At 36.0% G+C, this 72,089-nt stretch overlaps 4 protein-coding genes across 14 annotated transcripts in view; all 4 read right to left on the bottom strand.

Annotated features, from left to right (window-relative positions):
• The window catches only part of LOC131165524 (uncharacterized), a 42,604-nt gene extending 17,484 nt beyond the window's left edge, over positions 1-25,120 (bottom strand). Inside the window, exons 1-8 of one of the 4 annotated variants that reach the window (XM_058123420.1) lie at positions 24,855-25,120; positions 24,586-24,750; positions 12,666-12,764; positions 12,450-12,551; positions 12,291-12,359; positions 12,100-12,196; positions 11,916-12,018; positions 10,913-11,123 (exon numbers count right to left, since the gene is read on the bottom strand). In XM_058123420.1, the coding sequence (XP_057979403.1) occupies positions 10,913-11,123; positions 11,916-12,018; positions 12,100-12,196; positions 12,291-12,359; positions 12,450-12,551; positions 12,666-12,764; positions 24,586-24,750; positions 24,855-24,956 (948 nt within the window). In that variant the 5' untranslated portion in view covers positions 24,957-25,120. Of the gene's footprint in view, positions 1-10,912; positions 11,124-11,915; positions 12,019-12,099; positions 12,197-12,290; positions 12,360-12,449; positions 12,552-12,665; positions 12,765-24,585; positions 24,751-24,854 lie in introns of those variants that run through there. The other 3 variants (XM_058123422.1, XM_058123421.1, XM_058123423.1) reach the window with 3 other exon arrangements.
• Positions 25,121-25,978: 858 nt separating this feature from the next.
• On the bottom strand, positions 25,979-33,254 carry LOC131165523 (mini-chromosome maintenance complex-binding protein). 2 transcript variants are annotated; one of them, XM_058123418.1, is made up of 14 exons: positions 32,979-33,254; positions 32,075-32,188; positions 31,880-31,987; positions 31,110-31,241; positions 30,308-30,352; positions 29,561-29,677; positions 29,263-29,421; positions 28,767-28,841; positions 28,277-28,390; positions 27,557-27,759; positions 27,295-27,430; positions 26,875-27,102; positions 26,448-26,515; positions 25,979-26,355 (listed from the first exon to the last, which is right to left on the bottom strand). In XM_058123418.1, exons 1-14 carry the CDS (start codon positions 33,144-33,146, stop codon positions 26,241-26,243), a joined length of 1,782 nt encoding a protein of 593 aa, XP_057979401.1. In that variant the 5' UTR covers positions 33,147-33,254; the 3' UTR covers positions 25,979-26,240. The 2 variants fall into 2 exon arrangements, with proteins under 2 accessions (XP_057979401.1, XP_057979402.1); XM_058123419.1 differs by lacking the exons at positions 29,263-29,421; positions 29,561-29,677 and having other exon boundaries at positions 32,979-33,251.
• Positions 33,255-43,969: 10,715 nt separating this feature from the next.
• LOC131165522 (uncharacterized) lies at positions 43,970-46,807 on the bottom strand. The gene is made up of 3 exons (XM_058123417.1): positions 46,179-46,807; positions 44,638-44,701; positions 43,970-44,298 (listed from the first exon to the last, which is right to left on the bottom strand). The coding sequence occupies exons 1-3, from the start codon at positions 46,524-46,526 to the stop codon at positions 44,123-44,125; spliced, it is 588 nt and encodes a 195-aa protein (XP_057979400.1). The 5' UTR covers positions 46,527-46,807; the 3' UTR covers positions 43,970-44,122.
• An 851-nt stretch (positions 46,808-47,658) lies between these two features.
• On the bottom strand, positions 47,659-58,727 carry LOC131165520 (potassium transporter 2). 7 transcript variants are annotated; one of them, XM_058123416.1, is made up of 11 exons: positions 57,870-58,727; positions 57,361-57,748; positions 55,955-56,051; positions 55,600-55,831; positions 55,270-55,515; positions 55,136-55,189; positions 52,927-53,187; positions 52,197-52,249; positions 51,953-52,070; positions 49,427-49,681; positions 47,659-49,091 (listed from the first exon to the last, which is right to left on the bottom strand). In XM_058123416.1, the coding sequence occupies exons 3-11, from the start codon at positions 55,991-55,993 to the stop codon at positions 47,974-47,976; spliced, it is 2,376 nt and encodes a 791-aa protein (XP_057979399.1). In that variant the 5' UTR covers positions 55,994-56,051; positions 57,361-57,748; positions 57,870-58,727; the 3' UTR covers positions 47,659-47,973. The 7 variants fall into 7 exon arrangements, with proteins under 7 accessions (XP_057979399.1, XP_057979396.1, XP_057979395.1 ...); XM_058123413.1 differs by lacking the exons at positions 57,361-57,748; positions 57,870-58,727 and adding exons at positions 56,181-56,215; positions 56,502-57,332; XM_058123412.1 differs by lacking the exons at positions 57,361-57,748; positions 57,870-58,727 and adding exons at positions 56,148-56,215; positions 56,502-57,312.
• Positions 58,728-72,089: the final 13,362 nt, after the last annotated feature.

The following is a 72,089-nucleotide window of genomic DNA, read 5'->3' as shown; positions in this document are numbered from 1 at the left end:
GTACCTCTTCTTTTTGACAAGTCAGTGGTTGGTTGTCGTTGGATTTACACTGTGAAAGTCAATCCTGATGGTTCCGTGGCTCCTCTAAATGCCCATCTTGTTGCTGAGGGATACACTCAAGTGTATAGTCTAGATTCTTCTAATACTTTTTCTCTAGTTGCCAAACCTACATCATTATGTCTATTCATCTCCTTTTCCAAACCTACATCATTATGTTTGTTCATCTCCTTGGGTACTACTTGCCACTGGCCTCTACATCTGTCAGATGTGAAGAATGTCTTCTTGCATGGTGGCCTTGAGAAGGACGTTTATATGGAGCAACCACTTGGGTTTGTAGCTCAGAAGAAGTCAAGCTTAGTGTGTTGGCTCAAGAAGGCTTTATAAGGTTTAAAATAGTCTCCCAGAGCATGTCTTGGTCGTTTCAATGTTGTAGTACTCGAGTTTGGTTTTTGACGGTGTGCTATAGATCATTCTGTGTTTTATCGTCATACTTCATCGGGTAGGATCCTTCTTGTTGTTTATGTGGATGATATTGTTATTGTAGGTGATGATGACAAAAGGTATTTAGAGTCTCAAACTTTTTCTACAAACTAAGTTTCATACCAAATATTTGGGACCATTGAAATACTTCTTGGGTATAGAAGTATCTAGATCTCATATAGGAACTTTTTTTTCATAGAGGAAGTATGTTCTTGATCTGTTGAATGAAATTGGATCGTTGGGATCTAAACCGGTTGATACACCCATGGCGAAGATGCCTCACTCCTTCACTAGGCGGAGATGCCTTTACAATCCCTCAAGTGAAATACCCCTTTCGCTTGACACGATTCACTCCCAAACCATCAATGTACAATGTGGAATCAAGATAAATTGGTGTACAATGAATGCTCCTAAATTAAGCTGATAAGTACAGTGAAAAATGGCACACTAAGACACTCCCAAATGAATAAGAATGAAGCTCAAAGGAGTAAATAAAGGTTATCTAAGATTTAGAAAGCAAGAGAGAAAATGAGCACTTGAATGATGAACTAAAAATGCCAAGCTTGAAAACGATTTTCACTAAAGATCAAATGCTTAGCAACCTTGCTAAATGATACCAATAATAATACCAATTTTTAGAACAAGTTTAGAAGCCTTGTATTTATAGGCAAAATTGAGTCCTAGCTTTTTTATGGCTGTTGGACGAGTTTAACAATTTAATATTTTGAAAAACTAGCCGTTATAGCCATTGGATTAATAATTCCCGCAGGTATAGTCGACCGACCTCGAGTTCGGTCGTCCGAACTGCCTAGAGTAGGACCAGTGCACGACCAATAGCAACTCAGTCAACTGAGTCCCCTGCTTCAGGCGGCTGAATTGCCTGGAGCAGCAAAACCCTTAGTTTTTCATTCCAAAATTGATTTTAACACTTTGAAATAATTTTTGCACTTTTATAAAATGATATTTCATGAAATTTAGAGTGCCTAGAGTCCAACTAAGGTCACCTATGAGCTTCATCACATTATCAAGGATAGTGTACTCACATAGGTCCTATTTGCAATATACATTAAAAAAAATTCTCTGAGTCTTCAAGCTTGGTCTTTATAAGCTCCATGATCATAGCCAAATAAAATCATCTTGTACGCTTCATGGCTTCCAATTTGCATCCGTTATTGTGCTAAAAACCTTAATTCCTGTGAACACACTTAATAGCACAATTAGATATCTTAGTTTGTCATTATCAAAATGGGATGAAACCTTGATAGGCCAACAAGTGTTGGATATAGGTGATTTTCTACCTAATCATTGACAATACCGAAGACTTGTTGGAAAGTTGAAATATCTCACAGTCATTCAATCGGATATATCTTTTTCAAAAATTATTGTGCGACCATTTCTAGATTCTCCGAGGACAAGTCATTGGGACACAGTAATTCACATCTTGAGATATCTCAAAGGTGCACCAAGGAAGGTTTTTATATCATGATCAAGGTCACACTTATATCCATGGATATACAAATGCAGATTGGGTTGGGTGGCCATCCAACCAGAGATCCACAACTAGAAACTGTATCTTGGTTGGTGGTAATTTGGTTTGCTAAAAAAGTAAGAAACAAACTGTGGTGGCCAGGTCAAGTGCTGAATCAAAATATAGAGCTATGGTTCACACTATTTGTGAACTTGTCTAGTTGAAAAACATGTTGGAAGAATTGGGTATTTCTCATTCTCAACATATGAAATTGATGTGTGACAATGAAGTTGCTTTTCATATTGCCTCCAACCCAGCCTTTCATGAGCGAATGAAGCACATTGAAGCTGATTGCCACTTTGTTCAAAAGAAACTTGTGTAGAAACTCATTACGACTGCTTATGTGAAGTCGAATATGCAGCTTCTGATTTGTTTACCGAAGCGTTGGGGGGTGCTTGTGTCAAATTTATTTGTAACAAGCTAGGAGCATATGACATTTATGCTCCAGCTTGAGGGGGAGTGTTAGAGTTTATTTATGTCTTTTAGTATTATTATTATTAAGTGTGTTAGTATGCTAATTACTGAGAGTTAGTAAGGATATTATTGTCATTAGAATGTATTTAATTTGTATTATAAATAGAGGGAGAGAGCTATCTTCAAGTTAGGTCATTCATTTTAATCAAATCTTAACAATGGCCATTAGAATGTATTTGATTTTTATTATAAATAGAGGGAGAGACCTATCTTCGAGTTAGGTCATTCATTTAATAAAATAACTCAACATGGTATCAGAATGTGATCCAACATAAACCCTATCACACTCAGCCATCGCCAAAAACACCCTCCCGTCGCTGCCCTTCTCTAAACCACAATAACCATTCATTATTTCACCCCCAAAAAAAAAAAAAAAAAATCATGTAGCCAAAAATAGAAACCTTTGAAACATAACCCTACAAAATCCCATAGCCAAACCCCACCCCCCCCCCCCCCCCCACGCACCGCCATGCACCGGCCGATGGTTGGCAGTTCTGACCCCACACGCCAGCACATGAGAGTGATTCCATCCACCTTTTTTTCTGGTTATTTCCTCCAGCATATTCTGATTCCTTCCCTAGGCCATATTATCAAGTTGTTGGGCATGTTTTTTGCTTAAAGATCCAACCCTTTTTGACAATACACCCATTGTAATCCGTTAGTTGTTGTTCAGTGTTTGTAAAGGCTTTTTGTAAGTTTCTTGGAGCAGTGGCAGTGTTCATAAGTTGATTTGTGAGGTTGTGGCTATGTAATATCAGTTTGTAGGTGGTTCACCTTGTCTGTGGTTGTTTCAGTGCTTCACCTCGTTTGTGGTTGTCCTAAGTAGTTTTGATTGTTCTTCTTGTTTGACAGTGGTGTGGCTGCTAGTTTGTAAGTATTGGGATGGAGTCTATGAATCCCAAAAATAAGTTTCTTTTATCGCTGCGGCATATAATAACTGAAAAGTTGGATGGAAAGAATTATGTTCAATGGTCTAAGGTTGTTCGAATTTATTGAGGAATAGGAAAATCTGACCACTTACTCCAATCTAATCCTTCTTATGAGAAGAGAAAAGAATTGTGAATTCAAGAAGATGCCTTGATTGTTTCTCTCTTGTGGAATTCAATGGTGCCCCAAATTTCACAGATGTGCATGTGTCTAGATACATGCAAGGAGAATTGAGATTATGCCCAAACTTCTGCACTCTAGTAACATTACACGTATGTAGGATTTATCCTAGAAGTACTTTTAGTTACAATAAGTAGATAGGAGCATTACAAATTATTTTAAAGATGAAACGTATTCATGAGGAGCTTAACATCATGCAACCTATAACCGCCAATATTCGTGAGATGCAGAAGCAGAGGGAGCGTGATAGTTCTTTGGGTTCTAGTGGGCTTGAAACCTGTGTTTGAAGCAGTCAGATCCCAAATACTTAGTAGTGCAGAGTTGCCATCATTTGTCGATGTTTATTCTCGTGTCCTTCGTGCTTCCTTTAGCACACATTCTCCTATTCTTGCATCAAGCTCTAAGAGGACATCTTTTGCCACACATAATGATTCTATTCCTCTACCAAACAACCACAGAAGTTATCGATGTGATTCAAGCAGTCGTGGTGGTAGAGATGGACAAGGTAAAGGCACTGCTTGCAAGTGCGCTCATTGTGGACAAGGTAATCATACTATTGAGCAGTATTGGGATCTTCACGATAGACCTTTGCGTGTCGTTAATGCAGCCACCATTGACTCTAGACCTTTTGGGGCAGCCAATGCAATCACCACCAACTCTACACCTCTAGGGCTAGGGAGGGCAATATACTGTATCTATGTCAGAGCAAGAGAATTCCAACTTCTAGTAGTGTTAAGTGTCACAACAAGCCTCTCTTTCCATTGCATCTCTTACCCAAATAGGTAATCCCACAGCATGCCTATCATCTAGTACTTCTCATCCTAATCCTTGGGTTATAGACTCTGCAGCCATTGATCATATCACAAGTATACCTCATTTCTTCTCTACTCTTTAGTATCCTAAAAATTTACCTTGTGTTACTCTTGTTGATGGATCCACCACTAAGGGAATTGGGACTGTAAATCCCACTTCTTATACTCTTTCTTCGATTTTGTATATTCCCAAGTTTTTTTCCTTCAATCTTATGTACATTTGCAAGATTACCAAATCTATGAATTGTTCAGTAACATTCTTCCCTGATTTTGTGGTTATTCAGGATTTGAAGACGAGGAAGATGATTGTTGGAGGGTGTGAAGTCGATGGGTTTTATCATTTTGAGTCCCTATCTCCTTCTACCGCCCACACTACTACTACCACACCTCTCCAAATTCATTGTCGCCTTGGTAATCCTTCATTGGAAAAGTTGAAACGTCTAGTTCCCTATTTGAGTTCTATGTCTAGTCTTGATTGTCAGCCTTGTCAAAGGGGAAAGCATCATTGTGTCCCTTTTGCTTCCCGAGTCAATAAATGAGCTTCAAGCCCTTTCATGTTAGTCCATTTTGATGTTTGGAGTCCTAGTAGAGTTGTGTCCAAGTTGGGTTTTCAATACTTTGTAACCTTTATGGATAATTATTCAAGGATTACTTGGCTATATTTAACAAAAGATCGTTCTAAGTTATTTTAGATATTTTGCACAGTTTGTTCTAAAATAAAGACTCAATTTGGTTTTCCACTTTGAATACTTCGAAGTGGTAATGCTAAAGAATATTTTAGTACTCAATTCACTACTCATATGACTCGATTTGATCTTGTTCATCAATCATCCTGTGCCCACACTACTTAACAAAATAGAATCGCAAAGAGGAAAAATAGACATATCCTTGAAATTACTCGCACCTTACATTATCAAATGCATATACCTAGAGTGTTTTGGGGTGATGTACTTACTGCTTGCTATTTTATATGTCATCCTCTGTTCTTAGAGGTAAAATTACCTATTCCATTCTCTTTTTTAATTCACCTTTATTCTCTCTACCTCCTCATATATTTGGGGGTGTGTCCTTTTAGTTGGATCCTCATGCTATAAAATGTGTCTTTCTAGGCTACTCATATACTCAAAAGGGATATCCTTGTTATAGTCCTACGCTGCATTGCTTCTTTGTTTCTGCAAATGTTACCTTCGTAGTCTACACCTTACTAAACTCAGTCCCTCAGTGCTTCTAATCTCAATGAGTTTTTGCCTTTGCCTAATCTTTCAGATTTTAGTTTGTTAACCTTACCCAATCAACCACATGTGTCTCCATGTAGTTTAGATCCTTTTGATCATCTCGATCATCCTAATTTGCTAGTGTATTCACTATGGTGGCTCCAAGGAAGAGAATCCCCTCTAGCTTCTACTACCGTGCCTTTGGTTTCCTCGTCTAATGATCATATTTCCCACAATGTCTCATTGTTGTCCGAAAAGGTAAACACACATCTACACAACATCCCATTTCTAATTATGTTTTCTATCACTTCTTATCACCCCGCCCGATTATTGTTTTGTTACTACTCTATCATCTGCTGCCTTCCCAAATCTGTTTCGAAAGCCTTAGCCCACTCTAGGTGGAGGTATGCTATGGTTGAACAGATGAATGCTTTACAAGACAATGATACTTAGGACTTGGTATCTCTTCCTCCTAATAAGTCAGTGGTTGGTTGTTGCTGGGTATATACCATGAAAGTCAACTTTAATGGTTCTGTGATTTGTTTGAAGGCACATCACGTTGCTAAAGGATATACTGAAGTGTATGTTTTGGATTCTTCCAAAACTTTCACTCTGGTTGCCAAACTTACATCTGCACATCTGTTCATCTCCTTGGCTACAACTTGTCACTGGCCTCTCCATCAGTTAGAAGTGAAGAATGTCTTCTTGCATGGTGATCTTGAAGAGGAGGTCTATAAGGAGCAAGTAAAACCACTTGAGTTTGTTGCTCACGGGTGTCAAACTTAGTGTGTCGGTTCCAGAAGGCACTATATGGTTTAAAACAGTTTCCTAGAACATGGTTTAGCAAATTTAATAATGTAGTACTTGAGTTTGGCATTCAAAGGTGTACAGTGGATCACTCTGTGCTTTATCGTCATACTTATTAGGTAGGATCCTTCTTATTGTGTATGTGGTAGGGGTGTACTCAGTTTTTTTCAATTTGGTTATTGCCAAAACCGACAACCGAACCAAATCCCTCGATTATTAAAACTACTAAACCGAAATCAAATCGTAAACCATCGATTTATAAGAAAACCAAATAGTCGGTTTTTCCAGTTCGGCCCGGTTATTTTCGGTGTTTAGAAAACTTTGAACCATTAAACAATTAAATAAAAAATCCCTCAAAGCCTAAGACTTTGGGCTAGGCTGCAACCACAGCCCATCTTATAATTTTAAATGTGCTTCTAATTGGACCAAGGCATTGAATACAAAGCCCTGCACACGAGATGCAATTAAGAGGAGGATACAACTTGAATATATGAGGGGGGAAATCTGTTCCCTTCCCATTTCCAACCGATGTGGGATTGGGAAAATAGAATTATGGGCGGCACACTTTAACGTAGTAATTCGCATCTTGAGATAGCTCAAAGGTGCACCTAGGAGAGGTCTTTTATATCAAGATTTGGATCACACACTTATGTAAGGATATACAAATGTAGATTGGGCTGAGTAGCCTTCAAACCGCAAATCCACAACAGGGTACTGTATCTTGGTCGGTGGTAATTTGGTTTCTTGGAAGAGTAAGAAACAAACTATGGTGACTAGGTCAAGTGCTAAATCAGAGTATAATATTGTGGCTCATGCTACTTGTGAACTTGTTTGGTTGAAAAACATGTTGGAAGAATTGGGCTTTCCACATTCTCAATATATGGAGTTGATGTGTGATAATCAAGTTGCTCTTCATATTGCCTCCAACCCAGTCTTCCATGAGCGAACAAAACACACTAAAGTTGATTGCCATTTTTTTTTCCAAGAAACTTGTGCAGAAGTTCATTAGTACCACGTATGTGAAGTCCAATATGCATCTTGCTGATTTGTTAACCAAAGCTTTGGGAGGTGTTCATGTTAAATTTATTAGTAACAAGCTATGAGCATATGATATCTATGCTCCATCTTGAGGGGGAGTATTAATGGTTATTTTACTCTTTTAGTATAATTATTAAGTGTGTTAATATTTCAATTAGTGAGAGTTAGTAAGGGTATTACGGCCATTAGAATGTGTTTGATTTATATCATAAATAGAGGGAGAGATGTAGTAACCCGACCCCGAAAAAGGAAAAAAAAAAAAAGAAAAAAAAAAGATATTTTGGAGAAGATATTTTGAAAAGAGATATTTTTAGATATTTATATATAAATATCTTAGAGGAGATATTTATTTAGATTACTTAAGGGCTAAGTAAGGATTTATTCTATAAATTCTCTTATCCTCTCTCATTCTCTCATTCTCTCTCTCTCTCTCTCTCTCTCTCTCTCTCTCTCTCTCTCTCTCTCATTTTCTCTCTCTCAAGGATTTATTCTATAAATTCTCTTATCCTCTCTCATTCTCTCATTCTCTCTCTCTCTCTCTCTCTAAGATCCTTCGCCGTTCATCATCCAATTCCAAAAACGGAGGGTACTTCGTGGATCAGAAGAGGAAACTCTACACTTTTAGTGAATCGGATCGTCGTTTCGGAGAGTTTCGGGTTTTCCCAAGAATCGAGGTAGGAATTTGATCCTAATTTTGATTGGATATTTGGATAGCAGTAGAAAACATAGTAAGGTTATGTTCTGTGGTTTTAGGTTTTCGGGATCTCGAGTTGTCATTTTGGACCGTTTTCGTAGGAAGCTTCATTTCGAATATAAGGTAAGTGGAATTTGATTACAACAGCATTTTTGGAAATTAAACCGCTAAAAAGCTAGTTTATGTTATTATCTATGATTTAACTCTTATTTGTGAAATTCTACCGAGTAGAAATGCCGGTTTGACGATTTTATGGTTTTTGGTAAAAACAAGGATTTCGACGTATGATCTCCAAATTTTACAAACATCTTTATTTGTGTTTATACTATAGTAGGAGAGACTCGATTCCTTTATTTATTTAGTTAAACTATGTATATTGAATTTCTATCATTTAGCGGGTTTTTGTATTAAACTTGTGTGATATATGTTGAAATGGAAATGAATGTATTTTCTATACTACTGATATAGAATATGGGAATGAAATTCCAATTTGTTATACTGACAATGTGATAAACAGAGGCTGGTGATACACCGAGCCGCATCAGTAAACAAAGAGGGGTAAACTGAGTGGAAAGACGCCGGTTTGAACCCGCTGGAATTATTTCTATACTATTGATATAGATTATGGGAGATAAAATCATATTTGTATAAATTGAATTTATGATACACGGAACCACAGCTTGAGAGTCCCGAGAAGGTTGAAAAATACTTTCTTTGCAAGGTGAAATGAAACCACTGTTATATGATACGGCACGATATCGTAGCTAGATGTACACGTGCAACCACACGTACTAAACGATATGGGTACCAAGATGGTCGGCTAGCAGGGTGAAACCATTGGCTGATATTGGGCCAATGGAGGCATTCGGATCGTATGTAGGTACTCGACAGTGCCTGCACGAACAGGGCATTGGACAAGTATCAGTGCACAACCCGAGCCACAGGGTAAAACTAGTTATAGGGATATTTTGCTGTTGGTCATCTGATAAATCATTAAATAGTCGAAAGACAGATGTGGGAATTTTGTAATATGAATAATGATATGCCTGATGCATTACTGTATTGAAAATATTTGATTTATATTCCAGATGTTGAATGAAAATATGCATGTATGCAGTCACACACTGTTGTAACTCCTTCTTCCTTACTGAGAGGTGTCTCACCCTATCTTACAACCTTTGTTTTCAGGTCCGTCCGTGCGTCGGTCCTAGTAGATAAAGGGACTGGGGAGATTATTTTGGTTAGCTTACGTAAGCATCTAAATTTTATACTAAACTTGATGAAAGTCCTTTTTGGAGGGTTGTAATATGACGATTACTCTAAGTCCGAATGTATGTAAATTATGGATGTATTAGTGAACTCTGGTATAAGGCTAGTAGTAATCCCAATGGATGTTTATGTTTTTCCGCGACATTTACATCATGATTATGTATTATTTACACCCGTATGTCCCTGTTTAGGGCGGGTTGTTTCCATATCTTGAACAGGTATAGGTATTTGATGTATGTGAGTGACACCTGAGTCCATGTAAAGGGCCGGGTCGTTACAAGAGACCTATCTTCAAGTTAGGTCATTCATTTAATCAAAAACTCAACACCAATAATCACTTAAGCACAAATTCAACGTACTTTTGGGATGAATGTTGGATGAAAATAACATGAATGTATAGTATGTCATTGGGTTTTATGCTCTTTCTTCGTTCTAATAGAAAAAGAAGATATATTATTAAATAGAACATGAATGTATGTAGACCTGGCAAAGCAGACCGAGTCGGATAATCTATGACAGATTATGAGAATATTACAATCCATATCCGACTTATTTAAGTAGTGAATTTATGGCGGTTCATATCGGATAATCCGTGGCAGATGGCGGATAATCCGTCATTCTCATTCCTAATATAATTTTTTTTACCATCCAATAAACAATTTATTTTATAACATGATAACTAAGTTGTTTTTAAAATTATAATTTGGTAATATATTAACATTTAATAATTAATCACAAAATTATCAATTTTTTTTTATTTTTTAGAGCATAAATTTAGAGACTTTTATTTTGATCACAAAAAAATTGAGCATTTGGGCTTGAGTTTGAATGTGGGCATAGGGTAAGCCTAGAGACGCATATAGGTAGTGAAAAGTTAAGAGTGTGGGACTAACCTTGACCAATAGAGCTTATGTTAATTGATTTGATGCCTAATAAGCATATGAGCATATCAGATTATCAATGAATTTAAACATTAGTTGTTAGCTAGATAAGCGGATATCCATCGGATAAAATCCTAAATCCGCCAACCGACTCATTTAGAGACAGATAAAAAAAGTTCAAACCATATTCGACTCATTTAATGTGCGGATCAATTATGAGTCAATTTAAGCGGGTCGAATTTGGTTTGAATTAACGGATTTTTATCCATTTTGCCAGGTCTAAAAGTATGGTACAGAATAGGGCTATATATTGGTTTGGGCTGATAAATTTCATGCTTGGTCGAATGATAATTAATTTTATGCATGTAATATTTTGGGTCGGTGATCCCCTATATTGGGTGTAAACTACTTTAGGTTTGATCCTGTATACACCTATATACCTTTATTCATAATTTTGTTGTTTTTTCATATTTTATTCTGAATCTTTAAATGCACCATTCTAATGGATAACCTGACTAATCCATCCAGATCCCATTCTATAACTTTCTCCCCATGTATATTACAAACTATGCTCAAAACATATTTTTTGGGAAAAAGGCTAGTCTTACCTGAAAATAGAAAAATGAAGAGACGATTGCACCCAACCAGAGGAATAAAGACACATATAGCAAATAAGTTGAGGACAATATAAGTTGCAATCCATCCAACAAGGCCCAAAGCTGAGGCTTGGCTGCAGAAGTAGATAACTTAGGAGTAGATCCTCTAAGTACAGGAGAAGATTGCTCATCAGCATCATTCTGTTGGTCAGGATCAGCTTTCCTAATAGTAAAAGCAAGCAAGTCAAGAAATGGAAGGTTCAACCATTCAGATCTTTGTGTTGCTTTCTAATAGGTAATGAAACACGTGTACACTTAAAGAAGCCTTTTTAAAGAAATATGCACACTGGAAAAAACAGCCCAACTTAAGGCACATGCCTGCAGTCATATGTTCAAACAAAAATAAAAACAAATATAATCTGTGAAGAATAATTTATTGATATAACATTGAAATTAGCTATTTTAAAGGATTTTTTAGAATTTCTGCAACTCTTAAAAATATCTTTTTGATAGAACTTTTCACAAGATTTTTTTGGTAGAACTCTTAAAAAGGATAACCTCCCTAGTTTTCAAAGTTTCTGCTACACTAGAGATGCTATTGATAACTTGGTCTTAGCCCTAGATTCCAGTCATAATTCTAAAAGTTTCTTAAATGTTTGACATAGCAACAAAATATATGTTATCCAATTATCTCAACTATTTGGTGCCCACTCAATGAATCCTTTAAAAATCACTTACATATAACCAATAAATATATTCATAAAATAGGTCATTATAATAAAAATAAAGTACAGAGTTAAAAAATTTCTAGATTTGGTTGAATTATCATCAGATATAAAAAACGAAAACAAAGCAACTATGACAGTGGTGAGGCCAATAATAGACCATAATCTTAAATTTTTTATCTCATCAATATTTTAAAAAATATTTATCTGAAGAACAAATTCCCAGTCCTTTCAGGAATCTCTGCACGGAAAATAAATAAATCAAGGAAATATTCAAAAGTTCAACAGACCTGATGAGAGACAGCTCTTCAGAGAGATGATTTTTATCTTGGTTGATCCCTTTCGAAGACTGTGCAGCAAGTTCCATCAAGAGAGCAGCAAATAGAAGTAAAACTGTAAAAAATCCCCATCCATAGTTGTAAAAAATCAAGGAATCAATTATGCAAATTCAACTTCCAGACCAAAGTTACATACATGGTCCTAACCAAGCCATTCCTGAGGCAAACAAAGAGCCAAAAAGCTGGCCAAGTGTAGCACCAGCTCCAATGAAACCAAATAATCTTGAACCTGACTGAATGCAAAACAAAGTTAAATGCACACAAATACAGAAAAAAGAGCTTCATGCGCACTCTAATTATTCTACTCCGTGTGGAAAAAAAACACACCTCGCTGTCCATCACATCAATTACTCTAGCCCAAGTTGAAGAAATAGTTATAAGGTTAAGCAGAGCAACCTTCAAGAAAACAGAAATCTTGAACAGTTATCAATGGTCAACATAACAAAACTAACCACAAACAACAATAAGTAAAAGATGAAGCCATACCCAGAGGAACAAACCAATTCTCACAGAGACATAAAACCATCCATGGTTACTCCAACCCCCAGAACGTGCAGCACTGGCTTGATCGACCTCAAGGTTCAGATCCTTTTCAGAAGCAGAAAAAGGCAAAGTGGGTATACTTCAGTGGAAGAAAAACATATGTCCACAAAAATGAAGGGGGGAAAGATACATTGCTCAAAACACATGATTTACATTAACCTTTGGTTTGGATGGTGAATATCCAGCTGAGGAAGAATGCCATAAAATATAAAATACAACCAGAGAGACACTAAAAAACCTGTGCATCAAAACCAAAGCCTGGAATTTCAAGAAGCACTTATTACAGAATGATATGTCAAAAAAAATGTATACCATAAATCTACAATGGCTACAAGCCCACAGTTCAACCAGAATTCTTTATTTTAAAAAAAAAAAATCATGTTTAATTCAAATATGCAAGAAAAAGAGTTCCAATAAAACGTTTGCAGTATGACCTGCTAAGTATAGAAGCAGAGGGTAAGGCACCTCATAAGCAATATCAAGGAGAGTAAATCATGCAAGAAAAAGAGTTCCAATAAAACGTTTGCAGTATGACCTGCTAAGTATAGAAGCAGAGGGTAAGGCACCACATAAGCAATATCAAGGAGAGTAAATCATGCTATAAAAGCACCACCTATAATAATATACATTCATCAAAAAGAAATCTACATCACATTACAGGACTCTATCCATAAATATATTTCACAAGCTTACTGCCATAGATACTAAGTAATGCAATCTGGCAGCTTCCAATTGGCTGTTCCTATGACAGTAAAATTAACCACCAAAGCCATTCCTTTTTTTGTAGGAATAAGAAAAAAGAATTTTATGAACACCAGAACCCGAGGGAACAAAGAGAGGACCCCCATATAGAGAGTAAATAGAGCCAAAAACTAACAAGGTAATTACAAAAGCGGTGTCCACCAATCCCTAGCAAAATGGGGCAGTGGCAAACGCCTTAAAAACCCAAAAGAGTGGACCCACGTAGAGACTACAGAGACAACTCTAACCCACAACAAGACCAGGTAAGCTATACAATAATTGAATACTCTCACATTACTTTTGAACCAAAAAATGTCAACAGAATAGCAAATACAGCACTATGCGCAAGCACTCCCCCTTGCTCTAACCAAAACCCCAATGACTCACAAGCAAAAATTCACTTGCAGCCCAAGGAAGCAACCAAGCTTCACCAAAGCAAGATAAAGAACACTCCAGAGATGGCTAGCAACGCCACATTTGAGGAAAAGGTGAGCATTCATTTCATTGGACTCACAGCACGTCACACACAAGTGAGGCATGAGAGTCATGTAAGGCCTTCTGATCTGAAGTAAATCCTTGGAGCCACAACGTTTGGAAGGCTAGAGTCTCATTCAAGATTCAAACCTTTATCTATACCCTGACTTTGAATAGGATTAACATGCACAGTTGGCTTCATGTAAGGCCTTGCGTGAAGGGGTTGGAGACCTGTTGTAAATGAGAATGATAAAATGTCCACCTGAACTGAGGCCCATAGAAATAATAAGGTAAATGTAGTGATTCGAAAAATAAACAAATAAATAATAAAATAAAATTTTAATTTTAATTTTAATTTAATTATTTAATTATTATTAATTAAATAATATAATATAATATAATATAACAATATTAATATAATATATTATATTATAATATAAGTAAACTATCCTGAAGAATCAGATCCTTCAGGAAGAGAAAAAAATTTTCAATCCTCTCAGGCTCTCAGACGTCTCTCTCTCTCCACTCTCTCATCGTCTCTCTCAACTCTCTCTCTCCTTGATATCCTCAGCCAAACGTACGCCAATCAAAGAACGGAAAATACCCTTGGATTCAAAATTCGACCACCAACATTTTAACCGAAGTGGATTTGTCATAGGAGCGTCGCAGGCACTACTCCTGGGGTGAGGTAAGGAAAATAGATTATGTCAGGAATTTTTATTAATTAACCGATTAAACTGTAATATGAGATTACAGGAATTATATACATGTTAATCTGAATATTCTAGCATATGAAAATTGAATTTTGGATTATTATTATTATTATTATGAGTTGATTAAAATGGCGTTTGTGAGCCCAGGAATTTTATAATAATTGTATTTCAAAGTTTAACCGATTGAATTAAAGTATTTGATTTTTGAATTATTGTAGTTGATTTTCTGAATGATTTGACTAGTTAAAATTATTGGTTTGGTTTATTATGCATATTTTGTAAAGAATTAAAGTGGGTAGGATTGGTTATCTCTGTTTTTTTTTTCCTTTAAATACATATTTTTGAGTTAGATAAATTGTGGAGATGATTTAACCTATGTTTTCGATAAAACAGATATTGAGCATAGAACGACCGGTTTTCCAATAGTTTATATAATTATGAGTAACACTCAAATCGTGTGGCATGAGGAAGAGTATTATTGTTTAATTATAATTATGAACTTATAGTTTGATATAACAGTATACTGGCATTGTGTTGGTGTTATATTATTTTCTGAAATGGTTGAAAAGAATGCATGTATAGTAATTGTTTATAGTGGCGCATAAACCACGGGTAGTTTTATTAAATTGCAAAGCATGGTTTAAGAACTCCGATGGACCATAGAACGCTCGGTACCACAGCTACAGTAATGAAGAGCTTATTGCAACCACATGTCTCGGAAAGCGTGTTGGTATTGAATAGTCGAATGGGCCAATGAAGTGTAGAATTCCCACCTGGAGTCTAGACCAGCTATGGGATGGTCATTTGTACTAGCAGACATACAGTATAGTTGACTTAGTCTGGTGGTAGGCTGACCAGGGCTAAGTCCAGCCTACAAGCCACACAACCCGTCATGGGGGAAAGCATGTCCTTTATCCATTCGGGGTGAGTTCTTATATTCATATTTTGTAGATTTAACCAAAGTATATGAAAACAGAGCATATGAAAATAGAGTATAGTTGCAAAATATTTACAGTATACAACTTATGGTTGCAAAAGTATTAATAGCTTACAATTTATAGTATTTATATAGGTGTGAGTTATAGTTTGTATGTGAAAGTTATTAATAGTAAAGTATTAAATGTATTTTATACTGTGGTATTACATGTGATTGAGGCGAGGTAAACTCTTCGCCCGAGGGCTTACTGAGTAAGGCAAGTGCCCTAATAGGTATCAGTTGTAGTCACGCCCAAGTTAAATGGGCAAGGTTATATAAGGTATTAGAGCAAAGGGGCGCTACATGTTATGGGCTTGTAATCTCCCCAATCCTCGGGAACTCTCACTTATAAATAATAATGTATGTGTGAGTATAGTCAATAAATGTATTAACAGTTGTTGTTAATTAACAAATGGTTATATTTTGTATACACTAAACTCATTGGCCACACACTAATGATAATTTATTCCATCCTTACTAAGAAGTGTCTCACCCCAATATACAACTCATCTTTTTCAGGACCTTCTGGTGGTCAATCTTAGAAAGCTCCAGAGTAGGATTGATAGTATAACATAGCGTGAGTGGTCGTAGAAACTCAAATGTATTTTTGGTTATGTTTTATAGTTCTAGTTATGTAATATGGTGGGATGGATATACCCTTTTTGGTTGCATAGTATAGTACTCTGGTATTTTAATTGAGGATGTATTATTAATTTCGTTGTGTGCATAATGATTGTGGTATTGGAGATAGGTGGAAAGAACATAACACCCTGGGCCCCACTTGTGGGTTCGAGGTGTCACAGAGTGGTATCAGAGCATTAGGTTGTTAGGTTTTGTAGACTTCAGGGCAGATTCATACCAAAGTATAGGTTCGAATTAGGATGAGGATACGAATGGGTAGTTAAGATAGTGTCAGGAATTTCAAGTTTTGTTTTGTAACTTGGAAGCAGAAATCCCTTGACGGACTTCTGTGATTTTCTGAATCAGTCGACGGTTTTAGAAAACCACGATAAATCCATCGACAGTGATGTTTCTAAGCAGCGAGACTGGTTCTCGATGTATATTGGTTTTTAGTTTAATGTTTGCACCGATTAAGTTATGATATTGAAATTCTACATCCATTTCTATCCTATCTTCAGGATTGATCCCAGAGAGAAGAATGTCGATGCTGGAGGGAGCAATAACTTGGAAGCTTCCAACGAGGATGATCTTGATACCTCTGCAGTGTTGCGAGGTATAGCCCGTCAGGTTAGGAGAGAGATGAGACAGGACCCCGGAGAGCAGAACTACCCACATGTAGACTAGGGTTGTTCGATCAAGGAGTTTACTAGCCTGAACCCTCCTACTTTTGCGAGAGAACCTAACCCAATAGCTGCTGAGAACTAGGTTCAAAAAATCGAGGAGATAATGGCGGTCCTTCGCTACACCAACGAGCAGAAGGTCCTTTACACCATGTTTAAAATGACTGGAGAGGCGAAACGTTGGTGGCTTTCTATGAAGCTGCTCGAGGGGCAGAGGTTAAAACCAGTGCCACTAACATGGGACCAATTCAAGGAGCTATTCTTTGACCAGTACTTCCCCTCGTCCACCAGAGAAGATAAGGCTGAGGAGTTTACCAGTCTGACTCACAGGAGCTTGACCGTTAGAGAATACGCGGCCAAGTTTGTCGAACTGTCACGCTTTGCCCCGTACATGATTCCAGATGAGGCGAGGAAGGCAAGAAGGTTTGAAAAAGGCCTGCGGCGGAGGATCTATAAGCAGGTGGTGGGGTTCCAAGTCCGGAACTTCTCAGACTTGGTGGATAAGGCCACAGTACTGGAGAAGAGCTTGCAGGGCAATACAGAGCTGTCAGAGCAGAAGAAGAGGCACATGCCTTCAGATTTCCCCGCCGAAGCCAGTCAGGGTTCATGGAGGAGAGATAGGGACAACCTGGGCAAGAGGTAGGAGATAAGGGACTGAGGCTATCAAGATAATTTGTCGCACCCTCTATGCCATAGATGTAACAGAAGGCATCGGGGTGACTGCCGGATTGGGGGTGCTAACTGTTATATCGGTGCGGTAGGCTAGGTCACATTGCACAAAACTATCATACACTGCGAATTAACGCACCTGCTCTGATCAGTACCGGGGGAACAATCAGGCACCCCGAGGCGGTCAAGCGCATGTGTATACACTGATCCCGACTGACGCAGATATTGCTCGTGGCACAGGAGCAGGTAATATATTTATGTTTTGAGGCAAGCAATAGCTAAATGTGATTCTAGAGTAGTGTATTTAGTTATGTATCTGTGGAGTATACTGAAATGTGTGGTATAGGGTTGGTTAGTTGATTTCAGAGATCATGTAAAAGTATCTGTTAGCAAATTTCGAGGACAAAATTTTTATAAGGAGGGGAGAATGTAGTGATCCAAAAAAATAAATAAATAAATAACATAATATAATATATTAATATAATATATTATATTATAATATAAGTAAACTATCTTTTGATCCTTTAGGAAAGAGAAAAAAATTTTCAATCCTCTCATACTCTCAGATGTCTCTCTCTCTCCACTCTCTCACCATTTCTCTCAACTCTCTCTCTCTCCTCGATTTGCTCGGCCAAACGTGCGTCAATCGAAAAACGGAAAATACTCTTGGGTTCCATATTCGACCACCAACATTTTAACCGGAGTGGATTTGTCGTAGGAGCATTATAGGCACCACTCCTAGGGTAAGGTAAAGGAAATAAATTATATCAGGAATTTTTATTAATTAACCGATTAAATTATAATATGAGTTTACAGGAATTATATACATGTTTTTTCTGAATATTCTGGCATATGAAAATTGAATTTTGAATTATTATTATTATTATTATGAGCTGATTAAACTGGCGTTTGTGAGCCTAGGAATTTTATAATAATTGTATTTCAAAGTTTAACCAATTGAATTAAAGTATTTGATTTTTGAATTATTTTAGTTGATTTTCTGAATGATTTGACTATTTAAAATTATTGGTTTGACTTTCTGAATGATTTTGTAAAGTGGGTAGGATTGGTTATCTCCGTTTTTTTTTTCCTTTAAATACATATTTTGAGTTAGATAAATTGTGGAGATGATTTAACTTATGTTTTTGGTAAAACATATATCGAGTATAGAACGACCAGTTTTCCAGTAGTTTATATAATTATGAGAAACACTCAAATCGTGTGGCATGAGGAAGAGTATTATTGTTTAATTAAAATTATGAGCTTATAGTTTGATATAACGGCATACTAGAATTGTGTTGGTGTTATATTATTTTCTAGAGTGGTTGAAAAGAATGCATGTGTAGTAATTGTTTATAGTGGCGCATAGACAACGGGTAGTTTTATTAAATTGCAAAGTCTGGTTTAAGAACTCCAATGGACCATAGAATGCTCAGTACAGCAGCTACAGTAATGAAGAGCTTAGTACAACCACACGTCTCGAGAAGAGTGTTGGTATTAAATAGTCAAATGGGCCAGTGAAGTGTAGAGCTCCCACCTAGAGTCTAGACCAACTATGAGATGGTCATTCGTACTAGCAGACATACAGTATAGTTGACTTAGTCTAGTGGCAGGCTGGCCAGGGCTAAATCCAGCCTACGGGCCGCACAACCTATCATCGAGGGAAGCATGTCCTTTATCCATTCGGGGTGAGTTCTTATATTCATATTTTGTAGATTTAACCAGAGTATAATAGAATAGAGCATATGAAAACAAAGTATAGTTGCAAAATATTTACAGTACACACTTATGGTTGCAAAAGTATTAACAGCTTACAGTTTATAGTATTTATATAGGTGAGTTATAAATGTATTTTATACTGTGGTATTACATGTGATTAGGGCGAGGTAAACTCTTCGCCCAAGGGCTTGCTGAGTAAGGCGAGTGCCCTGATAGGTATCAGTTGTAGTCACGCCCAAGTTAAATGGACAAGGTTATATAAGGTATTAGAGCAAAAGGGCGCTACATGTTATGGGCTTGTAATCTCCCCAATCCTCGAGAACTCGCGCTTTTTAATAATAATGTATGTGTGAGTATAGTCTATAAATGTATTAACAGTTGTTGTTGTTGATTAACAAATGGTTATATTTTGTATACACTAAACTCATTAGTCACACACTGATGATAATTTATTCCATCCTTACTAAGAAGTGTCTCACCCCAATATACAACTCATCTTTTTCAGGACCTTTTGGTGGTCAATCTTAGAAAGCTCCAGAGCAGGATTGATAGTATAACATAGAATGAGTGGCTGTAGAAACTCAAATGTATTTTTGGTTATGTTTTATAGTTCTAGTTATGTAATATGGTGGGATGGATATACCCTTTTTGGTTGTATAGTATAGTACTCTGGTATTTTAATTGAGGATGTATTATTAATTCCGCTGAGTGCATGATGATTGTGGTATCAGAGATAGGTGGAAAGAACATAACACCCCGGGCCCCACTTGTGGGTTCAGGGCGTCATAGTAAAACTTTCTGACGATTTTTTACTTTTTTCCCCTATTTCCACTTCATATTCTTTGACTGATATTTTATTCTATTTTTTTGCTCTATCATCAAGAGATGTATAACGTCTGAAAGAATTTTGGAGTTAGAAAAATCTTCTAATGTATTATCACAAAAAAGGATGTTCTCAACTTAAGATAGATGGTGGTCGGATGCGCTATCACAGCACATTTTTTTCCTTTGTAAATGGACATGTTGCCACTGCATCTTCTTTTTATTTTTGTGTAAAGATGAAAGTTGGACACACTATCACAACCCTCTTTTTCTTTTCATACCCTAAGATGGTATCTAGACATGTTGCCACAACATCTTTTTGTTTCTATGCATAGATGGTTGTTGGACATACTATCACATCTCCTTTTTCTTTTCATATAGTGAGACAGTAATTACACAAATTGTCACTGCATCTTCTTCTTATTTTGTGCAAGGATGGCAGGCAATTAGATCTAGCCAGCGCACAGTTTCCTTTCCTATCATATCATCATGTTTGAGTTGATTCATGTAGAACCACTCGGTCCCTTGAATTCTTACATGGTCATAAGTCGAGTTAACCTGCATCATTAAACAAATTCACTTTCATCGCACTTCACATCTTCATCAACTTCTGCGCTTGTCTCACTTTTATTCGAGTTTGGCCTCAGACCAAATCTAGTGCCTCTAACTTTGTTGCGTCCTTTTAATCAAAGTGATGAACAAAGGTGGGCTGCTGTCAGCACCTAATTTTGTTCGGACCAACTTTGTGGCCTTGAATACTCTTCCTAGGGTCTCTTTTAGTCTTTCGAAAGAACTTTTGGGCCTTTTCCACCCTTGTTTTTCCATTTATTTTATTTATTCAAAAATTTAAAAAAATTGTGAAACCAAAAATAAAACCAAAGATAGGAATCGAACCCATTTCCACCCAAGCAGGAGAATTAAGGCCTGATCAAACTATCAATTTTGTAATTGAGATCTAATTAAATTTTGATTGGAAAAATCCAAGCCAAATCCAATTTCCTTAGCCCATTTAATGTGCAATTTTAGCCCAACTCATCCCTAGCCTAGTCGAAGCCAATTCTCCCAATGCCCAAGCTAGCCTCCCATGTGCATGCTACATTTTCCCAAAAGAAAAAGCATGATTGTCTTTTCCATAGTTAGCTTTGCCCCCTATCTTTGCCATGTGTCACAGTCCCCAAATTTCAACTCAATTAAAGGGCCGTGCAGCACTCGTTGAGGCTCTCCCTCGATAGAGTCACAACCAACAACAAACGTTCAATCCAGCTATCATGAACACTTGAGAGGTTTTCGAAAGTCATCATAGGCATGAAATATCAGTTCCAACAATAATGAATTCATGAAGACAAGCGACCTTCATACTCAATGACATGTGGAACTAGTTGTTATATTCAATCAACAAGACAACCACACAAGTCATCTCCAAATAATTCAACATCCAATATAAAAATCCCTAGCGAGGGCAAGTGAAGACATCTCTCCTCCCTATTTAACCGAGGTCACACTATCAACCCCTAACATTCTCCCCCACTCACTCTATCGACGACCTCGTCGATGTATTTGTAAGAAGACTTCAACCGCTTGTTGTTGGTGACCTTCGTCATTGACTACATGTCTACCAAGTTATACTCCACATACTTAGTATCTACTCTATATGACTCATCCACGGTATGAGAGAAATACAACCACTGACTTGTAAAGAACTAAAAAGGAATACAACTCAACCCACTGTGCAAAGTAAACTACTACAATTGACTGGAAAAGAACTGAAAAAGGTATCCAACTCATCCACTGTGCGAGGTAACTACGACAACTGGCTGGTAAAGGACTAAAAAGGATACAACTCCTTGATTGTGTGAGATAACTATTACAACTGGCAAATATGGATCTAAAAAAGGATACAACTCATCGACCATGTGAGGTAACTATGACAACTAACAGGTAAAGAACCGAAAAGGTATACAACTCATCCACTCCAGTTGGTTGTCTTTAGGGTATTGAAATCTACCGAATCTCACATCATACCATTGTTCAAGTCATCAGAGGCTTGCAATTATCTATCTTAACTTGGTCAGAGCGTGCAACGTTCACCCTGCCTACCCCTTTTTGCGCGTTAGGCGTGTCACCCTGCCTACTTTCCTAGGTACTTGGCGGGAACCATTATACTATCATTGCCATACCAACCGAAGCATGCATCATTTACCTTGCCAACCCTTTAGCACTTGGTGTGACACCCTACCTGCTTTCCTGGGCGCTTGGTGTGAACCATTACCCTTTCTCTACCATGTTGACTCACAAAGCGTGCAGCATTCACATTGCCTTCCCTTTTGCACTTTTGTGTGGCACCCTACCTACTTTCCTAGGTGCTTGGTGTGAACCATTACCTTCTCTCTATGTCACTGGAAGTCCTTTGCTCACTTACCCCTCAAATTGTCATGGATTCTTTTCCCATCCTCTGCACACGCAATATAAGCAACGATCTCAATTAACTTCCGTAGGGTGGCCTCAAGCTCTATTGGCACAACCCGTGGGATTCTAGATTGCATCCAACATCAATGTCATTCAGCCTATTCAAGGCTTCTGACAACTCAATATTCTCTAACAGACCTCAAGCTCTATTGGTCTATTTCCCACAGGGAGGCCTCAAGCTCTATTGGCACTACCCTTTGGGACAATAAATGGTATCACGCCCTCGATATGTTTCAAGCTATTCAAGGCTTCCAATAACTAAATATTCTCTGGCAGACCTCAAGCTCTATTGGTTTGCTTCCCATAGGGAGACCTCAAGCTCTATAGAGACTACCCTTTGGGATTATGTATGGAATCACGACCTCGATGAGTTTCCAACTGCTCAATCCTCCTTTTGAATACTGCAAACTCTGTTTGTCTTTCTCCTTCATGAGCTGGGAGATGGCATCGTGCCCTCAATGTATTTCAACATATCTCTAGGCTTTTAACTACTCCACACTAGGGATTTTCATACATGGAGTGACTTACTCAAGTTCCATAATTCAATTTTCAAAATCAATTTTCTCTTTGGCGGCCTCAACTTAATTGGCACGCCTTTCTCTTGAGTTGTCCCTTGCCTTACATGCTTCCATATTGTTCTGTTTTTACAAAAAAAAAAAAAAAATTTAAATTCTCATTTTGCAACTCATAGTGCTCACGCCCACTAGGCTCACGCAAACCATGCTCTAATACCAACTGTCATAGACCCCCAATTTCAACTCAATTAACGGGCCACGCAGCACCCGTCGAGGCTCTCTCTCGACAAAGCTAGCCAACAACAAACGTTCAATCCGGCTGGTATGAACACACGAGAGGTTTTCGAAAGCCATCATAGGCATGAAATATCAGTTCCAACAATAATGAATTCATGAAGACAAGTGACCTTCATACTCAATGACATGTGGAACTAGTTTTTATATTCAATCAACAAGATAACCACACGAGCCATCTCCAAATAATTCAACATCTAGTATAAAAATCCCTGGCGAGGGCAAGTGAAGACATCTCTCCTTCCCATTTAACCGAGGTCACACTGTCAACCCCTAACACCATGCATTAAGTCATAGCAGTCAAAAGTACTACTGAGGCGCGTGGCGCAGAGGGGCGATGAGTCTAGCACCTCACCAAGGTTTGAGGCGAGGTGACCTTCAAGAGACGCAGCAAAGCGCAATAGCACAATGAGGCTCCAGGTGCAGTGATTAGCGCCTTGAGATATGACCACTTTAACTTCATTTTTTATAAAAACTTTTTAAATAAGAAAATGCAAGGCTTTGATAGACGAACTTCGCAAGAGCCCTTCGTCTTCAAGGTTCAAGCCTTCAAACAAGCACGAAACACCTTCTTCTTCCAATCTTCGAGCTTTCACCAGCAAGAGAGCTTTCGCAAAAGCCCTTCATCTTCGAGGTTCAAGCCTTCGAACCACACGACCTTTGCTTTGTCTTCAAGTCTTCAAGCCTTCCGCCAGTAAGGAAGCGTTTCGCCAACAAGGGAGCCTTCGCCAAAGCCTTCGAACAAGCGAGAAGCATTGAACCAGTGAGTCATCATTGCCAGAATTCGTGAATCATCAGGCTGCATCAAGCAAGTAAGTCGTCTTCTTCTTCTTCTTCAGTATTTTGCTGCTGCTGCTTAGCAAGAGAGATTGGATTATGAAGAATTTGTGGGAATCGGTGTCTCTCAATCAAATGACATTATTGCCCCCAAATCATCCTAGTCACCTACCACAATTTCTTCTCATTTCTTCACATGAAACTACATTTATCGTCTCCCACAAACTTTTTCTCCCACAATAAGACCCTCTCACTATATTAAACTCATCTTCATGGTGAGAAGTAGATGCTGAAATGAGGAATGAGGAAGGAAACTTGAGTAGGTTCATTCTTTTCATCAGCCACCCCAGGTGAAAAAATTCAATAGAATTCATTTGTATTGTAATTCTGTTCATCTCAAGCCGCATTATTGAATTTAGAAATTAATTCACATTCTGTTTAGTATAAACCCATGCAAAGTCTGAACTCTAAGCTCCCAAATCCCACTGAATTCAACTAAGCTGAAAACTTTCCGGCACACAGAATATTCTGATGGCCAGTTTCTAATCACTATTGCCACAAAAAAAAAAATGAAGCTACAGTTCCTGCAGATAGAATGTAGAAAGCACGCACCTTTCCTTTGGAGAGAGAGGGCAATGAGAAAATGAATGTGGAAACAGGAGCAGCAAGCAATGTGAGTGCTAAGGACCCCACAAAAAGTCCTGGAAGATTTCCTAAACCTAAAGAGATGGCCCCTTCGTCGCGTAAGGGAAGAATCACAAAGTATGCACTTAATATCTGACAGATCAAAATAGGAATTGTGGGTCAGAGAATTGCATGGGATTCAATTCAGGGTTCAGCGAATTAGGTAATGAAAATCAGATGAAGATGAGAAAACTTACGAAGAAGAAACATGAAAAGGAGTGGAGGAGTGCGGAAGTCTCATGAGGATGCACCGTCACGCACGAGGATACGATCGCCTCCACGCAAGACCTTATTACCATCTCTCTCTCTCTTCTAATGGAGAAACAGATGAATCTCTGGGAAAGAGAAGCCGATCCCAGGACGTAGATATTGAGCGAAGGCTTGAAGCCGCTATAGAACCTATTTCGTCATTCTTCAAATTGTAAAATTTTAAACGAATGAGCAGGCAGCACAGGTCAATCTTCTACTACTAAATTTACCTCCTGCCCTTCCATTACAGTGTCTAAATGACTTTTTTCTCTCTTTTGGACAACAAATACCCCTCTTTTCAATAACACAGTTCCTTAACTCCATTCTCATCCGTCAACATTACAACCTCACTAGTCTCCCTTCTAAAACTTTCTATATCAACACCATTTAATTTTCTTACTAATGCAGAACTCCATAGAATGATAAATTATAGAAATGCACATGAAGAATTATACCAAAAAAATATATAAAGTTATAAAGACATCCCGTTCCGTTTTTACATTCCACACAAATTATGAAGAGTTAAAAAACCATTTTATGAAGTCATCTTCATCTTCTCTTTTTTGATCCATTTCTCTTTATCAACACCTTTCCTGTCCTCATGTAATTTTTCAATGAAGTTGTGATTTTGATGTATAAGCTGGAATGGAAGATTACTCTGGATAGCCTTCTTGAAAAATAAAAATTTAGGAGTAGGTAACAATTTTTTTTAAATGAAGTCTGAAGAATTAAAGTAATGAGTTATGCTTGAGAGCCACAAATGGATGGCCCACAAAGGTGGGCATTCCAAAGGTTGCTTCAAAAAAGAGATGGCTCCCTAAGAAAAATTCTTCTGGTACATAGAAATACAGATATGAGATGAATTTATTATATTCCTACATGTGCATAGAATAATTTTACAATTTATTCCACTTTCAATCAATTCCATTTCATGATGACAACAAATATCATGCAAGTTGCTGTAATAACTTGAAGAATTCATCTCCAGCCATGCAATTAACTTGATTTAAGGCACATAAACAGATAGATCCAACATGAGTAACGATCATCAACCATGCTTTAGACCAGGCGCTTGATCAGAAATGAAGGATATTTCAAGGTTTTCAAAAATTGTGCCCAATATATATACAAAATACATTACTGGAACAAACCAGATTCTTAGGGCAAAAGACAAAAGCATAAATAAACACATGGCGGACTGCCACAACCAAACCAGTTGTTTACAAGGATAGAAGACCAAGACATTTCTGTATGGATCATTCCGGAAGTGTGATCAGTCCCATCTTGCAATTCAAGCATTCCAATTTCAGTGAAACTGAGTTCCATATACATGTTCACTTGAGCCTCTCCCTTCTCAACCTCTCAAGTTCCTTCACCATTTGCCAGTGGTCCCGTGTGAGACATGTTTCCCCAAAACTTAATGACATTAGACGACCCATTGTCAGCCATCTGTAACCATAAACAAAAGCAAGTAATCAGGAGACTAAGAATGAAACAAAAAAGAGAATTTTGGCATAAAACAAAAAAATGCAGTCACTAACCTGCTAAAATCTTGGCTGCCCAGGTTCCGATCCGCTTGCCTGGCTGCCACCATGTCATCTTCTACCACCTGTAATGCAGCCCAGAAAGAATAAAACTGCCAGGTCCCATCATCTAGGCACACTCCTCTCTTGGTGGGTGGGGTGGGGTGGGTATGGGTGAGAACATTTTCAGAACCATTGCTGCACCATATTACAGCACAGTAATAGTACCTAGATTCTAGGGTACTCCCTTAGCACTGTTTTTTTTCCCGGGGGTTTGAGTGGGGGAGATACGGATATTATAAAATGTGAACTATAAAAACAAGTTATGAGGGCTTGGTAACAAGTTTTCTAAGGGTTAATATTGCCACAATTGCCTGAATGCATGGCACAGTGTCAGGCAAGCTGTTCCAAGTTTCAAACATGTCAAAATACAGTAACAGAGTACCTTCTGCATTTCAGACTCGATAGTATGTGAAAGTGATTTCAGTGTAGCCAAATACCATCTCCAAGCTTCAAATGTTTCAGTCACAATAACTTCGCAGGAACCCACTGATGAAGGCTGGAATGGTAGAACTACATCAGCTGGCAGTATGTTTGATTTCCCATCCGAAAGAATTAGTAATTGAACATCAGCTGCCATATCCATTTTGTAGTATGTGAAGTCATATTCCACCTGGAACAGGCATTTTATTAGTAATAAAAATTTTCTGCTTAAAATAAATGACTGATAAAGACAACCGAATGAGCCATCTGCAACATAAATTGTACTTGTACATTAAGCATCCACTCCTTTCATGCTAGATGCAAAATACTGACATATGCAAACAGAGGTACAAGATTCGAATAAGCTTGCAGCAGAGAATACCTTTTGTAACTCTGTAAGGTTCTTTAGCAACCTTGCATTTTCAACCCCAATGGAGTTGAGAGTTCCAGCTTCCAGTTGGGTTTCATCAATGGTTAGGTGTGAGCCATCAGCTAGCTGCAGAACTCCAGTTACCAATCTGGAGCATTAACCATGTAAAGTTATTAAATACCAACTAAGGAAATAATGAACTTGAATTTTAAGCTACCAAGTAAAAGAACAATTGTATCCTACTCATATTTTAGAAAATAATGAATCCCATTACCTATTTGTCTGATAATCCTTTCTTGGGCCAAGAGAAGCAGAATTAAGATACTCCACTGTAAGAGGAATAGAATGTGTGAAAGGAATAAGATTCTCAAGAGCAAGACTAATCCGATTACGGAATACAGAAGCACTTTCTTTGTTAAGACAGGAAAGATTTAGTGAAAGCTTCCCCACAGCAACAGTATCAACTCTAGCATGCACCTGCTCATGAAAAACTTGTTATTTGATGTTCTCCATGGTTGCAATAACTTTGTCATACAAACCTATACTAGCTCATACCCCCTATTAAGAACCTTGATTCAACATTTACACAGAAACCTCGAGATTACCGAGTTCTAGTTGTGTTAAAAACTCACTTCCATCATGAGAAAGCTTTCCTTCAATCATTATAAACCTCAAAATAATTTTAAGGGCCTAAAAGATTATTATCTTGAATTAAAAGAGATGGAGTTGTAATGCAATTTTGCTACTTCTTGGGCACCATATTGAGAAATTAGGATCTTTTCTGTAATGCTGTTAGTTGGTGTTAGAGCTGCACATTTATTTACTAGGCTTATACATCCGATGCATAAGGAAAAATAATAAAGAACCTAAACAAGAACTTTGATGCCATACTTTCTGGCAAAAGAAAAAAGGAGCACTAACATGCAAAGAAAAATAGGACAAGCTAGAATCACATATATAAAACTGAATGAAGATCGAGAAAGAGATGGTTTACCCTGGACAAAAGATGCAACAACATGAAATGAGCTGCTAAACCATCATTGCCGAGGACAGCCGTGAGATGCACTAACAGAGCCTCCCTCAACTCTTTAACCAAGTGGGGCTTTGGCTGTAGGATTAAAAAATATACGAATTTACATAAACAAAATGACAGGGAATAAAGTGCAGCAAGTAAGAATTAGGGATTAGTGGTCACCTCATCTACCCATTTAAAATATTATAAAAAATAAAATAAAAAGTCTCTCATGTTGGACCTTTATTCGTTAAGGAGTTTCACACACAGGGAGATCATCATGAATTGGTTAAATTAATAAAATCAGTTACCACTCAAAAGCTTAGGTCATCCAGATTGGTAGTAAATTCCAAGACATGTAAAAGACAGGACATATCGCCTCTTACTGAGAATGCAAATAATCAAAGGAACATGGATAATCAACCATTTAAAAGGCCAAAATAGAAATTCACAGGGGTCATATTTTAATCACCTCCATTTTGTGGGAACCACACAGAAAGTCAGTAGGAGCCAGCTTTCGATGTACAAAACAATGGAGACGTGGAACCTGCACAAGGGACACAAAAAAATAAATAAATAAATAAACCGAAACATAGAAAAAATTACATGCCAATTATCCAGATAAAATTGACTTGAAGCAGAAACAGAAAAATCTATTAAAGCAGTCTCAGGCAACCAAACAATTATTGTTAGTCCTAATACTAAATACAGCCAATCACAGAGGGAGGTGAGCTGTATGTCAATGGTTGAATAAAATAGTCCAAAAATTATTTCATTTAGAGCACTCGTCGATGGGAACAGTAATCACCGTAGTTCTAGAGTTAGCAATGGTTGAAAATTTAGGGTTGCGGAAAACAAACAATAAAAAAAAATATATATATATATATATATATATAACGTAAAACAGAAGTCAATTTATCATGCTCATGATAAATGAACAGTCTCTAGCCGAAAGATGGAATCAAGACCTTGCTAGGTGGAAGTTGATTAGACACATCTTCACAAAGGCCATTCGAAAACTCATCAGAATCATCCTTGTCTGTCATTATCTCTGGATCAAAAGTGTAGACACCAACAAACTCAAAAGCATCATTTAGCTTCAAGTCAGACTCTGGAGAATCATATACCTACATAATCAAAAAGATTATAAGAACATTCTAGGCTTGGAAGGATAGGGGCAAAAAGATTGAGATTGGTTGAGAATATAGCAACAAGACATAAATTTCAATTGCATCTTAGAACAAGAAAAAGCAATGCCAGATTTACCTTAACTAGACAACAAAGAGCATTGTCAAATAGGGGCATTGGACTCATAGAAGAACAGCTGCCTTGAGTTACAGACTCCTGCATCCCACAAGACCGGGAAGAAAACTCGTCTTCTCTCTATTGAAGGGAAATATTTAAGACAATTGTCAGTGACCCAAATTCACTAGTCCAAGCCAGAACTAAAAATGGACTCTTCTATGATGAGGGGCATGGCAATGAAACCCAATAAGATTTTTATGCATCTGCAGATTCTATGCTGGTGGATAACCCCCCAATATCATTTCTACCCTTTAAAATCTGGGTCCTGATTCTTTTTTTCTTAAATAGTTTTCAGTTAACAGTTTTTTAGGGAAACATATCGCAATTGCCAAATTTATCTCCATTTGAGGTTGTGAAAAGCAATTTAAAGCTCAGGCTCAACACTACTGAACAATCTATAAGGTTTTGATGACAAAGATGAAGATGGAATAGAGTAGCCCTAATTGCCCTCAAAATCTGATCCAGGCATGGCACTGTTTCTTATCAGTTTACAAAAAATAGTACACTTTCTTTTAAACCTTATAACCTAAAAAAATTCATTTCTCATTGAAAGAAAAAATTGGAATTTAGAAATCAAGGCAGGTAAAACCAGATAACAAGGCATAACCAATGTTGCAATCAAATGATTGAACATTAAACTTAAGCAACCAGTTAATCATATCATAAAGACAATCCAAACCAAGCAAAAATGAATAATATTCCACTAACCATCTTTTTGCTACTTGGAGAAATGTGAAAATTGTGACCTGGGACCTGCCATTGAAAATAGTTTGTGAGGTAGTTGAAAACACAACCCAACGCCCATTGCACATAGTAAGCTACCGTGTCAAATAAATAATTAACTAATCACTTAAACAATTAAACAAAAAAAGGCACTTCAATTCCTATATAAGACTCCAAAAGATATTGTCACTTATTATGAACAATAAGTCCAATGATTTGTTTTGATGAACTAGCAGTGGAAAGGAACTCAGAAACAACCTAGAAATCTTGCAACTGCAGAAGAAAACCATAAAAATTGTGGACCTGGTTTTCCATCAAAGGGCATGAACAATTCATGTAAATGTGGTTTTCATTATCAGCTGCATCCTAAGTTACACAGATGGAATGATGCCGTTATATATAACCAAATAATGATTAGAAGTAAAGCTTAACACTTAGAAATGAAATTAGCTGAACATGTTTTGGCAGTTTCCTAATGATGCAGTCGCTTGGTGTAAAGCATTCAATTTTTGCCACAGCAGTTTCAAGAAAAAATTCTAAATTTAGCATCCCTTCCTCCAGTGGCTCAAACAACACGAAACAATCCAGACAACTTTCAATCAGTTATAACCACTCTTAAATCTTTGCAGTCTTAAAAATTTTCTGCACAGTTCAATGGATATGAAACTTTCATCGAGGCAGTATTACAACTTACACCTGCCAACCCAGACGGCTATAATCTTTATCCTTATGTAATTCACAAAAGGAAGGGCAAGTAAGAGAAACGAAGAGAAGAAATAGAAATTACAAGCAAATCCATGTGACTGGTAGCTGCCTCATCCTCTCTCTGGCGTTTTTCTCTGTGTTGAGAAGTCCAATTTCTATATTGATTCATCACCGCCTCAGAATTAGATTCAGTCCATTCATTCTGCCCTGGAATCTAGAGAGGGAGAGAAATCAAATTGGGAATGTTACTCATGCAGGTGCACCATCAACAGTTACAACAAAATTTTAAAATTATAGGTTCCAGACAACGCAATATTAACATGATGGAAACAGTCCAGCAACAAAGCAATATAAAATGACTTCAGAATTAGGTTCAGTCCATTCATTCTGCCCAGGAATCTAGATACAGAGAGAGAGAAGGAGGGAGAGAGAGAAAGAAGGAAAGAGAGCAAACTGTGAGTGTTGCTCATGCAGGTGCTCCATCAACAGTTACAACGAAACTTTAAGATTTAAGGTTCCAGGCAAAGCAATATTAACATGATGTACATGGTCCAGCAACACAACAAATTTTGGGATTCTTCCCTCAGTTCTAATGTATCTTTCTTCATGCTGCTAATTGGAGCATGGATTTTATAGCTCAAATTTGGATTTGTGTGGATTTGGATGAAACTAAATAGAATTTGTTATTGCATTTTGTCCAAACTACAAAAACCCTAATACAAGGTCCAAACTCCAAGCTCCACAACATAGGATCAGCATTTTTTTGGAAACTATGATGATGGTACTCAAATTTGAACATGAAAACCAACTAGAAATTATTATGCTAACTAGGGATCAGAACATGGAACTCACTGGAACACAGTATAGCATTCGACGTTCCCACACTTGCGTATCAGATGATGAACCAAGAGGAAATTGAGAAACATCCATGAACTTGTTGGTTCTCCACGTGGAGCCATTCTTCAACAGATACAAACAAAACATACTTTTAGTGTCTAGAGCTTTCGAATGAGAGGGTCCGGACAGGGGGTACTAGACAGAAAATACCTTATAAGCACCAACATAAAATTCATTGCCCAACATGTCTTGAATCATCCCCCGGAAGCGAACCAGGGTGTTGGGCTTAATCCATCGAATACTTGCAGGACTAAGAATTGGTACCTGGAGCACCAAAGCATCAGATAGGAAATTCAGTACTAACAAACAAATTAGAACATTCCAAAGGCAGTCATACTATTCACTAAAGATTTTAGAAGATAAATTAAATTAGAAATTCATTTTTCGTGGTATTTTCTTTCTACCTCAAGTATGATGAAGAAATAAAACACATTCAAATAGGATTAAACGTTAGAAAACTAAAGGTTGATGGCGTGCAAAATAAAATTTTCTTCATTGATTTGCTATATATTTTGCTATCTATTTCATTTTACGTTACTCCTAAACAAGGAAAAACGGATCCCACGCATTTCCCTTTCCTATCCTTCATATTTTCCAAGTTTCAAAGGGAGGCTAAGTAAGAAACATAGCTGCGACTATGTAACCAGGGCGATGAACGACAGGGAGGTTAGTATCTTACACGTTTTTCAACTAACGATTAAACAAAACAATTAAAATGCAAGTGGTGGCATTGAGCAACAATTGTTTGTGTTTTAGACAGCTTGAAAACAAGAAGCATACTGAGTTTCCGTCAAAAATAAAAGTCGGTGAATATCAGGAATTCAACTCAATAAACTAGTCTCAATCTGTTGAGTTTAAGCAACCAAACTCAAAATAAGAGCAGGAATAGAAATGAAGATCCACATAAACAGGGAATCAAGAGAATCCAATTTCTTTAACAATCGATATAATACATCAAAATAAGCGATCTTGAAAACCCTAGATAACTGTTCGAGGCCAATTGAAGAAGCGAAAACAAACAAAACAACCTCAAAATACAGAAGAGGGAGGGGACCTGAGAAAGAGCGCCGTCCTCGAAGAGAAAGCGACGGAAGAGATCGACGGCGCCCCAATCTTTGCCGCCGAGTGTGGCGGGATCTGTGCCTGAGGCCACCGCCTTCTCGAATGTCAATCGTACGGCTCCGAGAGGGTTCGCCAAGCAGTCGAACGGTAACCCTACCATTCTCTCTCGCGCTCTCTCACTCTCTCTCTCTCTCTCTCTCTCTGAAGTTGAGAATCAGCAAACGCTCAGCACCTTTCCCGCACTAGGCTGCTAAGTAGGTGCATTTTCCCGCCAAATCTCAGGCAACTGTTTTCCCGCCATTTTGGCGATCAGCCTACCAGAACGGGCTACCGGTCCTTTGTTTTCGATTTTTTTTTTTTTTTTTTTTGAACAATTAATTTTAATGAATACATAAACAAAAAATAAGAACGGAAAAGAAAATTAAAATTTTATCTTATTTTTATAAACATGAATTTTGAATTTAAACAAGACATATAATAAAATTATATTAAATTCATACAAATATAAATTTAAGACTTGAAATTCATTCTTTTAACATTACCTTAAAAGCAAACTAAAGTCATTTTAAAATTGTGTGTGATACAGCTTAGGACAATGCCAACACCCCATCCTTGATGGCAAAAAAAAAAAATAGTTCTATCTATTTCTATATTATAGTCTTGGGAACTTTAATCTAAAATCAATACAAATAATACAACTAAACCTTCAATATTTTGTTTGCCATTTTTTTATAAGTGAAATGAAAAATACAATATCGCTATAAAATTTTCATCACAGTGTTGAAATGATATCATTTTTTTATTAGCTCAATTTGTCACCATTTTCAAAAAACGTTTCCTATCTTTTCTGTTAGATTATTACTTTACCTAAAAACTTAAATTATTAGGTTGTGAGCCAACAATGTACATCAAGTTTTAACACTCTCCTACACGCGCAGCCAGACAGCACATGCAGAGACAAACAAATGATATATAATATCACTAAATAAAAGCTGACGAAAGAGTAAAACCCAATATCTCTTAGTAATCAGAATTCTAATACCACATTAAATTATCACTTTACCTAAAAGCTTAAACTATTAAAGTACGAATCAAAGATGTATATCAAGTTTTAACATTCTTTAAATTAGAAAACTTTACAATTAAATCCTAATAAATATGGATGTTTCTCTTTTTAAGCGACTTGTTAGTTTATTTTTATTATTAGTCATACACTTTGAAATTGACCTAAAACTATTTGATAACTATATTTCTCATTACAAAGTGTTTCCTTATCTTATTTCTCCGTATTGTTGAAGGATCGGGCCAAAGTGAAGTACTGTTTCATAAAACCTATAAGTGATTCTTTTTTTAGATTAACCTTATTTCTTGGCATGATTTAGGAAATTTGGCTCAAGAAAATTCAAAATATATTTTTGGCCAGACAAGGTGTCTTTGATGCTATGCATTTTTCTTCAAAGGATCAAAGTCAATACAATCATAGTCTATACTAATTTATCAGACTCACTCAGCAAGAATATTTTTCTCGAAACAAGGGACAAACTTAGGTTATGCCATGTGGGGGGGCAAGTGCCTTGACTCAAATTTAGGAAAACAATACATGATATATTAAATTATAAAATGTTTTAAGTACGACTATGCACGTAAAAGAAGGCTACCAATGTTCCAGGCGGACTCAGCTCTCAGTCAGAGCTAGAGAGAGAACCTCTCAATCCCTCTCTAGGAGGGACACTCCGCTATGGATCGAGCTTGTTGATTTCTTGAGTGGATTTTCGTTTTGATTTTGGAGTTTGATTTGGTGATGTTAAGATGCAATTTCCGATCTTGAGTGAACGTCAATTTGCCCTAAATTTCATTAGCAACCATGGAGGTAATCGTGGATTTTGGGGCAGGAAGAGTACGAAGTAGAATTTTGCGGAGGTTGCGAGAATCTCTATGAATGCAAATCGGTTTTCAAGGCTACAAGAATCAGAGAATGAAGGTGAAGATGGTCTGGATTTTATTGTGAATCAATGGGGAAATCGTTGTGTCTGGGCCAAGAGGAGTCTGCCTCAGATTCGTGAGAAGGTTAAGAGGCTTAAAGAACTGGCCAAGAACAAATTGCTACGAGAACAGAATGCTACCCCTGACGGTGCAAATGAAAAATCTGCTATTTCTGGGTGGCAGCTGCATTTTACCTCTACTTCCAGTAGCAGATCTGCAGAAGGTGAGGATGATGGTGGTTCGTCTACTGAAGAATCTGATTGTGACGAAGAAGAAAACCCAGAAAACTCAAAGCTGAGTGATTCTTTCTTTGATGAAGATGATGAATGATCCTAAAAAAAAAAATATTTAAATTAAATTATTAAATTAAAAAAATTAAAATTAATTTTTTTAAAAAATAATAATTAATTAATTAATTAATATTATTATAAATATATTATCAATTATAATATATATATATATATATATATATCAATCCTTCATAAAAAAATATTTATTTTTTCTTCTTCATCTTTCTCGGTTTGTGCAGAGGTCTCAACATCTCCCTCGTCTCTTCTCTCCCACTCTCCTCTATCACGTTTCCATTATTCAGTTGATCAAAAATTCAAAAATATCGTTAGACTCTGCTCGTCCCCACCGACATTTCTATTAGAGTGGATCTGTCGTAGGAATGGCGTAAGCATATCTCCTGGAATAAAGTCAAATGTCAAACTTACTTCAATTTCTCTTAAACTATAAGCTCCATTAACGAACGGATATTGTTAGGAGACTCGTGGGGAGATTCTCTGCAATCTAGCTGGAGCGAGTTTTCGAATTTGAGTTCTAGAGTACCAATCCTAAATCGGGGGTAAGTTTGATAATTTAGGTTTTTATTAAGTTATTTAGAGGATTCAAAACGTAGAAGAATTTAAGAGAAAGTTACTCTAAGGATTGTGATGAATAATATGGTGAAATTTGAATTTCAAGGCTTAGGGATTTTTGAACGCTTGGGGCATAGGCTGGGGTATTAGCGGACTTTTTTATGAATTAGGTAAGGGGATTAAATTAAGTCATGAATTTTATTTAATTTGAACCGATTAAATTAATATATTTATTTATTTATTTATTTATTCATTTAGAAATTTAAATGTTATTTTGAAAACCAATCGTTCGAAATGGGTTTTACAAACGTAGGATATATGGTATGATATTTTTGAATAAAATAAACGGTGAAAAGCTTGTTTATTTATATGTATATGTTAAAATATGGAAAATTGTGTGGCAGATGATTTAATTTGTATGGATTATTGTATATCTGGATTTGAGATTTTGAAATACTGGAATTGTTGTGAAAAATACTGGAAATGCTTGTGAAAATACTAGAATTGTTTATGAAATGCAAGGGTTTGAACTAACGGCCAGTAGCCGGGTATTGTTTGATTGGCCAAGGACTAGGATTATTATTTGACGGCCAAGGGTCGAGTTTTAATTTATGGTTATATACCAGATTGTATTTTTGGTCGAGGGCTGGGTTTTTGGAATAACAAAAAATATATGTGAAATGACGTTTTAAATGTTATTTTCTATTATCTAAATTGCATGATATGCTTTAGGAACCTTGGGGACCAGTGTAGTGTGAGCACGGTACCATTGCTAGAGATTTGTTATGTGGTCGCGTGCGCCCACACCTATGCTGAGAGGTGTAGGGTGGCCTTGTCCGATTTGCCTACGTGAGGTGAATGCACCCCCCCTGGGTGAGGGCAATCGGACCAATAGTTGGAGCTGCGTGTACCCGCGTAGTATGTTAACGGAGAGTATAGATGACTACTGTTTGGGTAGATCCCCCGCGACATTAGTCCAGCCTTCGGGCCGCACAACCTGTACCATGGGGAAGTAAATGGCATGTTTGTTACAGGGAGTATCTTATATGCATATCTATTAATTTATGTGAATACGGTTAATTAATAAGATAATTTCGAGGGCTTACTGAGAAAGGTGAGTGTCCTGGTAGTAGTAATGGTACTAAAGCAGAGGAAAGTTACCTGTATGAGCGGGTAATATTCCCTATCCTCGACTAATTGTGTGTGTGAGTGTAAAATAAGAATATTTTCATAAATGTGTTACCTGCTTAGTGAACTGGTTATTTTCTATATACTAAATGCATGTTAGCCACACACTGACATTAATTTAGTATTTCCCTTACTGAACTATGCCTCACCCATACTTTACAAACTGTCTTTTCAAGAAACCCTAGAGATCGGGTCTAGCGGGCTAGAGGAGTCAGGTTAGAGGTGTAAATTTATGTAGGTAGTGTGTGGATAGAGATTTTATTTTTGTTTAGTTTTATGGGATGTAATTATGTGAAAATGGATATATTTGTGTATAAAGATAGTTAGAACTCTGGTAATGTAATTTGAGAATTTTATATTTTATTTTCGTTGCATATGTATGTTTTATATTTGATGAATAAGGTATCAAGTACACTAACGTCACTAAAGTAGCACTTCGGGTCCACGTGGCGGGTCGGGGTCGTTACAATGAATGTCCAATGTTGAAATCGTTGGGTACAAAAGATATGACTGCGGTGGAGGATGATTCCAACAATGATGAGTTTGCTAGATTAGTGGTTAACAGTGCACCAATTGTTGTTACCTATGTTGATGATGAAGCTTGCATGCAAGGTGCTCGACCATATGTCTCAACGGACATTCATGGGAAAGGTAGGCAACCATGGGCAGTAAAGGATTTTGGGCGTTACTCTCAAGGTGATGTACTACAAAGGACTGCAAAGGAAGATGATAACAATACCTGCACTCATGGTGTTCGACATAATCTCGCAAAGGAGCAAAAGAAATTCTCTATGAAAGGGGACAAGAAGGCTCCATGGGTTGATTTATTTGCTAAGAACAAGCACCTTGTGGAGCTATCCCTAGTTTTGTTTCAGATGGTTCAAGAGCTCGATTTGAAGTTAAAGATTTAGCACACGCTGCTAAATAATGGAAGAACTGCTTGGTTGGTCGCTTCATGGGTAAGTTTCAAGGTAAAGCAGCCCTTGATTTTATTGTTGGAAAATGGAAGGTTAAGGTTAAAATCTTTCACCATGAGAGTGGTTGGATTGTTTTCAAACAGGGAAAGGAGGAGGAATTGATCCATGTGCTACAAGGTGGCAGGCCCTTATCGTGCATGTGGACGGCTTCTTATGCTCAAAAGGTTTTTGAATTTTTTCCAATTTGAGAAAGAGAGTTTTAGTATTTGTCCAATTTGGATTAAGCTTAAAGATCTGCCCCTTGAATTTTGGTCTCCATATGCTTTGGGAAAGATTTGTTCTGAGTTGGAAAGGCCCGTGTGCGTCGATAAACTCACCACTAATATGGAGAGGTTATTTTATGCTAGAGTCTTGGATGAGATTGATGTTACCAAAGAGATTAAAGGATCCGTCAAGATCATGCTTCCTAATGAACAGGTAATTCCTTAAAAGGTTATTTATGAGCAAATGCCTAGTTTTCGAAAATTTTGTTCGAGTATGAGCCATGTTGAAGAGAATTGTACTGTTAATGAACAAGTTCAGAGCAAGAAGAATGAAGAACAAGAAGGTGTCATTCCTATTGACTTTCCTTCCTACAATACCAATACAATATAGGGTAAAGAATTACATGGGCAAGGAGATCTAATTGTGGTAGAGAGAGCTGTTCAGAATAATATGAATGTTGCATAGGGAGCAAAGCTTGGTGAATCTGAAGGCACTAAGGTAGCTAAGGTTCAAAGCATTCAGCTAGGTAATGTTGTAGTCAACATGAGTCCTCCTCTCGTTGCTACAAAAACTCCTACAATGGATGGTGGTACTGATAATGGATTTGCTGGTCCAGTGGATAAAGGAAAGTGTAATAACCCAAAAAATGACTATATAAGATTAGTGGAGTGATTCCAAAAAATAATTAATTAATTAGTTAATTAAATTTAAAAAAAAAATTAAAATTTATTTTTATTTTTATTAATAAAATATATTATTATTAATATTAATTTATTATTATTATTATTATTATTATTATATAAATGTTAACTTCCTGAAGGATAAATCCTTCAGGAAGACTTATCTTCCCATCCCCCTTTCTTTTCTATTCTTCTTCTGTGCAGGTCTCCTGCGCAGTCTCTCTCTCTCCTCTCGTTCTCTCTCCCTCTCTCCTCAATTCCGTGACAGATTCTCGCCCGATTGGAAATTGAAAGATATCACTGGACTCCATTCTCCACCACCATCATTTCTACCAGAGCGGATTGGTGGTAGGAGCGGCGTAAGCATATCTCTTAGGGTAAGTTAATTTCTCTTTTTTCTTCAATTTCTTGTAAATTATAAGCTTAATTAACGAATGGACACCACCGCGAGAATCTAGGGGTAATTTTCTACAAGTCTAGCGGAACAAATTTCTCGTAGAGTCGTCGTGGGTATAACCCCAAATTTGGGATAAGGGGGTTATTAAGGGGCTAATTTTTAATTAATTGGTGTTGATTTGGAAATGCTAGTATATTGAGCATCTGATGTTAAAGTAGGATTTTCGGAATTTAGGGGCGGGGTGAGCATCACGGGTGTAATTTCGGGCCCCTTAGAATAATAGTATTCTAATAATAAAGAGGGAGGAAAATGGAAACAGGAACGGAAAGAGGCAGTAGACTTCGTCGACGAGAAAATACCGAGAGAAGAATTTGGGCTACTCTGAATTTCGTCGACGAAGAGTAAGGTTCGTTAACAAATTTCCTTAAGGACTCGTCGACGAGATGACGTGGCTTGTCGACGAATCTTGCAGTATAAATAGCCCTAAACTGATTTTAATCACAGAAATTCGCCGTAAACTCTCTCTCTCTCTCTCTCTCTCTCTACCCCTTCGGCTCCTTCCTCTTTTTCCTTCGATTTTGGCCCCGTCAGTCGCCGGATCGACGATTTGAAGCCACCACGACACTCCTGAAGGAGTTATCTGCAAGTCTACTGGAGCGGATTGTTAGTGAAATGAAATTGGAATTCGTCCCAAATTCAGGGTAAGAACTTTTAATCAATTTTTGGCCTTCTGACAGTTATAGGAAATGATGTAGGTAAAGAAATACTGATATTTTGTTCTGACAAATATTGTTTTCAGGGTTTTGTATAGGAAGCCCTGCGAGTGTTAGGCCAGTATACCATAGGGGCTTTCCAGTAGTCAGGTAAGGGAAATATGCTATGCTAGATAGTTTTAAAATGATTTTTAGCATGAAATGTATATTTTTACTAGTTTATTATTCACAGCAGGACATTATACAGTTTATTAAATTATGAATATTATGTATTAAAGTATTGTGTGGCTTAAGAATATGAAAATAGTACAAAAGTATGTTTTACAGTTTTCAGTACTATGATTATACGAATTTCAGTACCATGATTATATAGTTTTCAGTATTATGATTATACAGTTCTCAGTACCATGACGTACAAATTACAGTTTAGTTCAGAGATACAGATGATACAATTACAGTTCATTACAATTTATTTCATTGTCATGGTTAATACAGCTATTTCAGAATCATGGTAAATCAGATAGTTGTATATATAGATATATTATATAGTATCAGACCCTGTTAAAACATACAATTACAGAGCACAGTACCGTAGCTACAAATATTTCAGTTATGAGTGCAACCACCTATTTAGATAATACGTGGTAGTAGGTCGATCGTATAGTGCCCTAGATGTGTAGAGGCTCCCCATCAGATATGGGTTGAGAAGCGCAGATCAGACCGAGGGAGTATAGTGGTTTACCCTGGTCAGTCAGCCAGGGTAGATCCCGCCTATGGGCCGCACAATCTTGTCATGAGAGGTTAAATTATGACACACAATTATCCACAGGGAAGTTTTTAATAATTATTATGTATATACAGATTTCCAAAGACAGAGAATATACTTATGTATATTAGAAGTATTATAAATAGTAACCTAAAATACTGATATGTTAAGCAACATGGGAATGGTGGTGGTTTCTATTACTTGTACTGTATTTATAGATCCAGTTATACATGATTTTATAGAAACAAATTTTCATAGTATTGTAACTCATTTGCCACACACTAGTAATAACATATTTCGTCTTACTAAGCGTTGTCTCACCCTAATTACTTTAACATTTTTCAGGTGATCCAGGTAGACAAGCAAATCAGGCTCGCAGATAGAGGGGCCTCGGTTTTGCCCTAATATTAGAGTGAGTATTTTTGGGAGTACTATTGTATAGCCCTAACCAGTCATGGGTATTTTGGAGAACATTCATATATGTATGTATTGGGAAACATTTTAGCACTCTGGTATTATATATATATATTTACATATGGTTATGTTCATGTGATTTCTGCTTCTTGTTGCTTAGGTTGATGTTTGGGTTCAATCCAGTATGGTACCAGAGCATGTTAAATATCATAGTATAAAAAAAAAAAAAAAAAAACCTCATTTAAATAGCAGGTTGTTGCAGTTTAAATGTTAATTTGGGATTTATGGAGCCTAGGGAAGGTTAAATGGATATTATTTTGGGGAAATGAGTTAATTAATCAGGGAAAAATATAAATTGCAGGATTTGAATTTCGAACGCCAAAAGCGTTGGATTTGGGTCCTAACGAGACTCTCAATAAACCAGGTAAGGGGAATAAATTATAGCAGCATTTTTAGAATTACTGTTTAAATTAATATGTGAAAATGAGCATATGGTATTTTGCTTGAAAGTTATAAAATTATATAAATTGTGTGGCATTTGAGTAATATTAAATTGTGATGTTTTGGAGTGTGAAATTAATATATTATGAATATTAGATGAAAACTGTGTGACACATGACATGTGTTGAAAAATGTGAAATATAACGATGAGTATTTTATGAGAAAATATTCAAATGAGAATGATTGATGCGATTAGTGGAAAATAATAAATTGTGGTATTTATATGTGAGTAGAATTTATTTGCACGAAAAATGAGATTTTACAAATTACTAATATGAGTATTTTGGGAAATATGGAAATACGTGAAATATGATATGTGCTATTATAAGACGATGAAATGTGCACAGAAAATGATGAGAACATTTATATTGAAATGAATTGAGATATACTGATATGTGATTAATGATATATATTGATATGGAAATACTGAAATATGGAAATGGGAAATATGAATACTGTAATATGGAATTGAAATATAATTGATGAAATACCAATACCGTATAATGATTACGAGTATGTGGTAGTAAACCCTGATGGATGGTTATGATATTGAGCACGGTACCGTTGTTAGTGGTGTAGTGCAACCACACATACTCTTGGAGTGTGTGGCGTGACAGTCGACAGAGTCATTTTGTAGTGTTGTTGGGCCCCTTGAGTCCGGATCAGGGCTATAGGTCGTCCAGTCGTACTAGAGACACAATATGATATTTTGATATAATCGGGTCAGCCAACTGCGGTTAGATCTAGCCTTCGGGCCGCACAACCTTGACCATAGGGGGAAGCATGACGTGGAAAGAAAAATCCTCAGGGTGGCCATGAGTTACAGACATGATGTTGGTATTTGATACGAAGGATACTAATGAGCCAGATAGTGAAATGGAAATGGAAAGTGAAAGAATGATAAAATGGGCTAAAATGAGAAATGAAAGAAATAATGGAAAATGAGAAATAGAGAATGGTAAAATTGAGAAATGATTCTGTGTGAGTTAATAATATAAATAATTGAGGCGAAGTGAAACTCTCCGCCTGAGGGTTCACTGAGTAAGGTGAGTGCTCTGATAAGTATCAGATGTGGTCATCATTGGCTGCATAACGTGTTAGAGCAGAGGGAAGCTACCTATATGGGCGGGTAATCTTCCCTATTCTCAGGAACTTTGCAGGTAAATATGTGTTGGAAGTGAATAAACTTGAGAAATGGTTTTAAAGCTTATAAAAGCTTGTGTTATATATCTATACGATTATGAGAGTGTGTATATCAGCGTATTTTCTCAAATGAAATGATGATTTGAAAAGTAAAGTGTATTATAACTGAATTCTTATGGTCACACACCATTAATAATTTATTCATTCTTATTGAGATGTGTTTCACCCAAATTATCTAAATTTTTTAGGAAACAGAGATAGGCTAGGTGATAGAGCTCCGTTATCATATGAAACTGGGACCCTGACATACAGGGTGAGTTTCTGGATTAGGGGAGGTGTAATTCTCCTAGAGTTGAGTTGTTTTTAAGTTTGTTATGGTAATCTATATAGATGTATGTTGATACTATGGGTATTGTATTATGACTGATATGTATATACTGTCTTCCGCTGTTAGGTTATATAATGAAATAACTTTTAACCCGGTACCCAATGCTGGTCAGGTCATATGAATGTGGTTGACGTGGCCGATTTATGGATGCTATTGTTGACGAGTGAATATTTATTTATTATTGATTTAAAAAAATTTGTACGAAAATCGGGGCGTCACAGAAAGGCTGCTCATGTTTGCACTAGGAGTAGTCAAATCGATTTTGGGAAGAAGGTGTAGGGGCAGATTACACTAGCCTTGACTACACCTACGATGAGTAAGAAAAGGAAGAAGAGCATTCGGCCTCCTTGAGGTTTATCTGTTCTTTTCCCATTTTGTTCTGAATTTGTATCGAGTTGTTCGCTGTGTATGCCGAGTCTTGAATGTATCTTTTTGGATTGACCTCTGTGCCATAGGAAATGCCCAGGCTTTTGTGTAACTTTTGTGTTACTTTGATTAGGAGCTCAGGTCTCCTTTATTCTCGATGCAGGTGGCCTTTTGGCTGGCCTTTTGATTGTATTGCTTAGTAATTGTGTTGGAGACTTGTTCCCCCTACCCCCTCTCGGTGTATGTCCGAAGTTTTCTATAGATATTCCATTTGATCAATATAATTTATCATTTACATATCAAAAAAAGTATGAGTATGCATGCCCCCACTAAAACTATAAAATAACTAGATATTATACCAAAAACATTCATCCAAAGTGAAAATTATTTGTGGGAAATGCTATTGGACTCTAAAAAATACCATCAACCCTTTATTTTTACAATGAACATAAATTTGTAATAATACTGTTAAATCTATATGATCAAAGGCAATTTTTAATTTCATCCACAATGGACATATGTTTTATATAAAATAAAAGTCTTATTTTTCTTGATCTCATCGGGAGAAGAGTCTAGTGAAGAAGTTCCCAGCTGAATTGGATTTCTGATCTAGACATGCTACATGAACGTATCTCCCAAGCTTGTCCACCTGCCTTGCTTCACCCCTCGTGTCTTTCTTGCAGATTTTGCATGTTTTGTCAACCCAACCTTCTTCTACGTACTCCCCATCCACTGCATGTTTGGTTGCCAAGAAAATAAAATACAATGAATATAAGAAAATTTTCATTATAAGTTTTCTATTATGTTTGGTTTGTAGAATGGAATAGAATAAAGATTTAGATGCAAAGTATGAAAAAATAAATCAGTAATAAATTTAATTTCACTCCATTCACCTTTATTAGGCATTAAACATGCTGTTAAAATTTATTAACTAGTTTTAAAGCAATTTATTTTATATATACATACACACACATACATATGTACATAATATATGTATGTATATAGGTATGAATTTAGAAAAAAAAAAGTTAGTGTAATTTAAGGAATTAAAGAATAAAGAAATGTATTCACCATCAACATAGGATTTAAAGAAGTCCTTATACGTCCCTCCAATTTTCCTCCGAAGAGCTGCATACTGCATGAAATTTGAAATTAATAAATAGCATATTTGACAAGGGAGTGCAAGGTCAGCCAATAAATAAATACAAAAAAATTAAATATCATTGATATTATTTGATAAAAAATCAAGTACCTTTTAAAAAATGATATAGATTTAGATTTAGATGGGTAAAATGGTGAATTGGTTGTAAACGGACTCGTTATGTTAATTCTCATCAAAAGTGTAAATGTAGGAATGGTAGGAATTGTAAAAATCGTAGAAGGGGAGGGAAAAAAGAAAAGTGGAAAAACTTAGATTAAAAGAGGTAAAGAAAGATAGAGAACGAAGAGATTAAATAAGGAAAAAAGTGAGAGAAAAAGAGATAAATAAATAAGAGTGATAAAAGGTACCGAAACTTGTTTAACGTTGGACTATTGTATATTATTTGTTGAATTGAGTTAGAGACCCTTACAATAACCATTACACATATTTATGTCCTTCTTAGATCAAACTTACATTAATTTTAAAATTGTAAGCACAAATTTAATATAATAAATTCTAATAACGTATGACGTTTATAAAACATTTAAAATCTAATCATAAATTGAGACTATTTCATAAAAGTAAAGGTCTAATTTATTATAGTTAACGTGTTTGTTTAATGCTTATCCATCTTGTCGCTTGGTATTAAGTGAACTTCGTTTAATGACATGGGCGATCATTGTCGTTGGATGACTGTGTGGGCTATATTGTTTGAGTGACTATTTATTGTTAATTTGGGTGACAAGTAATTCCAGTCTTTTAGGCGATTTATATCCCCCTTACAATAGTTGACTGACATCTTATAAATGATTCTCTATTGAATCACTTTGGTAGAGCAACACAATCACATGCATGAAGTTTAGAGTTGAAGCTTTAAAATTGAATTTGTATAAATTTGTCAACATGAAATATAAAGTTATGTTTGAAACTTAAATTCAAAGCTCCACACAGGGCGACTGCCCCCATTAAGCTCCTCACATATATATTTTTTTTGTCTCTGATAATGTTGTCTTTATGGATTTTTCCCATGTTTCTTGCACTAAACAAGTTACTTTACAAGTATTATGATAAAAAAAATTACATCGGTTAATTATTTAAAAAAAAAATTTTCAACATTGAAAAGGTAATTTGAGTATCAAAAATTGATTGTTGCCATTTTATCTATTCGGCATCACGGAGGAAAAAAAGTCAAAGCGCAAAATTTACCTAAGAGAAGCATTGTGCATATTAAAACAGAAAAGTAAATGACTTCATGGAAAATCTTTAAATCCTCAATTAAACCAAGAAAATGAGAAAGAAAATAAAATAATATGGAAGACATAATATATAATCATTAAAGAATTTTTTTATGCATAAACTTTGGTCCTTTTAATTGTATTTTCCAGATTCACCACTGCCTCTACATACTCTAGCTAGTGATAGATAATTAACGGAGTGTTGAAATTGATTAATTAATAAAAAAGGTAGGTACCTGCTGCCTGTTCATCTGGCTACCAGACCTGGTGGCTTGCCTAGCTTCATCCAGGAGGACGGCATCCTCCGCGGACCTAACCTGGGAGAAATCCAGAGCATCCATCACACTCCCAACCAGAGACTGCTTCTTTCCTTCCTTACTATCGTTATTATTCTCTCCTTCCTCCATCTCTTTCCCAGCTGATTTAGCTGAAACCGCCACCACCGCCCCTCTCATAAATTTACTACCGGAGCTCCTCTGTTTGGGGAGGTTCTGCAGGGCTGCCCCTACCCCTAAACTTGGAGGGATACCCTGATGGGAATGGGAGGGTAGTGATAAGCTAGGGAGAACCCTCATCCCTCCCATCTTTCAGTTTTAATTTTTCGAGCGCAGATGGTGCCTTACCACTGCAGCGGCAGTATGCTTCACCACATCAATACGACCTATGCTGTGGCATATATGTGGGGTTAGTGTGCCTCTTCCCAATTGAACCGATGGGTTCCTGCCACGTGTCAGGTCAAGCAACATGGCAATATATATTATTAATATATAGCGTGGCTGTTACTCCTCAGTAGTCCTACGGGAGAAGCTGGTGGCTGATGGGAGACGACGTGGCCCTTTGCCCGACTCTCTATACTAGTGAATTTTGAGATTGGAGATGGAGATTAGAGGGCCACTTGATTAGCATAGGCCTTTTGAGTTCAGAGACATGAGAATAAATATCCTGCTTTGTGGTCCTTGAATATTAAAATTTAATGGCTGCAGGGGCACCACCATGCATGGTTCATTTTTTTTTTTTTTTAAATAATAATAATGCTCCTTTTTGTTTTTGTTTCAGGGTTCAGGACCCTTTCTCAGCTCTTCCTTAGATTTAAAGTTTAAACTGTAAACCATTAGCACGAATGTTCTTAGGAGAAATATCAGTTATTATTATTATTATTATTATTTGAAACCCAGTCCGTCTCAAAATTTTCCATGCAACCCAAGTTACCCAACAAATTCATACCCTTGCCAATCCACTTGCAGAAAACAAGAAGATAAACCAAACCCGTGTGCCCTTGGTAGGAGACATCTCAACTACTAACTTTTGTTCAGTAAAGCTAATCCCAGCACTACACAATATAAAAAGTCAAGAGACCCATCAAATTTACACTTTAAAATCATATTTGGATTTGAAAGAAAATGATTTTTTCCCTATGTAGAAAAAAGGTAATTGCATTTCAGGAGGCAGAGATAATAATTGCATTTTAGGAAATTGACTGAAAGCCAAAATGGCCCCTGTGCCATCATTTTTCACCAAAGAAAAAAACATTTAATTTGGAGCAAATCATCATCAGGAATGAGTCATAGGTCTGGCGGACCAGATGGTGTAGGTGGGATTTAGATGGCTTTAAAAGAAGCTATGCATTAGTTACTAGGTCCAAATTATCATCAACTTCAAGTGCAAATGGGTTCGGCCTACTAAGCGCGTCACAGAAAATTGAAAATTTTTCAGACATTACACAGAAAAAGGAGATTTTTTTACATGTAGCTGATGCTGAAAATGCATTTGACCATTAGCCTGAAAAATTCAGGCACATTACACACAGAAGAAAGATTTTACATGCTACTGATACTTTTAAGTGCATATGACTATTAATCTTTATGCATATGATGGAAATGCATCCTTTCCGAGGAAAAGCCATTTTTCCCCTTATATAGCACAAACCTGGTCCTCAGCAAATGTGCACAGTTCGTTCCTTGCTCAGTTCTCTTCCCTTACAAGTTCCCTCTCAAATAACTCGAGCCAGACAAAACTAGTATTGTGCACAGCTCACACAACATAAACCATGCCAACCTCAAGGAGGGATACTGGTGGCACCTTAAGAGCCACATCTGGTCCCCGGCAATTCCTCCTCAGGAAATTGTACCCAAAATTGATTGCCAACCTCTTCAAGACAGATGATCCCTGTTTTGCTCGAACATGGGAGTGCCCAAGTATGAATGCAGTCCCAGCCTGTTGAGCTGCACACAGTTCTTCCAGCTCTTCTCGCAATTGCATTTCCATTTCAGATCGGGTGCTCATTTCAAAGTCATCCTCAACAGCAAATCTTACCCTTCTTTCAACACCGCCAACAGGATCCATCTCTATAACATCCGTCACGCTTTCAGCTGTCAAAAACCCTACGGATACACTAGCAGGCTGCAAACTCTCCTCATAAGCTGGAGTGCCAGAGAATGCCACCATACCAATCACTGTCAATCTACATTCACTCGATGATGATTCACCGGATCGGGACCCATCATCATCAAAACATGAAGCAGTTCCCTTTGTGCGAGACCAATCATACCGGATAAAGTCAGCCAGTCTATCAACAAGTTCTGATTCGAACGAGTCAATGTCCTGGTGGACATCACGGTACCCATAACGGACAATACACCTGTAGGATCGATGAGCTGCAGGGCCCACACGGCCCACAAGATAGCGCTCAGCCGGTGGCACATGAGGGACGGGTACAGATTTCACACACACAAACACAAGGACACGGTGGAAGGCCGGAAGATTGGTAACGAAGCGGGAGAAGTTTGCGGGAATACCAGAGATGAGATCAGAGAACACTATTCCAATTCCAGGGACACGAGCAATTCCCAAGCTTGGACCCAAAGCTAAAAGCCATTCCAATGAGACCTTGTTGTGGAGGTCAAACTCATACTTCTTATTAGTGGCATAGTGCCAAACAAACATGACTGTCATAAGGATGAGGGCTAGAAGGATGGGAAGCCAAGCCCCCTCGCGAAACTTGGTAAGGGAAGCAGAAAAATAGAGTAGTTCAATGGAGCCAAAGAAAAGTAGGAAGATAAGAGCAACAATGGGGGGTTTGTGCCAACACAGGACTATGACCAAGGCAGTAAGCGATGTTGTTACTATCATTACTGCCATCACTGCCAACCCTGTCACAGACAACAATAAGATCATAGCAAATAAGTTCCTTAAACAAAATTGTATCTTTCTTTTAATCCAAACTCCATTCAAACTTGTGTATCAGTTTTGTGTTTGCTAAGCAAATGCAAGTTGAATGGTGCTCTTTACAGAAGGTTAATGCATTTACTTTAAAATTTTGACAGCCGAGGAAAAGAAGTTAGCCATGTGCTAACTGCACCCTCAGAAGAAATAAAGGTTCATAGATCCTTTTTAGTTTAGTAGAAATCTAGAAGTTGAATCAATAACTTGAAAGGTGATTTAGAAATTAATAATCCCAGTAAGAATATATGAAGGGATAATTTACCTGATGCATTCCCAATGTGTTTTGTGTCCCTAAACCCAATGGTCACAGCCATGCAAAGGATCATGAGCATCCAGTTGATCTCCGGGATGTAGATCTGTCCATGTATCTTGTCAGAGGTATGAACAACCTTGACTCTTGGGAAGCAGCCAAGTGATTGGCTCTGGTTGATGATAGAGAATGTTCCACTGATGATCGCTTGGCTTCCCACAACAGAAGCAAGGATTGCTATTATAATGACTGGCCACCTAACACTTACTGTAAACGAAAAATTTAAGCCATCATCATTTTTTTTCCCAGAATCAGAAGATAACATGAGAGATGATTGAGTTAATAAAGTTACAGCAACTCATTCCTTGCAATACCCCTGGACATAACCAGGGCAAAATGGTAACACATGATTAAAGTAATTCAATGGCAACCCAAGGCCAAAACATTAACCAGATTTAACCAAGATAGTTAGCACGTTGTTTTCAAATTCTAAATCAGCATAAGCTCAATAAACATCAACTTAGAGCTTGCATTCGATGATTGTTTTACTAATGCCTTTCTCAATATATTTTTATCTTGTTAAAACTTGATATACATTGTTGGCCCACAACCTAATAACTTAAGCTTTTAGGTTACCAGGAGGTTCTGGGTTCTAGTCTTATTGCCCGCGTTTAAGCTGATGTATGGAGGAAGGTTTCGGTGGAGGTAGGTATACCTTTCCTTAGGCAATAAAGCTGGAAAGAAAGAGTCCAAATGTAGTTTAATAGGGCTTCTCGATACTCTCAATTGGGAACATTGATGGGTTTGCTTCCTTATTTAGCAGTTTGGAGGTTGTGGAGAAAGAGATGTGTGGTTAGAATGGAGGGGAAATTGGAGAGTAGTACAGATGTGTGGCTGTCAATTAAGTATTGGGTGAGAGTTTTGAGTAAGAGCATGACAGAAATGACTCAGTTAAAGGATGCTGATGTTCGGATATTGCAGAATTTGGAAGTGCAAATTGTGAATAAAAGGAATAAAACTATGCAAGGTGTGAGATGGCTAAAACCAAGGCAAGGAAGGTTAAAACTAAATTTGGATGGGAACAACTTAGGGAACTCAAGGCCGGCGGGTGGTGGTGGCATCCTTAGATACTGCACAAGTTCTTTTATCTTTGGTTTTTCAAAATATTTTAGTTCTTGTTCAAATAATGAAGTTGAATTGAGAGCAATGATGGAAGGAATAAAGATTTGCAAACATTTGGGTCATACTAGTATTGATATTGAATGTGATTCGAATATTATAGTAAATTGGATAAGATCCAGTAAGTGCTCCTTGTGGTATTTGTGGGATTTTTGGGAGCAGCTTATTGGTTTATTGGAGGGAGTAGACTTTTCTATAAATTATTTGTATAGAGAAGGGAATAAAGTGGCAGATACTTTGACTTGACAAGGTGCTATGGGGAGGAATAGTTTGTTTACAAATAATAGTCAACTTCCTAGAGTTATCAATGGTTTGTATAAACTGGATAAGATGGGTACGGCTTATATGAGGTATGTTTAGTTGGTTTCCTTTTGACATTGGTATAAATTTGTTTTTTTTCTTTTGTTTGGGTTGATGCGTGGGGTATTTTATTAGTTAATAGGTTCTTGTTTAGATTTGTTTGGATTTGTAGTTCTGTTTTTGGTTCGATGTTGGTGTTGTTTTTGGGAGACCTTTAATTTTTCCTATATGTAATCTCTCAATGCTTGTCTTGTAACCACGGTATTTCTCCGCCAAAAATGAGGGTATATCAATAAATAAATGGAGGTGCCGCCCTCCTTTAAAAAAAAAAAAAGTTTAAAATAATTAATATATTCTCTATCACGGGTGTTATTTATAATGTGTTTATCTTTCCATGTGTTGTTGGGTTGCACATGCAGGATTGTGTTGAAGCTTGACATACATTACTGGCCCACAACCTAATAGCTTAAGCCTTTAGGTAAAGTAGTAATCTAACAAATCCAGTGGCAGGTTAGCAGATTTTATAATGTCTTTATTGATATAAACTAGTTTAACTTCATTTTTTGAAGAAAAAGAAAGATACAGTGATGAGGGGAATGCAGAATGATTGCTGCAATGTTTCACTGCTCTTGCTAAAAGCTCAGCATCTGAACAAAAATATTAATCCATGATACCTTTCATGCTGTTTTTGATGATGTGATAAATGTTATTCAACCAAGGAGGGCCAAATAAATTAAATGATTAGGTAGATATTTGGGATCCTATTTATTCTGTTGCAGCTTAGCAACCAATTCTGCGTCCCTAGCTCACTTTCCAACTAATGAAGCTTGATTTCAGATCTAAAAATTAAACTAATCAAAGTTTGGGGAGTATGGGGTTTTAGAACCAGTAGGTCAAAATATAACATTATATTAAGGGCTTCAATTTAAATTCTGAATACTCTAAAAAGCAAAACTAATTAGCTAAATTTCTTCAAGCCTATCTCTCTCTTTCTCTCTCACACACACACACACGACAACATTATGGTCTCTAGAACGTATATACTATGAACATACACACCTGGAACTGAGACATAAAAGCTGATTTCATAAATGGTGTTGTGATGTTTTGACAAGTAAGCTGCTTGACCCATATATGCCAATATAAGGGCTGGATACACCAGAGACGTGAATGCAATCTGCAGCAGGACATAAGTGAGAACACTTTCTTTATGGGGATATGTAGGACATTTTATGCAGTAGACAAGACATTGCTAGCACACAAACGTTTAAAAGGTAAAGTCAAAAGTTCTGGTTAGACATACCTGAATTGCAGTGTATGAGAAGTGTCCAAGATCAGCAAACATTGCCTCTGAGCCTGAAGAAAAATGGCTCCGAAGCTCAGAGTATATAAAAACAAGAGAACTTTCAAACGATAAGTTCATTTGACATTTGTTTCATCTAAAGTCCACATTGGATGATTATGACATGTTAGGCCTATTCTTTATCCAAAGATGATAAATTTGGTAACCAGATGGACACCATACTAAATGGGACCAAGAGCATAAAGTTCCAACCATCAGTTTCATGTTAATTCACGTGATACCACGTATACTTTAGTCCTAAATTACTGGAAGCATTTGATTTTCCTGGAACAGACCATTCAACCTTAGCCAAAACTTGTAATTTTTTTTATTAAATTCTTGAAACTAACGAGTTATTAAGCAGCATCCTTCCATAGATATTACCTGCTTTATGTTCCATAAAATTTTCAAAACAAACACAAACAACCAGGCCGAACATAAACAATGCCTGAAAGTTGTTTACATATTACCTTACAAAATGACAATCATGACTTTTACATCATGCTGACCTTCACGGACTATTGCATATAAGAAGTACAAAATAATAGCAACATATCATTTCTGATTCTGGAGCCCTCTTGTCAAAATACTTGCATCTATGTTCAATGCCAGTATTGCTTATACAGTCACAAAATACCACTCAGTGCACAGGAATAATAACTTGTCATATCTATGTATTTCTTTATTTTACCTGTTATGCACAATAAAATTCCACCCAGAGACATCCACCCAGCTTTCCTTGTCTTCCTTAAGAATTTGTACATGTAGTAAGGGGAAAGGGCTTCGTACACGTGTGGATTCCAGCGGACTATATTGTATAAGCCAAGGGCACTAATGCATAGCAGCCAAGTCAACACAATCGGCGCAAAAATGAATCCAACCCGATGTGTGCCATAATGTTGCAAGGCAAACAGACACAATATTATAAAGCAAGCGATGGGAACCACGGCATCTGAAAATTAGGAAACAACTTATGATTAGCCAAAAAAGGGGGATTGCAGAATTAAATTCATGTAAAGTATATAGGAAATTTACACTTACTTCCCCCAACCTTTAGAAAATTAATAGGACCTACCCTAACATTATTGATACATCAAATAACTCTCTGAAGATTCTTTTTCTGTCAAATACAAGCCCCAGCACCAACAAATGTCCCCCCCCCCCCTCCCAAAAAAAAAAGGGGAAGAAGAAGAAGAAGAGAAAAGAAAGAAACTTCAAGCATATTGATAAAAAAGTGAAGATATCATCAAATATTAAATTCAGAAGGACTTTAGTTTTTACTCAACTTTTCAACTAATAAATATTGCCATAATAAAGGTAACTACTTGACAATTAGGAAATGAGGCTCATTACCGTCATTTTATTTGACAAGTTAAGCTGGGACAATATCATCCTTCTAAATTAAAATAATGGTGATGTTATCAATTTTGTCAATTGACAAAACATAGAATCAAGTGATCAACAAAACTAAAGGAGGTCAGTATCATACCAAAGATGAGGTGAAGTCCATAAGATTGAGAGAAAACTTAATGACGCTGAGAGTAATTTTTGCTAAAAAAGTTACAGTCACCTCTCTAAGCTGGTCTCCAACATAAGCTTTCAAATGAAATTGCTAAATTAATTCTAAATGTGGGTATCAGCCCCATATCTAAACCTAAAACATTTTCCTCATGATAACACAACCGCACTACAAATAAGGATATGCAAATATGTAGGGAATTCTATATGTATATTTAAACTTTTAATAATAAAGAAAAAAATTCAATGAAGATTTAAATAAGTCCAACAACAAAGTACAAAAGTACTGTTCCAAAAAGGCCAAAAACAAAAAATCTGCTTGCTCAAGGCAATATTTGTTTGTAGAAATTAGTTATTTTCCCTAAATTTGCGGTACCACATAATATTTTGAATTTAATAACATATTAACACATTAAATTCTTCTCGAACATTTGACTAATAAAGGACAAGCATCTTGCCCAATCATTCTACTTCAACAACAAAAAGCTGTATTCCACACAAAAATAAGAAACCTTTATTGTCTCACCTATGAAGCAGTTTCCAATATCCCCTACAATAAACAGCAACGCACCAAGGAAACAACAAGAGAACCATTTCAAATTCAAGCCACAAGTTAACAGAAATGTGGATGGTTGTTGCAGTGGATTCCAAATAGCTTTTTTTTGCTAACTAGGTGAGAATGAGCAAGTATAGCCCTTTAACTAACTGATTCAATAACCATGCATGCACAAACCCCCTCTGCAGCCCACATGCTCAATGACTAAAGAGTCTACAATATGTATATTTTTTCATCAAATTGGTGCATAAGTTTATTCAATAAGATACCTGACAAATGAATACACATATGGAAGAAACAATAGTTCTTAAAAAAAAAAAAAAGTTCTAAGAACTTGTCAATGCTGAATCTTTACTCTGGTAACTAACCACTGAATATGCATATAAGATTAGATTTGGGAAATAAGGAGTGTATCATGGAGTATTGTGAAATTTACATTTTGTAGGAACAAAAAGTCCAACACTGCCTATAAAGAAGCCTCTTATTGAATCAACAAAAAGAAGATTTCTAGTAGAGTCAGAAGAGCCAATGGAGCCGTGGCACCAATTAAGAGGTTTACCAAACAATACTAGTTCATTGAATATTAGACATTTTAGAGGCTTTAAGTGCAAACAAAATTGGGCCTTACAGCAGATTTATAAATGGAGCTTATGAAACAATGAAAGCCAGAATTATTGCACATCATGTTTTCACACTCAAAAAGTTTGAATTTTTCTTTCAGGATTTTCATCTTTGTATGACAACCAACAAGCTTCAGGATGATTGAAGACGGTAGATTAAAACTAAACTATAGAAAGACACCTTTACTATACATTGAGATGCTTACACTGGTGGAATTCTTTAGACATGCTTAACTCAAGGCCAGATACAGCAGAAAAAACTGCACAAAGTGGCAGCAATTTGTTAGTCACGTGCCACATAGAAAGAGTTAAAAACTTGTTCAACTCCAACGATGTTTACCTGAAATAGCAGGAGTTAGAAGGCCATCTCCGATTACCATACAAGTACCAAGAAGAACCAATATTAACAAAGCAGTGTGCAAGACCTTGTACTTTTCCAGCACCATTTTCATCCCTGAGCTGTTTTTCTTCTCCGGTGGGTTCTCAAATTTATATGTAGAGAGTTTTTCATCGGCCACCTGCCTATTGGGGAGAAGGCTTACTTTTGCATGCCTGCATATCAGAGAATACAGGGCAAATGTACCACCTGCGGAAGCATGCATACGAGTGTTCAAACTAATTACTGAAAAAGGATTGAAATATGGGTCAAATATTATGGTACTTAACTTACCCTCTCCATTGTCATCAGCTCGAAGGACAACAAAGACATACTTGAATAGAGGAACTAAAGTGAGAGTCCAGAAGACAAAAGAAAGAACACCATAAATCTCTTCGTTTGTTTCTGAATGTTTAATGTCTTCTGCAAATGTGCTCTTGTAAACATATATGGGGGAAATGCTCAAGTCCCCATACACCACACCAAGGCTTTGGTAAGCCAGGAGCAGAGTGGTCCTCCAAGACTCCTGAGATGCAATCACGTAACTCGGTTTAAAGAAATGAAACGATGGGGAAAAAAATCAAGCGAAATACATTTCCAACGAAGTAGCGAAAACCTCAAATGGCGTTAGAGAGGTGAAAGGACAAACCTTTGAAGAGCTCCAGCACTTCCCATACACAGTACTCATGTCTATCAGGCGTTGATGTTCACTCTGTTTCTACCGGTGAACACAGTATCTTACAGATCTGCATTAAAATAAACTTGAATGAATTTTTGAAGGTTCAAAAAATATGAGTTTAACATTTTATTTTATTTTATTTTTTAAGGAAACAAACTTTCACCCTTTTTCTCTGTAAGACCACATCACATTATACCTTGAATTAGCTTCCACGTGACAAGATTCTAAAGACTGCATTTGTGAAAAAATGAGGAATAATAATGTAAAACTAAAAGCAAAATCGAAAAAAATAAAATGAAATGAAAATAAATACAAGAACCAGAAAATAAAAACGAAGTAAAATGCGAGTCCCCGAAAGGAATCGAAGCTCAAAACCCCCAGAACCACACTGAGATGAATGGGTAGAATTGAAGGTAAAAATTATAACACGAACAAAAACCAATGCATATAGAATGTTAATCAAATAGGGGTTGAAGCTCAAAAACCCCGGAACTACTGAAATGAATGAGCCTCGCACATTTGTTTCCGCAAATCTTCTTCTTCTTCTTCTTTTTCCTTCTTCTTCTTTTAAGTTTGGTTTCTTTTTTCCCCGGTTGATGAGAAGGGAAAGAATCTCATGCGTACCTTACTGTTCCCCGCAACTGAGCGCAAGACCCAAGACGAAATGTTCAACATCAAGCCCTTGAAACAAGTAATCCATTAAGAAAAACGGAGAAAGTAGACAAAAACTACAGGGAAAATTTTCATTCTTTTCTACTTTTTCCCCCCCTCTGAGGACTAGAGGTCTTCTTCACAGTGCGCAGAGGATAGAAAGTTGAATTTAAAAGGGAAAAATCTACGAAAAATAAGTGTTAAGTGATGGCAAGTGGCAACCAAAAGGCGAAAACACGTGATTCAACCACTGTTTAACAAAACAAACCGACCCACAACATCCCACGTAATTAAAGGCGTATCGAAAGGAACATTGAACCCACGCCTTCCCCCTCTCTCTCGAATGAGAACACACTAAGTAGGAATATGAGGCAGTGAGAAAAAGGAAAGTAGCTATGAATCCAAGATGGGTTTGGCGGCATATTAGTACTAGGTGAGGGGAAGAACAACGCATAATAATAATCAAACAAAAAACTGAAAAAGTTGTAGAACCCATCCATTTTTATTACACCAATAATAATTAATAATTGCAGTTGTAGAAAAAAATATACTCATTTTTAAGCAAAAAGCTTGCACAATCAAGTCACCTATGAGGCTTGAAGGGGTGCAAAATTAGTCACATGGACAGTAAAACGGACAAGTAAAAATTCGGTGCGTAATCAAAAAAAAAAAAAAAGATAGAGAGAGAGAAATGTAATTCATTAATTATAAGCTGAAAGACTCACCAGCCCTTATCTCCAGAAAATCGTGAGTGATGATGGAATTAGAACTGATCATGAAGAGGCAGGAGAACGTGGTTTGATGGAGAAAGCCATGAGAGCTGATTCAGCTGAACATGCAGTCTTACCAAACGGATGTTAAGCACTACCGGCCTCTAACGATCCCCACCATTAAATGTTTAACCTCTTTGGTAACTATCGTTTTGAATTAGCTTTTCCATTCCAGCCAGTGCCCGATCAGCTTTGTCCTTCTTGTGCCTACTTCGAACCGCCCGCTTTGTCGTTTTGCTTCGCCTTCCGATTCCAAACCGATGTGCAATCGAAGATAACGACCGTTTTTTTTTATGAAGCTCCACGAGATAAAACGAACATTATTAATCGAGAGGATCTAAAACTGCAAATGAAGAATTCAATGCAGCTTCAGAGATTGCGTTAAATCCAACTACATCAACATTAATTCAATAACAAATATCGTAGCCGGAATAGAACTTGTGGCAGGGGTTGGATTGGATCACCAATAAGGAAGCCATTAGTTTCCGCCATTAATGCAGTGAACGCACGAGATCTAAAGTGCTCCATAAAGCTCCATCATGCTCGTCTCTTCCTTGCTTTTTGTTCGCAATAATAGTCTTATTTCCCGTCTCGTCCTGCTTTTTCCACTGGCCGCGGCAATTAATCAAAAGCAGCCGTATCCTTAGAGATCTGGATTCGAAAACAGAGCAGCCAATTTATCACCGATTTTCGCTTTGCTGTCGCATATAATCAAAAGTGTCTTGTAAAACCAAGTGGATACATAAATCTGCACTGCTAAGAAGTTTCAGATCTAGAGATTACGAACGGTGGTGCGGAGAGCGGCGATTTTGGCAGGATTTGAAGACTAAACCAACAGAATTGGCGTTCAATAACCAGCAACCGACAATGGCGAATGTCTCTTTGCGTAATATAGAAAGGAGAACGTGCGCAACTTTGGAAGCTTATGTCATCATCAGAGACAGAAAGCTTGGATTTGAAGTTGCGTTAGTTCTAACAAAGCACAATCCAGAATTCACTGAATGTTGCAGAAATTTGCACAAACCTAAATTCAAATTTCAAGTCTGATACTTGATTCTCATGATTAGGGTTTGCGAACAATAACCGGAAAGATCATAGCGCCAATGAAATTCTAACTTTAAAAAAAAAAATATCAAGGGCGGGAATGTAGGGATTCGAAAATTTATGACTTCCTGGATTTAATTGGGAATGAGGAAGGCTCTTTGATTCTCTCACCTCGTGGAATTAACAAAAAAAAAATTTATCGTTGGAATTTTCTTTTTATTTTTAAGCAGTGAAGAAAATTGCTAAATTCTATAATATAGGAGCGAGCGAATTTAGGTGGTTGATACACCAACCAAACCGCAAATTAAAACTGGTGTTCCTCGTGGACCCATTGAGCTGGCAGGCGAGTTGAGCGTGAGACCCCTAACACCTAATACAATTCAAAATAGGAAAATGCTAGACCACCGTTACATAACTACGAGGAAAGGCCGGCTCTTCATTAAGGCTAGTGCTTGAAAAATTTTAGAGTCCTCAATTTGTTTTTTTTAATATAATAATATTAATAGTTAAAATTATTTGATGTACCTTTAAATAATAAAAAAATTACATAAAATATTAAAAGACCTTAATTAAATCAATCGCTTATAACCCATATTGTGAAGAGTCGCTCCTATATGAGGATAGAAACAATTCTCGAAAAAGATCACTAATGTCAATCTCGGAGGTCAGTTAGATTCAATTAATTAAGATAAGTATAATATGAATTATTGATATAAAATTTTATAAATTTATATCTGACACATGAAACGCGCGCATTACATGAGACTCACAATATCATAAAATGTAATTTATTTCTTTTGGTATGTAAAGCAGTGGTTGTACTATTAAATAAGAAAAATGTTAAGATATATTTTATAATTTAAGTGCCTATGGAAAAATTATTAGGTTCTCATGTTACCCTAGATTTTGATTTAACATGCCAAAAGTTATTCCTTCAAACTAAATGTCTTTCTTTGATATTGAATGATTTTAATTATTGGATGATTGAGTTTTTGCAATAGGAAAGTGAGGCTATTGTAGCAGTGCTCTAAAACACCCTCCAATGCTAGCTTAAATTAATAGAGGACCAACAATGAAGTTATTGACAAAAATTACTATGGCATTTCCAGTTAAATTAACATTCTTTACATGTTAATTCTCTACATTTTGTAAGGGATTCTCTTACATCATTTTTCATGAATTCTAGAGTTATCCTTGTTTAACTAACTGTTGGACAGTAATTTGAGAAGATAACGAGGATCCTAATACTCTATCTTCCCTAGTTTATTGCATTCATTGGATCGTTGTTGGTCTCTATTTTATAATTGTTATTATATATATATTTTTACAAGAGATCAATGTTGGCACCATGGATAAATTATGTAGGGTCATTCCTAACTAATGTTCCCATTTTCCATGTCGACCCATGTGGACACTGTTGTTGGTTTATGTCCCACATTGGTGGGAAACATTTATTGAACTTTAGGTTGAAGCTATATAAAGAGCTCTCTCACAATTTGTAATCACACCTCAAATTTGTAGAGTTACAAATAATATTTGTGCTCTAGGCCATTTCTAGTTACTATTGGTAATTTGAAATTTGCTTAAGTTAGTTGAATTTTTTTAGAAGTAGTAGATTGATCGTCGGCGCCTGAAGACGTAGGTAACTATGTACCGAACCTCATAAATTTTTGTGTTGTTCTTATTACAACAACAACAAAACCAAACCTTAGTCCCACTGAGTGGGGTTGGTTATATGAATCATTTTCCGTCAATTTATGCGATCATGAACAATTTCTTTTGATAGATTCAAGGATATTAAATCCTTACTCACTATCTCTTCTCAAGTTATTTTAAGTTTACCCCTACCTCTTCTTATTGTTGTTTTTTTATTAATAGTTTCTACATTTCTTTAGTTTTGATTATATATTCAATAGCAATAATTGTAGTATTAGTATTTGGCACAAGTAGGGTGCCTGACACAACAACTGTCATGTGCCCCTACCAATTCCATCTTTACCAACATAACTCCTCTTTCACAAGGGTGAACCATATACTAATTTATCTCATTGTTTTGTAATTAAGTAAGAGATCGAGTGACTATATGCACTAAGCATTCCTAATATTTTTTTACACAAATGACATTATTAGACAGTAGATATTTCCTATGGGTTAAATTATATGTGCAACAAGTCATTGCTTTTTCTGCATTACTTTTAAATTTGCTAATGAGAACTCAATACCTAAATTACATTATAACAAGAAATTTTCAATCAATTCAATTAACAATTGTAGCATTTTTCTAATGAAAATGCTCATATCATTTTTTTTACATTAATGTTGTAACGCTCCAACCTGAATCTGTTAGGGAGTACCGGGTCTCTTCGCCTCTACCTAAACCAGACAACAGGGGGTGAGTCTTATTGGACTAATGACTGACCCTACAAACCAACACGTGTCATTTTCAGTGTGTTTTGTTCTCACTCACACATTTCCTGATAAAATTTTTCAGAATGTCACCCATCCCAAGATTACTCAAAATCAAACATGTTTAATTGTGGGATTCTTATGAGAAAGTTCCCGAAAAGAAAGGTACACCTTATTGATAAGAGTACTAACATCAAATCCTTTTTAAGTTTTTCTTTCACGGGGTATCACAAATGTGGCGTTAAGAAAATAATCATTTAGGAGAACATAATTATAAATATCTTAATATTTTAATGTTGAATTATTTCTATTAACTTTTCATTTTATTATATTTTTTGGAAACACTAAGTATAAAAAGACAATTGAAACTAAGTAGTAATCATTTTGAGAGCAGTAACTCTACTGATATCTTACATTATTAGCTATAAACATGTTTCCAAAGCCAACTCTCGAACTCGTATATATCAAAACTAAAGAAAGAGAATTAAATTCAAAAACCAATTAGCTACTTTTTGTTAATTAGTTAATCGCTTGATTATTAGATAAAATCATTTATTGTAAGTCATATTAGCTGAATAATTGTCACATATATCTTTTGGCGAGATATTTAAAGATTACGAATCTAAAGAAAAATGACAAATCATAGATGTGCAATAGAATCTTTTTGTAAAGATAAGAATGAACGCAAGAGAAAGTATTTTACTTTATTTTTTTGTTCTCATTATGAAAGCACCTAAATTTGAATCGTTGTTGCTATTTTATTTTATTTTGTAAAAAAGAAGAGTTTTTTTTTTCTCATTATGGGTTTAGGCTCGGTGTGGTAGGCGTTGAAATTATGTATGTTAATCGTATTTGGATTTTTCTTTTGAAAGCTTATTCATAAAAGTAATCTTAATTAATTAATTTTGTCAATTTCTTTTACATTAGTTTTGCAAAACGCGGCGCGTGCAATGGGTGAGCCGAGGGGGAAAATAGGTAGCCCAAGTAGGTGGGTAGGAAATGAAAATAAGAAACTATATATAATTTTTTTTTAAAAAAAGAAAAATACTTTGAATTAAAATTGGTTAAGTGCCACGTTTCACGTAGAAATTTGTATTAAAGTTTGTTTCACGGAACCATGACGCCGATTGGGCATGTGAGCCGTGGGCCCCACTTGCTCCTTCTTCCTTATCTCTTCCTAACCAACAAATCACGTGTGCATTCACATGCCTTCTCCCTCGCATGCAAATAAGGGACCCCACATCATAAAATAAATTGATCCATTATTTATGTAATATTATTACAGTGGCATTCAAAATTTTACTTAATTCACCATAAACTTGTTTAGTTTGCAAAATTTAAATGTCTATTTTAATTTTTATAATATTATATAGCATTTGAAAGTATAAATTTTAAACTTTAAATTATAACTTTGTGTGAATTTAAAATTAATTTAATATAAATTTATGCTATCTTATACACATTCAAATCTATGCTCTCAAAAAAAAAAAGTTAAGTTAAGTTCAGGTGAATAAATTTTAAATCTTTGACTTAAATTGAATAAAAATCAATACAACTTTGTGTTGGTTTTATTCAAACTCATACAAGCATAGATCCAATACCTAACTTAATGCTTCTAAACATGGGTAATTTGATTTTTAAATATTTTATATATATTTTTAGGGTTGTGGTCATGACCATTTGGGTGAGTGACTTGTACAATGTAGTGCTCCCAACTCGGCATGATAAAGGGTAATACTTTCTATAAATATGTTTAGCAAAAATAAGAAATAATAACAGTAGAAGTAAATGAACCTCAAATATTTTTATTACCAGAATACTAATTAATTTCATTACAAACGTATTTCAAATATTATAATTAACATTCTCAAAAATTCAAAAATACACAAACATAACCAACTGGTAATATACTAATTTTTATTCTAAATAACTTTTTATATTCCCGTCCACGCTGTAGAGACCTGAAAATAGTAATAATAAAAATAATAAAGAAAAGAGGAAAGTTGATTTGGCACAAGCCAAACCATCAACGGTTTTGGATGAGCTTAGAAAACTATTAACAGTTTTGAGTTACCGCTGCTAGGTAATGGGTAAAACAGTGGACGGTTTTGTCCGGGTATAGTCACCTATAAATAGGTTCAAAAATATTTTTTTAGAATAAAATTTCATTTCTCCCTCTCTCTCTCCTAGGGCTTCGACCCTCTCTTTCGCTCTCTTCGATTTCTTACCTGGTATAAGCCCAAATTGAAAGAGGAACATCATTTCGAGATTCTAAAAATGTTTCTCTATTGAAATAAGAAATAGCTTTCCAAAAGGGGGGTGAATTAGATTCTTTTGAATTTTAACGATTTTTAAACTTCTGATTTTAATACCCAGTAAAACAAAATATATGAGTGATAGTCACACTTAAGAATACAAAAATTTAAAATCACAAGTCAATTAATAAAATTAAAGTAATTCAATCACTCAACCAAGAATATTAGAGCTTTAGTTAATTCCCTGAAAGCCTTTTAGAATACACCTCTCTTTATTAAGATTTTCGGAAATTAACCAACGTACTCCCTTTTGGGTTTCTGCCAACGATTAATCAAAATGTACTTTCCAAACTTCAAGTATCTTTGTTTCTTTCGTACTTAAAATCCTGCAACCTGCACTTCTAAAACATACAATGATAACAGGTAAAGAATATAAAGTAAAGTAGAGAGAAAGAGACAAGAATTTTTACGAGGTTCAGCTTCAAAACAACCTACGTCCTCGCCCTTGGCAAAAACACCAAAGGGTTCCACTATATCAATTCAGTTACCTAGTGGAACAACACCTGTTTACAACCACTCCTTCTGTTAGGCTAGAGCTCGCCTCTCCAAACAACAATCCCTTATTTGGTCCAACGATTCAATAGCTCTGAATCGTCTAAGAATGATGAAAAAGAGATTTTGTGTACAAAAGAAAAACTCTCACAACAGAGTAGATTAGTGTGACGACCTCCTACTTTTCCGCATTTTTTTTTTAAATACATAATCACTTATATCATACCCCAGCTCATCAGGTCATTATACACCTAGACCCATGGGTACCAGGGATACATCAAAACACAAATGGAAGTCTAAGCAGTAGGAAACATACAACCATAATATTGTAAATATAAAACATCCATCACATTACAGCAAATACCAGAGTCACTGTACCACTGCATTTTAGTATATACATCCCAAAAGAAACAAAAATCTAGGGACACTTCCCACAAAAATATAATTGTCCCTACCACAGCTTACCCTTCAAAAACGGCAGACCACAGCTCTAATTCTACGGGGCTTTTCCCGCTCTTCTATCTGGGGCTCCTGAAAAGTTTATAAAATTTAGGGGTGAGACACCTCTCAGTAAGGAAATAGACTAATACTAATGCGTGGCAACATGAGTATTTTGTGTTCTACATATATCATACATAACATACTCAGTAACTGTTTCATCAAATCTGGGAAAACATATATATACCTCAAATCATGGTAGAACATATTGCATTTTCATAAACAAGTCTCATCTCATAAAATAATAATAATAACATAAAGCATTCCTAGTAGGTTAGCTGGCTTTTGTCATGTATTACCCCCACATGACTGGGTTGTGTGGCCCAAAGGCAGGACCTGATAATGGTTGGCTAACCACTGCCAAGTCAAACATACAATCTGTAAGCCCGATGGGCCTGTCTGACCTGGTCCGTACACTAGGGGCGATCACACACACTTCTTAAAAGGCACATCGACCATCCAATCTCACACCACTCTGTACAGCGGTGTTAACACAAATATCATGATCACGAAGACCATGGACACATAGCAACATTACCGTGCAAGTGCTAGCCTAGACTAAGCCAACCAGGTTCTGATATCATATAACATATACTAAAACTGTTATACATAGATATCTCATATCATTTATTTTCACATCAATCATATCATTTTGCATATATACATGTGTCATGAAAATCATCGGCCCGTACGCCGGTATTACACATTTTATCATAGCACGACCCTTACACCAACAAACCATAGCACAGCCCGTACGCTGGCAAATCACATCATAGCATGGCCCGTACGCCAACAAACATATCATAGCACAGCACAGCCCGTACGCTAAAAAACATATCTTAATACAGCCCGTACGCTGGCAAATCACATCATACCACGACCCGTACGTCTGCAAACATATCACATATAAAAATCCCGGCCCGTACGCCGATTTTCCCCATTATAAAAATCCGTATCATAAACACAATTCCAGAAATAGCATTTCGTAGCATTCTATACTCATGCCACACAAAATAGATTTTCCAAATTCAATATATATCATCATTTTAACAATAATTTCCCAAATAAAAATCATATATACATATACACATATTTACTTTTTCTGAAACCAGATGTTATAGCAGTATACATGATTTCAACAAATACTAGCTTAGTTTATCCCCTTACCTGGCTACCAAGAAAGCCCCCAAAATAATATAGTTTAACTCCCGTAGGATTTCCTGACCAATACCCTGAAAGTGAAAACTCCCAATATTAAACTTCAGTATTTTCATGCGCACAACATTTCTTATAACTACCCTGAGGCCAAATTTGGCTTAAAAAGCCTTACCTCAACTTTGGGATGATTCCCCACTTGCTTTCTCCCATGATCTGCTATGGTAGATTTGGAGAGAACTTCCCTAGGAGCGTCGTGGTGACTTCAAAACCTTCGATCCGACGCAAATCCGACCCAAAATCGAAGAGAGTGAGAGAAAACCGAAGGGAGGAGAGAGAGGAGTGAAGCTTTCTTAATAATGAAATTTAAATCCGAATTTTGATATTTATAGAGTAGAGGATTCGTCGACGAGCCACGTCACCTCGTCGACGAGTCCTTCATTAAATTCGTCGATGAGACCCTGTATTCGTTGATGAAATTCAGAGCGGCCAAAAACCCCACTCGGTATTTTCTCGTCGACGAAGCCCTGTATTCGTCAACGAATTTTCTTATGCACTCGTCAATGAGGCTCTGTATTCGTTGACGAGTCCTGACAATTTCTTGAATTTATTTACATTCTCTAAAATACAATGTCGTCGACGAAATCTACGACCTCCTTCTATTTTTGTTCCTATTTTCTCTCCCTCTTAATTATTCAAATTCGATTTTTATTCAAGTTGTCACAATTAGTACAACAATTTAGCACACTGATACTTCAAGGTAATTTAATTATAAAAGAATTTGAAGCTCAATACTTAGTATGAATCACCAAATGATTTTCAATAAAAGATTCTGATTTTTGAAAGCCTTTCTTCAAAGTATAAATCAATAACAAATTTTTAATTTAAAAAGAGAGTTTTAGATCCTTTGAGAAATTTGAATGCTTGAAGATTGTTTGATCTAAAAAACCTTTGAAGATTGTTGGATCTGAAAACTTTTGAAGATTGCTGAATTTGAAAGTCCTTGAAAATTGTTTAATTTCAAAAACCTTTGAATATTGCTTGATCATGCAAAAAACCTTTGAATATTTGAGCCATTTATAGATGTTTAGAAGCCATTAATAAGTCCCAAAGATTCTTAAAAATCGTATCCAAGTATTTTGAAATAAATATGTCCAAAAACATGGTTTAAAAAATCTTCCCGTTGAGAGATTTAATGTCAATGTTTGAGTGGCAGTCGCCTGTCACAGAACAACCTCTCGGCACAGAATGCTGGCAGTCGCTTGCCAGAACCAAGGCAGTCACCTGGCTTATTCACGTAGGCGCCTGATAGTTTAGGTAGTCGCCTGTCTAGCTACTGACTTTTTGAAAAACCTTCTATTTAATTTGGCAGTCGCCTACCTCGTCATGGCAGTCGCCTGGCCCTTCAAACTTAAAAAAAAAAAAATTTCTTTTTCAAAGATTTTTCTTTTCACTGATTATAAAAATATTCTTTAGAGTATATATATATATTTGAATTTCTAAGAGTTTCAAACCAATTTATACTTAAAATTAACTTTGAAGTACTTACATTTATAACATCCTTAAAATTATAATTCTTTGATCTTCAATCTTGTTCTTCCATCATCCTTGTGGTTTCAATCTTTTCTTTGAGCTTTTTCACCAGTACAACTTTATTCCTCATTCTCTTTGAAATTAACTGTATACATATACATATCTGTGCTTTATCTTTAGGACTCTGTACGTCATGATTGGACCCCTCATGATAGGGTTGTGCGGCCCGTAGGCAAGACTTCATCTGGTCGGCCCTCCAGATAAGTCAATATACTCTACACTACCTCAGTCCGGTCAAACTGCATACTCTCCTAAGTTCGAGATTGGCTACTACCTCGTCAAACCGGCCCCCTCCACTCAGTGAATTGGGGAGCTGCATACTCTCCGAGCACGACCGACGGTACCCACACACTATCTGAGATATGTGGTTGCACTCTATCTTTATCTAGCAAAGGTACCGTGCTCTGTATTCTATATCTGTACTGTATCTATCTGTAATATTTCCACAGGGATATGATATTATATACATATATACATATATACTCTTTTACTGTTTTCTTCATGTTTCTAAAATTATCATAATGCTATCTTTCTGTATTGTAAATACTGTAATCTCTGTATACTATATCCGTAGCATCTTAATGCTACCTATGTATTTATGTCTGTATACTTTATCTATATACTCTGACTGTATACTCTGTATGTTATGGTAATAGGAAACATGACATACTATAACTCTGTATATACTGTTCTGTTTAAAACTGTGATATGATACTGATATGAATAAAACTGTATACATGTATATGTGTATATATATATATATATATATATATATATATGTGTGTGTGTGTGTGTGTGTGTGTGTGTGTGTGTGTGTGTGTGTGTGTGTGTCTATTTCATGAAACTACTCATATAAAAACTGTATATGCATGTAAATTTCTTTGTATACTCTCTATGTATATAAATTTATATCTGTATATTCTGTGTAATCTCATATACTGGAAAAACTATATAAATTGTATATACCATCTATATCCGTGTACTCAGTATAGTATGATACTTTATAAAAGCTGTATAAATTCTTCATCACACGAAAATCAACTCAGGCCACACAAGCATTTAAATTCATATTCTGTAAATACTGTATAATAAACTGGTATAAATATGTGTCTATGAAATCTCTTATAGCATTATGAAAACTCCTAACATAGCATATTTCCCTTACCTTAACTCTGAAAAACCCTTATAAAACTCTGACTCTATACCCGTAGGGATTCCTAACTCAACATCCTAAAAACACAATATCCCAAAACAAAATATCAGTATTTTTTTACTTACAACATTTCTTATAACTGAGGGAAAGACTAATACTGAATAAAATATCTTACTCTGAGATTGGGACGAAATCCAACCCAACTTTTCCAACGATCAGCTCCGGTAGGCTTGTGAAGAACTTCGCTAGGAGCATCGTGGTAGCCTCGAATCTTCGATCTGACGAAAAACAGGACCGAAAACGAAGAGAGAAGGAGAGAGAGTCGTAGGAGGGAGAGAGGGGCGCTGAAATGAGATAAAAATTTGGTTTTTCTTTATTTATAGGGTTAGATTCGTTGACGAGACACGTCACTTCGTTGACGAATCCTTCAGTAAATTCATCAATGACTCCCTGTATTCGTCAAAGAAATTCAGGCTGCTTCAGAACCTATCTCGGTATTTTCTCGTCAACGAATCCATATATTCGTCGACGAATTCTGGCAATTTCTTTGAAATTATTATTATTATTATTATTATTATTATTATTATTATTATTATTATCTCCAAAATGCGATTCTATTCATGTTTCCATTTTTCTCTCTCTTTAATATTTAAATCTTAGTATTTTCTGGATCGTTACATATCCCACAAATTTTCATATTATAAATCTTGTGTTAGGATAAACTAAGTGAGTTTAAGATATTTGCATTACTATTGCAAGTGTCCAATAATTTGGATTTTTGTTGTGCAAAGATTTTTCAAACAAGTAAAATATTTTCAAACTAGTATTGTATTTATTTCATTGAAGAAAATCTTATTGAACTAGTTTGATTATCTGATTCATATCTTTAGAATATTGATTTGCTACTGAACTGTGCATTACTTAGATTCCAAGATACTGTTTGTTTTGAATACTATTGAACATATCACTGATTATATTATATTAAGTGTTGATAGCACAATAATTTGCATCACTGAACTTACACTATATCCATATCATTGATGTGTATGTAAATGTGCATATTGGGTACATATCTGCTTTACATGAAAGCATAATCATTGTACGAGTCTTATTGTGAAAAATACTGTTGTATTTTCAGGCGTGACCTAAATGGGTTTGATCTAGTTCGGAAGGATCAGGCTGGGGTCAACCATGTGAATTTGACCTAGGGCATTCTCCGCCCTGCAAGGAGAATTTGTAAAGGTTGAGGTTAACCCCGTGCTAATTGACTTGGTTGTTTAGGTGCCACTCCATCCGCTTAAGTGAGCATTATAGTGGTAATGCTTGTGCCGGTGTAGCTAAGGCGAGGATGAAGACAGTATTGGCTGAACCCCGATAACATATCTTGTGTGCATTGTTTATCTTCCTACAATTTACATTTCTGCACGTATATGTTATAGTTGGTGAATGTTGCGCATGATTTTAATTTCCGCACATTATATTTATCTACGCATTTGGAACTGCATAGTTAGATCCTAGGTTGTGAATGTATTGTTGCTATTTAGGTCAAACCTATGAAAAAGTTTTAAATCCCAATTCACCCCCCTCTTGAGAATACACCAAGGCTAACAACTCCTATTTAATTTTTCATTAATTATTTATTATTATTATTATTATTATTATTATTATTATTATTATTGAAGTTATCATGCTTTCCTATATATATATAAAATGAAAAATATGGTCATTAAGTTAGTGTTAATACAGAGGTATTTCTCTGTTAGGAACCTTGATTTTATGTTTAATGCCTAGGAAAAACTTTATCTAAGCGAACACTTAAAGACTATTGTGGCTCAGTTGCTCTCTCGAGGTCGACTTAGTCAAAATGGAATTTCACAAAATTAACAAAATAGATACAGTTAGTACGCATATTCAAGTACACATATATATATATATATATATATATATATATTTATATATATATAGTAAAATGGATATTTTAAGATTAAAGATTTAAGATTTAACACATATCATATATTAATATTACTAATTTATATTTAATTATCAATTAATTAGTAATTCAGGTAATTTGGTTAACGGAATTAAAGATTCTCCATACTTAAACTAAAAACCGAATACCCCAAATTATCCAAATCTCAAACCGAACCGAACTAACTGAACTTGCTTGATTAATTCTGTTAAACCCGAATTATGCTCACCCCTATATGAGACTATATATATACAATAGTAACAACAAAACTAAGTCTTAAGTCTTATTAGATGGGATCGGTTTTATGAATCATTTTCCACTAATCTATGCAATCATGGGCCATTCATTTTGACAAGTTTAGGACTATTAAATCTTTATTCACTATCTAATTCCAAGTTATTTTAGGTATGCACATACCCCATCTACTACTACCCCCCATAGTAATTAACTTACTCTTCCTCACTAGCGCAGTATGTGGCATACTTTGCAAGTGCTCAAATCATCTGACTTGTCTCTCCTTTATCTTATATTCTATAAGAGTTACACCTAATTTATTGCGAATATGTTTATTCTTTAATTTATCTTTCAGTTCTATACTACTCATCTATCTAAGCATTTTCATCTCAACAACTTTTATATTTTGGATATTTTTTTTTTCATTGCCCAACATTCTTATTCATATAGCATAATTAGCCTTATAATCTTCCTATAAAACTTTCCTTTTAATTTTAAGGGTTTTGTATAATTACAAAACACACTTGAAGTATTTTTCCATTTTACCCAGCCTACTTTAACTCTATGCATCACATCATCTTCAATTTCTCCTTCAACTTGCACAATAGATCCAAGACATCAAAATCTATAAGGGCTATTTATTTCTTCATCTTCAAGTTTACCCTTGTCTTCAATATTTTATATATATATATATATATATATATATATATATATTCAAGATTAAAATCCTCATATAATTTTCATTTGATGTTGAAAGTTGCATAAAGACTCTATGCACATAACCATATTGCCGAATCACGTAAATTCTCATTCTTCTTTACTTTGTTACTTTTTTTTTTTTTCATATTTGATGTGTATGTACAATAATAATCCTAAGGTGTAAATTTGTAATAATTTTTATTTTATTCTATTTTATATTTAAAACTAGAAAATTTTAAATTTAGATCCAAATTTAAAAACCGCCGCTTTAATTTTATTTGAAAGGTCGGCGCGCTTTGGGCCGGAAGCGATCTGGCGAGCTCAATGAATGAAGTTCAATCCAACCCAAACTCGTTTGCATTGGCTCCTCACTAACCCTATTTTTTATTTATTTTTTCTGTATACAATGACATAAGAACAAATCTAATTAAGCACCTTGGCCTCTAGGACTGGAATTCAAAACAAGTTTAAGTAACACAATTTTAAAGGAAACAATTATTTTGTTTGGATTTGACTAGTTAGTGTGCATGCATTAGATGATAATAAATTTATTTATGAGTTAAATTTTTGTTTAAATATATATATATATATATATATATATTTTTTGTTCACATCAAAGATACGAAATTTGTATTCATAAATATAGCGATCTTGCATTTGGGGGCATGGAATTGAGATTGCATACTTAAATTTGTGTGGATTTAGATAAAATACAATATAAAATTATATTGACCTTATGTTTGGAGCGGTCGTAAATTTAGATTTGTATTAGATTTAAATAAGATGTAATATAAAATTATACTAAAATTTATCTAAATTCATCAAAATTTAAATTTAAGGCCCGAAGTTCATGTTTACAACATGACTAATTCAATTTTCGAAATCCACAGTCTCAACATACATTACTTAAAGGTTTTTATAAAATATTAATTATATTGAATTAAAAAATATAGTCAATAAAATATCAATATTTAAGTAGAGAAGAATGGATGAGTAATATGTTGAAGGTTTGAGGTTCGAATCTTTAAAAAAGTGAGGAAGAATATTGGGTGAGAGATGTGTTAAAAAGAAATATAAGAAAACAATCATTGTGAAAAATTTTAACTATAATTGAGTAACTTTAAAA

This window comes from Malania oleifera, chromosome 10 (assembly GCF_029873635.1).
Source record: "Malania oleifera isolate guangnan ecotype guangnan chromosome 10, ASM2987363v1, whole genome shotgun sequence".
NCBI classification, from domain to species: Eukaryota; Viridiplantae; Streptophyta; class Magnoliopsida; order Santalales; family Ximeniaceae; genus Malania; species Malania oleifera.
Note: the sequence above shows the minus strand (reverse complement) of the source record. Positions and strands in the feature narration are given on the sequence as shown.

Coding starts and splice junctions, on each gene's coding strand:
- LOC131165522 (XM_058123417.1), bottom strand. CDS start 46,526: ATGGGAGGGATGAGGGTTCTCCCTAGCTTATCACTACCCTCCCATTCC. Junction 44,702..46,178: donor GCCAGATGAACAGGCAGCAG/GTACCTACCTTT, acceptor AATTTCATGCAG/TATGCAGCTCTTCGGAGGAA. Junction 44,299..44,637: donor CTTTAAATCCTATGTTGATG/GTGAATACATTT, acceptor CCAAACATGCAG/TGGATGGGGAGTACGTAGAA.
- LOC131165520 (XM_058123416.1), bottom strand. CDS start 55,993: ATGAGTACTGTGTATGGGAAGTGCTGGAGCTCTTCAAAG. Junction 55,516..55,599: donor AGCTGATGACAATGGAGAGG/GTAAGTTAAGTA, acceptor ATGCTTCCGCAG/GTGGTACATTTGCCCTGTAT. Junction 49,682..51,952: donor CTTTTATGTCTCAGTTCCAG/GTGTGTATGTTC, acceptor TTTCGTTTACAG/TAAGTGTTAGGTGGCCAGTC.
- LOC131165523 (XM_058123418.1), bottom strand. CDS start 33,146: ATGGTAGGGTTACCGTTCGACTGCTTGGCGAACCCTCTCGGAGCCGTA. Junction 31,988..32,074: donor TTTATGTTGGTGCTTATAAG/GTATTTTCTGTC, acceptor TATCTGTTGAAG/AATGGCTCCACGTGGAGAAC. Junction 28,391..28,766: donor GTGGTTCCCACAAAATGGAG/GTGATTAAAATA, acceptor TTAATCCTACAG/CCAAAGCCCCACTTGGTTAA.